Raw genomic sequence first — 72,089 nt, forward strand, 5'->3', positions numbered from 1 at the left:
AAAAATGTTAAATTAAGGAAATTTTGATGTAAGATAATCACGTCTATGAAATTCATGAACTTCAATAATCAAAATTAGAATTGTCCTCCCCAAGATTATAAAAATTAAATTAAGAAAATCAAATAACATTTTACACATTGTATTGGTTTAGATAACTTGTAACTCATGAGAAAATTCACAATCGCGGAGTTAATCAGAAAAAAGTATATGATGAGAAGAGGGGACTTTAGACCATGTTCACCACTGAGACAGGACTTGCACAGGTTAGATAGCTGGGTGTCCTTTCCAATGACAGGGTAACTGATGCTAGTAATGATCATAAGGTGGGTGTAGCATCAGAAGCCACTCCAAAGACAAATCCACAGGTCCGGACCCAACAAGTGAGAGTTGTACAGAGATGGAGGCAGGCAGGTTGGCAAGAGTCAAGTTGGGTGCTGCCTCCTGAAACAGACTACTGAAAGAACCAGGAATAGGATACTTTAACACATGCAGGAGTAAGTGAGAGTTGTGTGGTCAGAAAGTCCAGGTAAATCCCCAAGGAAGCAGAAAAGTTTTGGTGAGGCCACAACCATCCTTTTTGAAAGGAATAATTATTATTTTGTTGTATTTCCTGGGAAAACAATAATTATAGCAAGATTTACTGATAGTGAGTATAGTATAGTATGATATGTTGCAAAAAGAGCTGCAATCCTTCTGTCACTCTGTGTCCTTTACAACGTGACTTTGCATCTCTTCACCTCAAGAGCTAGAGTTAATTTTCCCTTCTCTTAAATTTTGACTGGCCCTGTCTGTAAGTTGTTTGGTCAATTGTTTGGTCAATAGAATGCAATAGAAGTGATGGTATGCCAGTTCCAGTCTGAGGCCTCAAAAGCTTTGCTTGCCTCTGTCCATTCTCTTGGAACCCCAAGTGGTCCCCCTAATCACAAGCCCAGGCTATCCTGCTGCATAATGAGAGCATACATGGAACCAAGAGAAGAAGTTCCAACTGAGGCTATTCTAGACTAACCAGCCCCAGCTGACTGGGCAGCTGACTACACAATAAGACTCAGCTAAAACCATTAATTAACAGCCAGCAGGATTATGAGCTTAATAATAATAATAATAATAATAATAATAATAATGAATGGTTATTGTTTTAACCAACTAAGTTTTGCAATATTTTTAAGATGGCAAAGCTAACTGATGCTGAAATAATTGGTTCCGAGAATTGAGGTGCTGCCATGACAAAAATCTAAAATAAGTGCCATTGGCAGTGAGCACTGAGCAGAGGCTGGGAAAATGGCAAACAAACTCTTAGCAAATACTGGAGGAAAATAAAGCAAACTGTCATTGGAGGTTAGAAAAAAAATGGCGATCAGAGTTTTTAGCATAAAATAATTGGCAAAAGTGTTGCCTACAGGAACTTGAAAGATGGAAAATGTATATAATTAACTTTGGATTTTAGTAAAAGAGATCTCCACAAAATGTTGAAATGTCAGCTGGTTGGTCTTAACTGCGTATAGGTACAGGAAGAAAGAAATGGGCTAAATAAAGAACTGGCCAGTATGCAAGGAGAATTCTGAGGTAATACAGAGGGGACAAGAATTTTCTATGATATGAAGCAAAATTGTTTCTCATCTTTAGTCTTCCTAGTCAATAAAAACGCTCCAAGTAAAATGAAGCCTTTTAGTATTTATTAAAGTTTCCCTATCCCTGTATCAACAGTGTATGTTGGATGTTTGTAGGACACATCCAACAAACATCCATTCACGAGCATAGCTCCACAACCCATTCATAAAAAATCTGAAAGAATTAATATGCTGTAAAATAGATTCTCTCAACAGACAAAATTGCTCCAGAGATCCTTAAGCACATGGTCTCATAGAAGCCCAACCCTAAAGTGACAGTCAATAAGAGTGATGCCTTAAAAAAAATCCTGGGTATGGATTTTTAACCAATGTACTGTGCACAAATCAAGCTCATAGTAAGCCCACAATGATTTGGAGAAAATTATATATGTAAAAGTGACATCAACCTGGATTAAAAGAAAATGATTTCACTTAAATTGCAAGAAGACCTCTGAGCTCCCAACTTTCTATGATCAGGAAGCTGGCAGAGAAAATATTTCAAAGGTCTAAGGAAGAAAATTGAAAAGGAAAGATGTCTTTGAGAGCAGAGCCAGGATCCCAGAGATTAGAGCCAAGAGCCAGAGAACAAACTGGGAAACCACTCCCCAGGAGCATGCCCTCACCTCATTCAAAGAATATTTACTACACCAAGGTAATGAAGCCTGACATTTTCCCACCTGGACTTGAAAATTGCTATGGACCAATGACTGCTATGCACTCCTCATTTTTTTTCTTTTTTAGAATGGTAATACTTATTGAAGTTTTCCTATCCCTGTATCAACCGTATATGTTGGATGTCTGTAGGACACATAACATTTCATTTCAGGAGTCTCTGGATCAAGGAAATCCACATATGATGAGCTTCAACTAGGCTTGATACAGATAATTCCATTCTATGTCATACTTTTATGGCATGACTTTTATAGATCCCCAGATAAGGAAGAATCTATTTTTATGGGGAGGAATGTAAAAACTGTAGCCAGAAGGCAGACTGGTAGATTACAAAACTGGTCATACTCCAGCATTCCTCTTTGTATCTGTGTTCTCTGTAATGTGACTGTGCAGTGTTTCTTCTTTAGAGGTGGATTCTATTTCCCACTTTCATGAGTCTAGAATGGCCGTGTGACTTGCTTCGGTTAATGTAATGGAGTAAATGTGTTGATGCACCAGTTAGAAGTCCAGACTTCAAAGGAAGCCTAGTTTACCATTTGTTCTCTTGGAACCCTGCCCAGCCCCAGGGTAGATAAGCCCAGGCTCTCATGCTAGAGGGTGAGAAATCACATGAAACAAAAATGAGCCATCACAGCTGAGGCCATTCTAGACTAGGTGGCTCTAGCCAACCAGGTAGCTGACTACATACACATGCCTGAACCTGAATAAGTCCAGAAAAATTATCTAGCTGAGCCCATCCCTAATTGATGATCATTAAAAATCATGATTTAAATGAACAATTTTTGTTTTAAGCTACTTGGTTTTTGTTTGTTTGTTTTGTTTTGTTGTGTGTGTGTGTGTGTGTGTGTGTGTGTGTGTTTAAGGAGGGTGCAGCTCACAAGTAGCCTATGTGGGGATTGATTAAGCTACTTGGTTTTAAAGTGGTTTGAGACAGATGTTTCTTAACTTTTCTCAGCTTCTCTCGTTCGCCCAGAAAGTGGTGAGAAAAAGAGAAACCATCTGCTAAGTTAAGCACTCAAGATAGTACCATGTATATAATAAATGCTCAATAAATCTCAGCTATTATCATACTTATTAGCATTTCTAAGGAGGAATCAATGAATCTTTATGAATATTATAACAATATATCATTTGCTGTACACCTATTATCAAGCCAATGTGCTTCATACGTTATCTGTAATCTTCACAACAAAGTTCTAAGAAATTATTTTGATATCCTTTTTATAGATGAGAAAGCCAAGTAGAGAAGATTTTGAGTAACTACACCCAGATCTACGAACAAGTAAGTCAGCAGGCCAGGGTTAAAAAGCCATTCTGAATCTTTCTATCATACGATGACCTTTGCAGTGAATGAATAATAGTCCCAATTCACTCCCCTGGTATCATTATTCACCCATTCCTTTACCATGGCCTCATGGTCAGTGGCATGTACTTCCTTATTCCTTGTCTTGGCATTGGCCGTGTGACTTGCTTTGGCAAAGAATTACAAGATGTGACGTGAGTAGAGGCCTGAAATACAAGTATTCCCCTCCCGTTCAGTACTCTAAATGAGACATAAGGAGTGGAGCTGCCCTGCTCCATTTGTTCAGATGCAGAACAATTATAGCCAATTCGCAGGTGCATGAACAAGAAACTGTTAGTGTTGTTTGCTATGGAGATTTTGCGGTTGCATGCTGCCTAGCAAAATCTGACTGATATAGCTTCCTAAAGTTTTCAAATGTTGAGTGATATAGCAGTAACAAACCATTTTGAACCATAAAATTTGCTATAACCTGGTGTAGGTACACAGATGATAAGTAAATTTCAACCAAAAGGGAGGAAAACAGCTGTTTTCTATGTGAGATACAATTATAGTCTCTAATTTGAGCTATCACGCTTCTCAAATTTATGGATACAGATCTTGTGTGAGATGTAGAGTCCTAGTTTTGAGTGATAAAATATGTTTATGCAGGGAGGGATAAACTCAGCAGGTGTGGGGTGTACAAACCCTGCACATTTCAAAGAAAAGTTTGGTCCTCGCCTGGCTCCTGGCTAATAACCTTTAAGCCTTTGGAATATCTTGCCCCAAAAGAGTGTCATCATTTATCTGGAGACTTGGAACATTCCAAATCATTTATGCTAATAATATAATTGATGGTGGGAGCCTTGGGTCATATGGTGTAGGTTTGACCTTTGGGGGCACTGAAGACTAAGTTCAACCCTAAGGCATGCCATGCTTACATAACCAACCCCCAAACAAAATCCTGAAAACTAAGTCTGGGGTGAGACTTCCTTGGTTGACAATACCATATGCGTTGTTACAAACTGTTGCTGGAAGAATTAGGTAATGTTTGTGAGACTCCACTAGGCAAGGCCAAGTGGGTGTTTTTACCTGGTCTATCCTGAACTCTCCCTGTGTGCCTTTCACCTTTGCATATTTTAATCTATATCCTTTCCCTGTAATAAACCATACCCAGAAGCATAATAGATTTTCTGAGTCCCATGAACTCTTCTAGCAAATCACTGACTGTGATGGTGGCCTTGGGAACCCTGACAACATAAATTCTTGGAACTCAGATTACTTGACCAGCAAAACAAGAGAACAGCCAATGTACTATATAGGTATGGTTACTAAATCCACAGTGAAGAGTGCTACAATATCTCTAGGGAATCCCTCTAAGTATCCAAAAAGGTCTTGGTAGGCAGGCCCTCCATTTTTTTCAAAATACTGGTTCTGAGGAAAGTACACTTCTGGATTAAAAAATGACCCGTCTGTGATGCTCGGCCTCAGGCATGACATTAGAGAGTTCTGGTTCTCCAAGTGAGGGCTGTGGAATCTGAGAAATCTGAACTTAGTGAAACAATGTCTTTACTCCCCTAAAATAGGAGCAATATTTAAATAACATTTAGATTATAAAGCATTTGATCACTCATTATTTGATAGGACAAATAATGAAGACAAAACTGACTCATAGAGTCACATTACAGGTTGGGGATGGGAATCGGAACGGGTAACTTTTTGTTCTGGAAAAAGTCCAAAGTCTCTGGATCCAAAGGTGGCACATGCAAGCACTTACAAGTCAGAAATGAAAAACTGTGAACTCAAAATTGTATAGTCTTCTGAAAAGTAGAAAACTGAAGAGTAAAGCTCTCAAAATTATAATGGCATTCATATTTCCAACATAGAATCACAGATGTTGAAAATAATAATATGTCAGGAACCAGTGTGGCTCTTAAAGCATAAAATATTCACTATCTGATATTTTGTAGAAAGAGTTTACCAACCCACTTGGAGTACAGTACTTACCCTTGTGGAGAATGGTGGGGTAATGACTAGAATGTAGCATGATGGGGCTGCTAAGGTTCTAATGTTCAGTTTCTTGATATGAGAGCTAGTGTGCCCAGTAAGAAGTCCATCCACCTGTACACCTATGATTATGTGCTTTAATATATGTATATTACATTTCAACAAAAAGTTTGTGTGTAAATGTGTGTATATATACATACATGTACACATATGTAAATATATATGTATGCATTTACTACCTCCATGTGAGTATGTGCATATGTAAATATATATATATATATATATATATATATATATATATATATATATATATATATATTTACAAGTGCATATACATACTCATATGTGTCTATAATATATATGTACATATATATATAAATATGTGTGTATTTATCAGCTCCACCATTATTTAATTCTAAACCACCTGCATCTTTCACTTAGATTATTACAACAGCTTCCTGTAGATTCTTGCCTCCTCTGAGTTGATCTTCCACACATCAGCAAGGTAACTCAATGAATCTGTTAAAAGGCTCCTTGTGGCTTCTTGTCTCTCTCCAAGTAAATTCTGTAGAGCTCACTATGACCAACAAGACTCTATATGAGCTATTCCCCTTTTCCTCCCCCGACCTCTTATCCTTGTTACTCTTCCCCTTGTTCATTTTAATCCAGTTTCAATGTCCTCCTTGCTTATTCTCAAACACCAAGCATAGTGTATTTCCACATCATGGTCTTCGCCTCTACTCCTCATTCCAAATGGGTTCTCTCTCCCTAGGAATTTTCAGGGCTCACCTCCTCACTTTATTTTGGTCTCTAGTCAAATGACACTTTATCAAAAAGGACAAATACAAAGAATGCTGTTCCCCTTCACAGTTATCCTGCTTTATTCTTTAATAGAACTTACTTCCGCCATACATAACACACACGTTATATTCGTGCTTGTCACCTGCTCCCCATTAATATGCAAGTAGCATAGTTGTGAAAGTCAGTTTTGTTCACTGCTTACCTCAATACCAAGAATAGTGCCTGAGATACAGTAGGTGATCAATAAATATTGGTTTAATGAAGTACAAATTTGGATGTGGTCATGAAGTGAGGATCCTTATAAACAATAAGAAAGTGTGTAGGTCTTAATCTCTTCTTTTGCCTTCTTCCTTTCTTCCTTTCTTTTTTTTTTTTTTTTTTTTTTTTACTAGTCAAATATCCTGCAACTGTAGAATATAGGTCCCTCCTTCTGGAGACCAGTAACTCTGGTTCAAGCACTATTTCTGCCAATTCTTAGCTGGGTAGTCATGGTAAGTCTTTTTCCTGGGCTACAAATTGGAGATAACTATAGCAATTACTTCATAATGTGGTTAGAAGAATTATATGAGCAAATTCATATGATTTAAACTTGGCACAAGTAAGCACTAAATATAAGAGGGTGTCAAAAATGTATACATATGACTTGTATTCATCTTTTGTTATCGGTCTCTATTGAGTATTATAATTTTAATATAGTTTTCCTTTCTTAAAATGTACATACATTTTTTTGGCACCCTCTGTATGCTGTTTATTATTACCATTACTAGGATTATTCTAGTGTCCATAGAGTATTTGTGAATACTTATACTCATAGCATTTGGGAAAGAGAATGCAAGTTCATACCCATAGCTGGTTAACTGGAATATGTTATTGGCTGATAAGTAGATTTAAGATGGAATAAATGAGGCAGAAAATACTGCCTTACACATTTACATTCCAGGCTGATGCAGTAACCAGGATAAAATATGCTGAGGTCAATTCTGGAGGAGGTGTGGGATTTAAGGGGAATGGTGAGTAATAATTAGCAGAGATCAAAGGAGATTTTAGAAGAGGAACATAGTAGAGAACAAGTGGGTTAGCCAGGACAAAGACTTCAACTAAGAGAGAGAAGGAATCCATAGCAGGATGGTCAGCAAGCTATCATCAACCACCAGTAGAACCAGATGTGGTGAAAGGAAGACGCTGAGCTGGCTAGGCATAGGAGCTAAAGTATTCCTTTGGAGATCAACTGAGTCAATGTTTTGCTGAGTACCTTTAAAGACAGTTGCTCAGTACTTCTTAATGAATTCTGAACAATGAGAAGGTTTAAAAAAAAAAAAAAGAGGAAAGAGTGGAGCTTCTTAACACCTGTGACCAAATTTCCATTAGTAGACTTTACCATAATCTTAGTGCAACCCATTTTTCAAGCAAATTTCTTGACAATTAACTGTCAAAAAAACTGGATTGAATAAAAATGTCATACATACAATGTATGTAGGATTCACAACTTATTATAATAATTTACCATAAAATAATTAATCATTTTAGGGAAGTACAAAATCAATGCATCTATCAAGGAACACCCAGTTTTCTAGAATAATTTCGTATTTGCCTAAATATTTCAAAACCTCTATCTTTCTTGAATTTACTAACATTTCAGAATAATGTCAATGTTCAAGAAATTAAAGGGAAAATTTTTACTTTTCATAAAAAACAGGAAGAGAAATAATGACAATAAAAATTTTAATATTGTGAAGTAAATTCATAGTATGTGAGATGCCCAATAAAGCATACTTTAAAAAAATTCTGAGATAAATTGCTTCCTGCTGCATGTAATATACTCTACTTACATAGTAAAAATACACCTCCTTGAATATAAAGATTTTTATATAAAGATATTATTTCAGCATCATAAATGCTGAACTCCCCAACTGTCATTCAGTTATTGAATAATTTTAAATAAAAAGGGCAAATTATCTAATACAGAACTCACTTTCTCCTCAAAGTAATTTTCCATCCTATTAATTTTATATCACAAGTGATGCAGAACATGCTTCAGACACTATATCATTCCCCAGTGCAGTTTATAAAAACTCAAACTAACAGAAATTATTCAAATCTTGTTTAATTTGTTACTTATTTGAAAGCTGAAATGTATTTTCCAAATCAACTACAGACTATGTTCTACACAAACTCCTTTGAAATCTAGTTTATTTAACTAAAGTTATATATGTGTGTGTGTGTGTGTGTGTGTGTGTGTGTGTGTGTATATATATGTATATGTGTGTGTATATATACATATATATATATGGCAATGCTCTCTTCTGAAATAAAATGTGAATCTGAAGCTAGTGAATACATCCATAAAAATTTGAGGATCTGTCCAAACAGATAATATCAAGCACTAAAGCTATTGTTTCAGTTTTCCAGCTGTGTTAGTGAGTAATCCATAGAACATGTGACATTATATAAGCAGTAGTCTGAACTGTCCTGTTGATATTTTATATTCTGGAAATGAAGCAAATTTTATATTTACTCCATAACTCTTTCTGTAGAACATAACTCTCTCTCTCTCTCTCTCTCTCTCTCTCTCTCTCTCTCTCTCTCTCTCTCTCTCTCTCTCTCTCACACACACACACACACACAGTTATATGTACACTTAATAATTATGTTAAGGAATATATTTAGAAAAAGGTCCACTGTATACAAAGCTAAAGATCAAAACCACCCTTACTGTCAATAGCAAAAAAAGCTTATCAGCTTGCCTGGAATTATCACCACTAGTTGCTATCATAAAATCCTTTGCACAGATAATCATTTTTCCAAACAGAAACAGCAGATTCATCAACCAAAATATCTTTAGTCCAGAGTACATCTAAATAGATCTTTAAAGAAAATCTCCAGCCAAGTCAAGCCTTGTGAATCTTGAATAGCACAATAACTGATCGTTAGGGTTAGTGAGTAAAAGGTTTAAGGTTGCTGCGTTTTTATCAGAAATGCACATACCTATCACAATAATACACTGTGAACAAAACCAGGAAAAAGTCCCACATGAGTTTGCCTTGAAGATTTGAAATACTATATAAAAGAATATTTTAGCAACGGATTGAACAGTGTACTGTTTGATCTGTTCGTGTGAATTTGTATATTCTCAACTAAAGCTAAATCTAGTGTTAATTCACGGAACCTACTTTGTATGAAGATGAACACTTTTTCTATTATATTTAACATAATAATTATTACTGAGACATTCAAGATGCATTCCCATTATGAGACATTATGGTGTTTATAGGTGTCATTTAAACATGATCCCTAATTGTCTAATTGTTTCCATGAATATTTGACCTTAAGCATTCACATGGACAAGAAGGAAGATAAATTGTTATTAGCCTATCTGAATTAGTTCAAGCTATAGGGGAAATTCAAGTGGCATTTATTAATTGTCAACGACCAATAGGGTACTTATTAAGCCTGTTTATACTATTTTCCCAGTTGTTATTAAAGTTTAGATAGTGTTCTAGTTCCTAACACAGTTCCATTCTGATTGTTTTGCAAATGAGTTTCATTATACTTGATTTAACAGAAAAAAAGGATGCCCATTTGTTGTTGTTGTTGTTCTTACGTGTATTATTTAAGGTGAACGTGACATGATATCTGAAAAGGTTTAGCCAGATGTGAAGATGATCAAAAATCTCAGATGAAAATGTCATGCTTTATCTGTATTAGTTATTTCATACCCACTGGATAACATGTGATAATCTGCTGTATTTCAGGTGGAGAATAATGAATGGAAGGAGAATGTTATCTCTACTGCCCATCACTAACCAATCAGGCTTTCTCCTGCATCTCATCCCATAGGACATCTCATACTATGTCCTATTCTAGAATATTAAGAACACCTATAAGCAAATATGGTGTTCCTTAACACTGCCCCTCACTTCCCACAGTTTTATTGTGTCAAATTCAAAACAAATAATCATTCTTTCCATTTAGTAATTCATTCTGCTTTATGAATGAATTAAAACCTAGAGAATTTTACCTAAAAAGTCAGGCTGCCTAGAAACACAAATCTACACTGTGGACTTGAAGAAAAAATGGCTACTTCTTAAAGAGAAGAGAGAGAAGAGAGAGAGAGAGAGAGAGAGAGAGAGAGAGAGAGAGAGAGAGAGAGAGAGAGAGAGGAGAGGAGAGGAGAGAAGAGGGAGGGAGAGATGAAAGGAGGTAAGAAGAGAGAAAGAGAGAGGAAGAGAGAAGGAAGAAAGGAAGGGAGGGAGGAAGGGAGAGGAAGAGGAGAGAGAGACAGGAAGGGAAGGAATGAGAAGGGGAAGGAAGGGAAGGGAAGGGAAAGGAAAGAAGGGAAGGGAACGGAAGGGAAGGGAAGGGAAGGGAGAAAGGGAGGTAGGGAAGAAGGAAAAAAAGGAAGAAGAAAGAGAGAGAGGGAGAGATGCCTCAGTTTGGGGATTAATTCCAAGAGAAAAAACAAATGTGGGAAGGAGGGAAACAATTGAGAAAATATGGTTTTGCTAGTTCTTAACCCTGAGGATGTTAGTCAAAATTTCTTTTCAGAGTGGTCAAATTTCTAAACCTAAGTCATGTTTAACATTCGATGAGTTCCTTTTCCTTCTCTGTGAAATAGAGTCTATATGTGCTGACCCTCTTTCTCCTTTGAAACTCTCTAAACTGGCTAAAATTTAAAGGAGGGACTACACCAAGACTGCTGGAGATTAACATAATTTTCAAATTATTTCCTCTTTGCAGACCCACAGGCAAAGTCATTAAATAGAATCAATACTAATAAACCAAGAGAAAAAAATGAGGGAGGGAGGGAGAGAGGGAGGAAGAGAGAGAGGGAGGGAGGGAAGGAAGGAAGGAAGAATCTCTAGCATAAGGAATTCTCCTGGACAACATAAAGAAGGCACACAAGGTAGTTTTTATATTTTTACATGGAAATATGTTTCAATATGAACAGAGCCCTGCCAATCATCCTGCCGATTAATCAAGGGTAGAAGTCAGCTATATTTTTAACATGTGAAAAAAAATCCAAAGTAATTTGAAAAAATTTTCAAATTAATGATATGCTTATTATTTGTATTCTTCTACTTGACAGTACCATGTTAGAGCAATTACTGTATCAAAATATATTCCATGCTACATTGACCTCTCAGGAAAACGATATTGATATACTAACATTCCTTGAGAATTAAACCTCTGTAACTTTCATTTAAAGATGTCTCAAGCTTTTACTTTTTAATGATTTATAATATGTCTTTAGCTTTTGTAATTTACTTTGTCAAAACATCATGTGTGTTATTATTTATACGGAAAGACAAAATATTATGAAGATAAAAGTCTACCAAGGACTACCTACCAATCACTTTGATGTAAAAATTTAAAGAATAGACCACAAAATAAACTTTCCTAAGGACATATCTATACATCAAAATATAGGAACAGTTTACATTCCTAGAAAATTAAAAATACTTTTAGTTGGACACAGAAGAAATTAGTTTACAGTAATATTCTCTTTTAAAAATCATAGAATTATTTAGTAATCATAGAAGGTCATTAAGCAAATAAGAATAATAAGTATTTCAGCACAAAATTTTCTTAAGGATAAATTCTGAAAACCTTCTCAAGCTAATAAATGTTTTTACATAAAAATTATGTAGAAAGAAAATGTAAATTGGTAATAAAGATTGGCTGATACTAAGGAAAGATTTTCTCTTAAATCCCCATCAGATAAGTTCTTATTTTGAAGAGCTACCAAGATAATTTAAGATAGAGGTATTATCCATATGTGATTTTCAGGAATCAAAGCCATTCATTACAGTGTGCTAAAATTTATAAAAGGCTTTCATAGTACCCAAATCATGACAAATGAATTGCTAAAACATATCCGATTGTCAACACATCACCCCAGCGTTCATTTCCATTTTCTCTCTCAGGCAGGGAGCTGGCTCATAACCCATGCTTTTCACAACCACAAGTTCTTTATCCCTAAATAACCGAATCCTCAAGAGAGCAGCAGACAGCGGGAGAAGACAATTTATTTAGAGAACTATTATGTGAGGAAGAAAACAAGTTGCCATTTCCAATTTGGAACATAATTAGAGAGACAATAGCCTCCTGACTGATGCTCTTTGTTCCCTTTGGATATTTATGTAGGACAGTAATTGGAGTGTATTTTCCTGTTTCATTTCACATTGTCTAGAAAAGGGTTTCTCATGCTCCATGACTTTCTAGTTAGACTCAGAAGAAAACATCTTGCAGCTACTTACTGCTCTGTGCCATGGCCACAAGACACTGCCTTCTGGACACTGTCAGCTGTTGCAACTTTTGTTTAATTCCGCCAAACAGCAGAGTTAACAGGATTGTTAGAAGGAAAAGGTGATGACATGGGATCAGGCTTTTGAAGGCTTTCTATATGTTAATGAAGAACGCTGGGAAAGTCAGCGACCTTCTTTTTGAAAAACTGACATATAGATTCCAAAATTCAACTGATAGAAATATATGTATATAAATATATCAAGGCATTTAGTCAATGATAATATCAAATGAAGCAATAAGGTCCATTACATTTCCATGTAGATCCTTCCAGGAATGGAATAGACCTGCTACATCCTTTGCCTCTGTAAGCAGAGAAAAATAAATTTTCCCCATCCCTTGCCTACAGACTGTCCAGCACGCATGTGTGAAAAATTCCCAATGGCTATCATCACATTGTCCCAGTTATAAACAGTGGGGTGAGGTGGGCAAACACATTTATGATAACTATTAAGTAATTACTAAGAACTCTGATTCAAAGCACCTGTGTGCATAGTCAGGCTAAAATTTTAAAAGATGAGTGTTAAAACTCTAACATATATATTGAGCAACTATTCTGGCACATTGATTAAACCTCACAACAAATTTATGAGATAAATATTATTATCTTCAATGCGTGTAAGCTCAAACTGGAATTTAAAACAAGTATTTTGACTAAGCAACACATCTATTAAGAACTGAGACTGACCCTTTTGTTCATCTCTTCGCTTATTTTACTGAAATATACTTGCCTCAAGCAAGTCAGTGCCCAAATTTTAAACTCCCTGATTTTAAAGAATCAAGAATACTTTGGATTCTCTACAACGGTATCAATTTTACAAGATACAGTTTTTTTGAGATATGAGTAAGACATAACGGCAATCACCTGGGCCAGGGCTAGGCATATGACTGCCTATCAATGGACTGGTTCAGATGGTAATCTTCAAAGAGAAAGCCTCACCAGCCTCAGAGAGAAAACTGCTAGTAAGCAGCACTTCCAAATATTATGTATTCAAATCATCACCATGGTGATTTGTTACCTTCCATGTCCCATAATCTGGAATGTGATGCAGCTTCATGAAGAGTTTTATGCATATAATAAACCTCAATATAATCAGAAATATATTAAACAAGTTCAATACCCTTCCTTTTTCCAAGCTGCATTAAATGTTAAGATCATTTTCTAATAACTTTTGCTTTTCAAGTATATGACAAGTTTGGGACTTTAACAGTTGATAATATATTTACTTTCATACTTAATATTCACTATTCAGAATGGGATATGTTAGGCTACACTAATAAACATCCCACAAATTTCAGTTGTGTAATACAGTAAAGCTGGTTATCCCACACTTTTTTTTTTCATTTTTTATTGAAATATGTTTGAAGTGTATTTGTATCAGTTTAAGGTGGTCAACATTTTGATTTGATATATTTATATACTGCACTGTAGCTTTAGCTAGCGTCACATAGTTATTTTTTTATAGTGGCATGAATAATTAAAATCTAGTCTGTTGGCAAATTTGATGTTTATAATATTGGCATCTATAATCACTACCCTGTGCATATTGCATTTTTTCCACACATTATATGTCCATCCAAGCTTAGGCAGAGGCTCTGTTACTCATCACCCTCATTCTATGACCCAGGCTCATAGGTTAGCTAGCTGGTTTTTGTAACACTGCCAGCAGCCACGGGAGAGAGAAGAGAGCATGGCAAAATTGCACTGGATTTTAGAGCTAACGAATAGCATGGTATATATCATCTCTACTTACATTTCCTTGTTCAAAACCAGTCACATAGCCAAACCTATTTCAAGCATGGGAGAAATGCAATCTCACCAATTGTTCAGATGGACCAGAAATATTTGATAGAGAGCTCTAAACTTATAAGCCTGCTTTTTGTTTGCAAAATATATGTCTCATTCGCGCTCCTTCCTGCACACAAATATACTCACTCTCTCTAAAGACAACAACCCATGTGGTCATCGTTTCAAGCTCAAACTCCAGAATGTCCAGATAATTCCTGATGTCTCGTCATAAGATCCAGTTATAGGTCTTCTTTGTCAGTATGAAGTAAAAAGACAAGTCTACTACTCTACTTTCTAACATATGGTATGTTCATACTTTTAACTCTGCAATTTCGTCTTAGAGTTAAAGGATGCAAATCAGGGCTTTCACTTGACTAGGATTAAGTATCACCTAGAGATGGATATGGTAGCATATGGAACTTTGCGTCCTCACTTTTTCTAGAGAACGTGACATGTCTTGTCATACAATGGATATGCGTATATGTGCCATGTTAACATCACGAGGTTTTGATGGTGGTGGTAATGCTCAGAAGTTTAATAGTGGCTAAAAGGGTGATAGAATCCAGATATGGTTGGACTGTCCTGGATTAACTTATGTTAAGTCAACATCACTGCCATCCTCTTTGCTGGTCTTCTCTGCATTGCAGAAAAGACTACTACTACATTCCTCAGAATCCTTTATCCTCTGCAATTTCCTGTAGGGTTAGATTCTACCATTTACAGTCATGTACATGGAAAATGAGAGGGAAGAAAATATTCATTGGAGGCAGATCCAGCCAGACACATGAGCAGATATCAGCTGTGAAGTTTGCAGGAACTTCAGGGTGAACTTCTGCTAAGTATCCATCCACATAGCTGTTCTGGTCAGCTAAGATAGCTAATGATGCTTCATGGGAATCAGTCACTTCACTGCAGCAGGCTGAGATAGTCATCTGGCATTTCCTAGAGGTAACTGCATTATACAGCAGCTCCAACAGAAGCTCTCGCGATCTTCCACTTCTATTCTGAACGCTGTGACAGCTTCCTGCCTTTCCCTTCCCCGTGTCCTACAATTACGAATGCCTCTAATTCTGTGCATTATCAAAGACACACAGAGGGGCTTCGTTTTTCCTAAATACTGACACGCTATTAACACTGAATATCATGGGAAAGGCACTTGACATGTACCACAGATTTTTAATTTTATGTTTGAATATATTTCAGACCATTGGAAGATATTATAATGATAATGAAATTGCAAATATATATTTTTGTTCATATTGTTATTCATTTTTCAAGTCCCAGTTATCAATAGTATTAAACTGTCAGAAAAATAATATTTAAAATAAACCTAAAACTTATCATTGAATCTCTAAGTATAAACCCACAAGAAAAAAATGGGTAATATAGTTTTTTTATTGCTTTTAATTTTAATTCATTTGAGACTCAGGCAGAATTAACATACGTTTTGAATAATAATTACTTAAATGCTGTTATTTTTGGTTTCAGACCAAAAATAAATAAATTCTGCAAAGAGTGACACAGAAATCCACTTATAAGTATAACGAATCATAGACGAGCGACATGAAGAGTTTCAAATTATCCACCATCTTTCACAGATGACAGGTTTGAAAATCTAACAAGTAGCTCCCACCTCTAACAGACTATCACGTCCCTATTTAGTTTCTTATTTGTCTCTGTCAGGCTGATCCATAGGTTTAGTCCCCAAGTCATCAAGATGAGACTTGGCATTGATCACTGAAATTTATGAGACTTTGAAAGATAGTACCTGATTAATGGCACAGCCATACTTCATGTATTTTCATAGCCACCCTCAGTCAGTGCTGGTAGCATGTTGAAATTGTGGGAGGACATTTAGATAAATTGGGGATTGGCATAAATCCTGGGGTCTCTGTCCATTTATGATTAAAAAGCTGCCACATTTCTTCAAGGAGTACCAAAGGTTTGAAGTACAGTTTGCCCCAGAAATTACTTCATGTTAGCCTAACCCTGAAGGTAACTTTAGAAATTTTCAAATCATACTCCTAAAATTTTTAAACTCTGGTAGTTTCATAAGCTGTCATTTATCAATCCCTACTTTGTCCTTTCTCCTCCTCTTTGAGCTCTATATTAATAGATTTAACATCCCTGAGCCTCCTTTTCCTCACGTGTAAAATAGGATAATAATGGTGCATCTTTCCAAGCGGTGTTGTGGAAGTAAATAAAACAGTCATGTAAGCTACATAGCCCAGTGCTGGGCATATAGTAGCTATGAATAAATGTTACCTCTTAATGTCATCTATCAGATAGTATCCTATAATATAAGCACCAAATAAAAATTAAATAAAATAATTCAAGCATAGCCATCAAATGTCATAAAACTATTTCTAACTTTCCCTATCTCAATTTGAGATATTTTATAGGTTCAACTTAAAAAAAACAATATTGTTTCATGGCTGTCTTATTGCCATGTCTTATTACCTTCAGTAACTCTGAAGGTAAGTGATCACAGGCACCATTCACTCTCCTAGGTGGTCTTCCCCCCTTCCCCAATCTCACCTTGGACTAAACTTTGCTCCATTTATAACATCTAAGGCAATCACAACCCAGGGTGGTATGGCCCTAGGCAAATGAATGCAAAAACAAAATGTCTAATGAAGAACAAAGTGAAAATCAATTAAATGAACGTGAAGAAAATTCTTGGATGTGATATCCACATTCATTGAGATTCCTTTTTATTTTATCAGTATTAGTTCCCTCATTGATGTGTGTCTAGTTGAAGTTTTCATCCGTTCCCACAGTAGTAGGTAGACCTCCCAGGGATCTCACATGTGGGAAATCTGAGGTCTGTGCTCACCTGCCTTCTCCACTACATTCCACAAAATATGAGCTCACCATCCACAGCTGTCAGGAGCTTTTGAAGTTTTCTTCGTGTACACTGTCATGCTATTAAATCATTTTCCCATGTTATTTTCCTTACATAAACTATATTGTTTTACCTTTAAAACTGCCCCCCCAAAATTACAAAGGAATGCCTTTAACAATTTCAAAGACACACATTTTTATCATACAGAAACAACTCTTCAAGTCCTTCTAAAGTTTATAAACTTAATAATTGGGGTGGGCATGTGTACCTGCTATGGTGTCTAACTTTCACACCTGGAATATTTATTTTAAGGTATCCCTTTCTTGTTCATAGCAGAGGTTTGTATTTTTCAACAAATAATTTCTGAGTCTTTTCACCTGACACATTTTTGATGATAGAAAACAGGTTACCAGACCCTGTGAATAAATCATCTTATAGTAAAAAGGGAAACAGATTGTAATTAGAGGTGGCATTTACATGGACAATATGGGAAGTTAAAAGCAAAGCATTTCTGATTCAGGACTTATCTTGATCCGCTTGATAAATGGCTAAAAAAATGCAAATAACTTAAAATTAGTTAGAATGTAAGAATTTGTCTAGACCTGAGCGCTAGGACAGGGTTAGAAACTTTTTCTTTTTCTAAACCATATGTGTGTTTTAAATGAATTGTATTTTTCTTCAACTTATGTAAACAAAACAGAAGTGTTCCTTAAGAAATTTTGCTCTGCCTTTCATCAATGACTACAGACCCCACCCCTGAAAACAGAGCCTGCCCAATTCAACATTGTTTAGTAGATAGTTTATACCTGGAACTTTTCCAACAGGACTCATCACACGGTAGACAGGAAAACAAACACAAAATATAAAATTAGAGTCTGGATAGACTTGGGTACTGTTACTGTGTATTAACTGTGTCATGTTTAATATGCACAAGCTTCATTTTCTTCATCTTAAAAATGAAAACAATGATCACTACCTTGCAGGTTAGGGTTCTTAGGAAAAAGAAAACACTCAGTTAATGTTATTTTCCTTCTATCAGCCTTATCTAGCTCCTCCCCCTTCATGGCAGCCTTCCACCAATGCTGGTTTGTATGTTATTCTATTCCCTACCTTCATCATTCACATATTTTTACAAATGTAATCATCACTATAGCCCTCTGATTTAGGTTATTTTACCTTCATTTTCAGGGAAGGAACTAGGCATGCATAGAGGTATATCAGACAGGGTCTAGGCAGAAAAATAAATACCACTCTAGTTATTACAAACAGAGAGACTTTATTTTAAACTTGGTAATTGTTTGCACAGTTGACGGAAAAGCAGAAAGAGCTCTCATGGGTATCTGAGGGAACCCAAGAATTAGTAAAAGCAGAAAACACCATTCCTCTCCACCCAGGGCTGGAAGTCAACAAGAAAGAAACCCAGAACTCAGGCCGTCCTGTGAGAACTACCTCAAGTAGGTATTAAGAGGGAACTGAAACCACTAAAATATGTAGCCACTGCTAAAGGTACTACTAAAGTTAGAACAGAACAGGTACAGTTATATTCCTGAGATTAGATGACCAGTAGGCAGCAGATTCAGGATTGGAATCCAGATCCTTCTAACTACTTTATTATGGAATGAATAAAATGTTATATGTGAAAGGCTTGTAAGTCTTAAATCATAACATATTTATGGTATCATAACCCTATTTTAGATTGAAGAGAACTTTTGGAAACTCCTTTAAAAAAGAAATCACAAAGAATCCTTGGCTCTAAAATTTATTCAACACTGTTTCCTTGAGTGATGCCACCAATTCTAACGGCTCTGGGGCAAAAGCAGGCCTTCAATAAACGTTTCTAGATAACAGTGAGACCGATGGGTTTTTGCCATAGTTTTCATTATGGTATCTTTTCAATCAATGGATTTGACCAGGAACTTTCATCCAAACAAAATCAGAAGACTAGTGGAAATATACAGTAAGATAGCATTTTGAGTTGATTTTTTTAATTGTTTTTTAGGCTTATTTCTGTACTTAAATTAAATTTTTGAATATATATATATGTATATATATATATATATATACATATATATATATGTATATATATGTATATATATATATAAAGCAGAAATGATTGAAGCAATGGATAAGGCTGAAATTCTGAACTCTAGTTCACACCCACCTCAGTTCCTGAGCCAAAATCCTGGGATAATATGTAAAAGGATTTACAATGAAAGATAGTTAATCCAGAATATGTTAATTATTCATACATTTCAGACGGCAGTGAAACTAGCAAATGAATTTAATGACTGGTCTTTACTCCCACAAACTAGGAAATGCATAATGGATAGAAAAAATGAAGAACTCACTCTGCAATACTCACAACAGTTCAGTACAACAATGCTTATACGTAGATAAACTTTTTAAAGTATTTGTTTAAAGTGCTGACCAAACTACCCCAAACTACAGTTGTACTTCTGCCAGCTATAAAGGGCTGTGCTTGAACTCCATTTCACAGTTTTTGGGTTTCATAGCCTTTAGGCAAGCACAATTCATACCCGTTACTACGCTTGAAAAGATCCATTTCAGGAACTACCACACAAACAGAAAAGCTAGCACACATTATCTTAAAATGCTACTGTGTTTAATAATAAAAAAAATTTCAAAATGTCATCTGATTTCTTAAAGTTCTATGTGGCACACCATTTGAGATTTACATTTAGAAAAGTACCAAGTGTTAGTATTTACAGACTTCGAAACCCAATTAACCTAACATTTTCAGGGATCTGAAGTCTGACCAGCTTCTCACATTTTTCCAACTAATCTGTAAGAAAGGATATTTTGTTCTATATGCTTTGTAAATAACAAAAGCAACTGGATTTTATATAAAAGGCAAGTAGGTGTTTACCTGAGCTATGAAAAACAAAAGCAAAACTAGGAAAAGTAAATGGAGGCTTTAACTTATAAACACAAGTAACCAAGAATTATAATCATATGCATTATGACAGCAAAATATCAATAATTCCTTTCTGTTGAATATATGCGTATAATTTTCTTCATGATAATTTAGCTAAAATATTATTCTTGACATTAGGACACTCTAGATCTGAAATATGTAGGCAGTTCACCTTGAAGCAACATTTAAGATTTAATCAAGGACAAAATTCATACAAAAATCCCTAGATTCAGATCAGTACAGAGAAGAAAAAACTTAAGTTATTGGGTTAGGGATACTACACAGTAGGGCCTAGAAAATGCTGAATAAGATAAAATTAATTTCTTCCTTGTCAAGGAAGACAATACCCAAAAGCAAAGAAAACACGCACAAAAAATTATTGTAACACTAATCAACAAGTGTGTGAACATTAGCACCTGCACCATTACATAATTTTTCAGGTAATGACAGCTTGGGTTTTCAAGTGACTGGAAACAAAGACTCCTTCTAAATCAATCTGCAGTTCTAAAAGAGGGTTGTGCTGAGAGGGTAAGGGGGGAAAGGGATGGTATAAGAGAATAAAGGGGGTCAAATATATGGTGATGGAAGGAGAACTGACTCTGGGTGGTGAACACACATGCAAAATATAGATGATGTATTATAGAAATGTATCCTTGAAACCTATATAATTTTATTAACAAATATAACCCCAATAAATTTATAAAAATAAAAAAATAAAACAGAGTTGGGTGAGATGGTTTTATTGAAATGAGATTGTTTCCATTTGTGCTTGCCCTGTGGTTTTAGGATTATTTTAGAATTAGAATCTCCTTTCCCTCCCTTTTGCATGGCTAACGTGATTCTTATCCAGTAAAATTCAGCTGTATTGTCACCTCAGGTAGGCAGTAATTATCTGATTCCTCTTCCAGGGGCATGTCACTATCTTCTTTCCAAATGCAAGTGTAGTGTGCTACTATCCTAGTTACTCGTACGTCTTTCCGTCTATACAGTACATTCATGGGAAGCAGGAGCCATTCTGATAACCTCAATACACAACACATGACCCGGAATATGGTAGTCACTGAACAAATGTTTGCTAATTAACCACGTTAAAATATTCTTTCTAGAATTTGACCTTGGTAAAAGAATGAACCTTCCCAATTTGCCAAACTGTCTTCTACAACAATATTTAGTTGATGTGGTTTATTTTATTTCAGCCCAAATTTTAAAATACTGGCTGTACATGTTAGGAAAAACACAGCCTCTCAATTTTTTTTAATGAGGAGACCACAGTCTAAAGCCATCATATTTGTCAGCTGATAAATTTTAAATAACTAAGTGGATTACAACAAATTTTAATGGTGATTTATATTTTTAAGTATTGTTTTAAAAAAACTGAACATATCACAAAGCTAGAATAAATCCCCTAAAAACGAGCAGTAAAGAAAAGGGAAGAGAGACTGCATTAACAGAAAAATAAACTATCCTAATACTTTAAATTTTATATTGATTATTTACTTTCAAAATTAGAAATTCTAACTTTGAATTCACAGGTTCTCCATATTTGAGAGTGCCTGATAAATATTTACACGAAGAATGTTCTTTTGGCTACTGGGGATAATAATGCTTAGTTTGCTCACTTCCTGTGCCCCCATCATCAGGAATGCATCGTCACAATGTCACCTTGCTGGTCATGTTCCACCTAGGAGGGAGGGGCCTGCTTTCTCTGTTACTGGAATCGGCAGCTCTTATTAAGAGTTAGTCCACATGGGCACAACGAGCAAGGGGAGATGTCTTAGCTCAGCTCCAGCATATATATTGTACCTGAAATATAAACTTTGATCTTCAGATCTGCCAAGCTGACATCTTGCATGAGCATAATGTTCCTGAAAAATTTAAAAACAAAAACAAAACCCTCCCATCTGGGATTACAGTCATGTAATTTCCATATATCACTGACTTCAAAACACTGAATCTTTTACCGTGCTATTTCAATCATTTTAAAAATAAAAGAGGATGGAGCCTTGGGATGGTTTCCTCACATAGAAGCTCAGCTGGACAATGATAATGCTTCTGAATTTTAACTACAAAGTATCCATGCTTTGCAGAGCCATAAACTTTCTATTAAGAATATGTATATATATATATATATATATATATATATATATATATATACATATATATGTATATATATATACATATATATGTAAAAGGACTGCTCCCAGTGAGATGTCTCTCTGAGCTAGTTATTTAGCTAGTTGTAGCCTGCTGAGTACTAGATAGTAGTTTTCACAGAGATTCTGTTTTCTTAAGGTTTTATTTAAAGCTCCAAATCTGTACCCCTAATTCTTATTGTGTCATAAACATCTATACTTGCTCACTGGGTTAAAAAGGACATATAGTCTAGAGAGGAAGAAAAAGAAAAGAAAATTGATCATCACATCCAAAAATCTTTGAGTCCATGTCCTAGTAATGACAGAAATAGTCATTTCTTCACATGTATACGATTATATGTGTCTATATAGATATATAAATACCATTAATTAATATATAACCATAATCATTTCATGACTGATCTCTCCCTGGCACTCCTGTAAATGAAATGGCTCACATATCGAGGAGAGATGTGGAAGGGGAATGAGGAGGGGCAACTAACACTTGAATGATCTCAGGACTAACAGTCTGACAATTCATGGTGATAGTACTAGCTGGACTGTTAATGGGATTTGGGTCTTAGGTAAAAACACTTCACCTTCTACAACTATTTCCTTACGTGTAGAATGGGAATCATCACTAAGGCCTGATCTGGTGCTACAAGGAAGTGTGAGAAAGGTATTTCTCTATCTTTGGTCCAAGAACCAATGAAAATTCAAGTGGCTGGAAGTGCTCTAGAGTTAATACACTTGCCTGCCTAAGTATAAACTATGAGCCTGTCACTTTCTCACTGGATAAATTGGTCACTTAGAAGTCTATACATCAGCAAAATAGGTATAATAACAATATCAACTTCACAGGGTTATTTTCTAAGTTAAATGCACATAAAAGAACATGGCATGGTGACAAAGTCATAGAAAGAGTTCAGTAAATCTTCGTAGGTACTTATAGTAATAATAATGGTAGAGAAAGACGCAGGAGTAGCAGCAGCAGTACACCAAAGGCAGTTCACATTAAAGACAGAGAATGCCTTCAAGGTTAACAAACCTTAGCCAAAACCTGACTGAAGACAGAAACATAATTCAAAAAGGCAGATGTCAACCCAAAGCAAGATTATTTAGCAATAAAAGCAGAGAGACCAAAGAGCCACTGAGAAAACATAGGGCACTGTACAGGTAAGCACTACCAGTGTGGAAGAGGGATTGTCAGATGCTAGTGAGCACAGGACTATCAGATTACATATAAAGTTATAAGCTACTGATACTATTAAAACTCAAAGATTGTTCAACCTTTTCTTGTTGTGATTCAAAATAGCCAACTACCTGATAATTTTGTTTACTTTCATGTATTTGTCTCTAGAGAGAAAATGAAATGATCAGGCTAACAAGAGAATTCATTCCTTCTACCTGACTCATTATCTACTGTGAATCAACAATCTAACATTCTGGATTTCTATTTCAGTCTTTGTGAGCTATGACAGAAAAGAGCACGTGAGTTTGATCAAGACTTTAATATCAAAAAGTAGAATTAATTTATGACCCATAAAATCAGACTCTGAATAACACATAATAAATTTATTTGAACACTGCTTTGAAAAGTTCTTAGCATTGAACCTTATTTTTGACACCAAACCTCTTTAAATGTGATTCTTTTGATTTTCTAACACAATTCAAACATTATGCAATCCATTAGCCTATTACCAAATCATCAGTGTAATATGTACAATACATGTAAATATATAGTAAGTCTGTGTTCTACATTATATTTTAACTTAGCCAAAAAACAAAAACACAAGAAAAAAACACACAATTTATTACTAAGTGCTCGCGATAAAACAACAAGCCTATATTGTTCTGACAATTATGGTGGAAATCTCAAAGAATACAAATATGTTGGAAAAAATTATGTTCATATATGGCAAGAACCTTATCAATAGGTAAAGGCAGTATAAATTCATAGTCTATGAAAATCGATAATTATGCAAAATTAAAATAAAACGTGCATATAAAAATTGACTAAATTCAAGTCTTATAAAATGGTAATTCAGATACAGACCTGCACCTCATTCCAAACACTTTAAAATGATAAGTAAAATATAACAACTAAACAAAACAAAAGAACAAAAAAACATAGCTAAACTTGAAAGAATGAAAAATTCTTAAGTGTCAAGAACTTGAGGTCAGAAGAGCAAAGCACAACAGGTTAACACTTTAATATGAGAACTAAAATGAGATGAAGGAAATATGAAATCTAAAATGAGCCCAACATGTGAAGGACAGATAGTATATTATTACAAGAGCAGGGGAAAGGGACAGGGGCAGAGAGTGACTGGAGTAAAAATTTCTAAGGTCATTTGAATTCTTTAAGGGAAGTTAAGACATTATTAGGACAACTGGACATGTTAAAATTTTAAGTCCAGTCACTAAAATAATTAAAATTAAATGAATAATTTCCAAACAAAAAGAATGTGGAAAGGGAAGACTAAATTAATTATTAAAAATCCAATGGAAGGTAGAAAGGTGGAAAAAACAAGCAAGGAAAATACATGATAAAAAGAAAGCTCAAAATAACATATAAGTAAGGCCAAAGATTACAACAATCACAGCAAATCATCAAATGCAAACAAAATTTGGAGCACAGATTTTCAAAGTAAAAACAATAGAAATTCATTTATAATCTGGTTGTAAAATTAGTCACAATAGAGTAGGCTATGCAGTGATAATTAACTTCACTATCACAGTGGCTTAAAGAAATAGTTCTTTCTCCCATGAACTTTGTCTAGATACGCTCTATTTATGAAACATAATCACCAAAACGGAGGTCACTGTTGCTCATTGGCCATGTCTAATCATACCTCAAATAAGGCTGGAAAAAATAGAGCTGACATTCATAATTGGGTGAACACTATACCCTTCACATACATTTAAATGTTAACTCAGAAATATTGAAAATAAAGGGATAGAACAATATACAACTGGCAAATTTAACCAAAAGAAAGCCAATGTGGTCATTTAATAACTATGAAATTGACTTTAAGTTAGAAGAAATAACTCTTACCAAAAGGAACCAATTTACTACAAAGACATAATAATCTTTAAATTATCTTTAACAAGACAATCTCAAAATATATAAAGAAAGCATTACAGAAATATAAGGAAAACCCAGTAAATCCACTATCATAGAGATTAAAAGCCTCTCTCAAATTGATTAGAGATTAAAAGTCTCTCTCAAATTGATTAGCAATTATATACACCTGAAATATACTTGGATATGTATATCCAAGTATATTTGGATATGTATATATAATAAAAATATTTTAATTATTTAAAAGACAGAAAGCATACAGAATACATGAGACAATAAAAATGTGTTTTAATAGATATGCATATATATACAATACCATATTTATAAAATGTACACTTTTTCAAACACAAAATTTATAAAATTGACTATGTACTATCTATGACACAAGTTTAGGCAAACCTATAACCAAGCTAAATCCTCTTGCCAAAATGCAATGGAATTGTAATTTAAAAGTCTAGAATGCACCAACGCATTTGAAAATTTAAATTACATTTGTAAATATTTCTTTAGTCAGAGAATACCATTTCACTATGGAAATAGTAAAATATTTAGAACTGACAATAAAGTACAATGCATCAACTATTGTGAAATACAGCTGATACAGAATTTAAAGTTTTTGAAAACATAGTTATAATCTAAAAATTGGATTTAAACAATTGACACACAATAAATGAAGAGACCCAGCCCAAAGAGAGTAAAAGGGAGGATGTGATGATAAAAGCAGAGTAATCAAGGGAGAGAAAGTAAAGATTTAGTGGAAAGTATCAGTAAAACTAAAAGAAATCTTTGAAAAATAAAAATAAACGATTGATTTAAAAAACAAAGCAAAGATACAAACAAAAATTATTAGAGATTTTAAAAGTAGATTAAAAAGAGTGAAAATACCATGAAGCACTTTCATTAAAATGTACATAAATTGCATATTATTTCAGAAAGATATAATTATGAAAATTCAGTCACATTGATGCAGAAAGACTGAAAAGCTGTATAACTGGAAAAAATAAAATTAGTCAAAAATCTACTAGTCAAAAATCTACTCATGGAAAAGAACCCATAATTAATAAATAATACTTTCCTTTGCAAATTGTTTCACACATTATGCGGAGTAAAGTAAAATACTCTGAACTCATTTTATAATACTAGAAAAACATTGGTATTAAAACTGGGCAATAACAGAATAAGAAAGAAAAATTATGAGCTAATTAAACTTATAAGCATATAAGCAAAAATTGTAATTAAATGATCAGTGAATCTAGTTATAAAACAGCTTTTATGATGAGAAGCATTTACTCAGTAATGAAAGAATGTTTTAATTTTAGAATATCTATTAATGTAACCTTCCACTTTAAACTATCATATGATCATATAATTTTCTTGATAGAAAAAAAGCATTTATTTTTTTTTTTACTTTTAATTGTGATTCAAAACTGACATCAATGTAGGAATAGTAGAAAATTTCCCTAAGTTGTGACCAAATATTGTAGCAAATATGGTGACATTTTAGATTTATTCCTTTTAAGTCAGGTACAAAGCAAAGGTCCTTATTGCCACCTCTATTAAACAAGATATTGACTATGTTAAGGAATAAATTTAAACAAAAAGAAGATTGAGAAATTTAAAAATACAAACAATGAGGGAAAATTGCCATTATTAACAGATAATATGAATGTACATTTAGAATATTCAAGGGATTAGCCAAACAAAATTTAGACCTAATGAGAAAATGCAGTAAGTTTTCTAGACATGAGACAGATATACACATGAAAACTTTTCTTATTAACCAAAAAAAATGTATTATATTAATGATACATTAAATGATACATTAAAATGATAATTACTGTAACAAATATATGTATACGAGTACACACACACACACACACACACATAGATATATATGGAGGGTGCCAAATATATATATATACACAATTTAAGAGTGGAAAACTGTATTAAAATTGTAATAATATATTCCAATAACAAAAGATGAATACAACTCACGTTTGACTTCTGCAATTACAAGCGGTGCTCAAAGTGGTTACCATCAGCGTCCAGACACTTCTGATTATGGCAAACTACTGCTTGAGCAACATTGACCAAAGTGTCCACTTGTATACATTTCTTTGGCACCCCTCCCTCATATATACATAGAGAACTGAAGAGTAATTTCACAGTAATTTTTACAGAAAATATTATTTTTTTTATTTTTATTAAATTTATTGGATTAACATTGGTTAGTAAAATTACGTATGTGTCAACATTTCTCTAATATATCATCTATATTTTGCATTGTGTTTTCACCACCCAGAGTCAGTTCTCCTTCCATCACCATATATTTGACCCCATTTACCCTCATCTACCATTCCCCCTCCCCCCTTACCCTCTGATAACCACTAAACTGTTGTCTGTGTCTATGAGTTTTTGTTTATCGTGTTTGTTTGTTGCTTTCAGTTTTAAATCGTACATGTGAGTAAAGAAGATGTGGTACATATATACATTGGAATATTACTCTGCCATAGAAAAGATGAAATACTGCTATTTGCCACAAATGGATGGATCTTGAGATTATTATGCAAAGTGAAATAAGTCAGACAGAAAAAGTGGAGAACCATATGACTTTACTTATGTATAGGATATGAAACTGAAAATAACATTTTATTACTAGACAAAAATGAACATCTGGATAAATGTAGAAAAATACCATGTTCACAAATGGGAAGACTCAGTATTGTAAAAACGGTAATTCTCCCTAAATGGATCTATACTTAATTAAATAACAGCTGATTGTCCACAGAGACTTTTGAAGAATTTGAGAAGCTAATTCTAAAATTAATGTGAAGAACAAAGGACAAGCAGAAGCCGAGATGAGTTTAAAGAGTAAGAAGAGGAGAATACATACTACAAAATATTAATCATTTCTATATAGCTAATCTAAAATGTGTGTATGTATATATATATATATAAATTTATGGTAGACAGTCTATTTACATATTCATATAATTATATGCTCTATATACAAATTATATTATAAATATATTTTTATATATAGATTAGGTATCAAATATTTTATTTATATAAAATGTTTTATTTAATATAAAATATCTCTATGGCATTTTAAATTGCAAATATAGTTTACATATGTAAACTATGGTGAATGCCATTGAATTTTTTGTAACTGAATGGTTTAAAAATGAATCTGAGTACTAACTGAACGATTCGTAATTGGCACATATAAAAAAATTCAAGTTATCATAAACCACCTGAGGAACGTAGTAGTTAATATATGGCAGAGATAGCATCATAAATCAATTAGAAATGAGGGATAAGTGGATTAGTTTGGATCTAATCAGAAGCCAGAAAATACACAGAAATTAAAAAATGGGAAATAGATATCATTGTTTTCATGCTAGAAAAGTAACTCTAAAAGTGTAGCAAGACTACTCCAGAACTGAATGAGGATATCACGGAAGGGCAAACGGAATGAGAGCCCCCTCGCCCCAAGCTGGAGTCTAGAAGGTGTGCTTGCAGCACCTCATCGTATCAGAGAAGTCCTCTGGATTACCTGGGCCAGAACAGGCCCAGACCATGCAGTGTCTGCCCCTGGATGTTCTGGAAAGATGGTCATTGGACACAAGCCCAGACTAGGCAGCTGCCAAGGAACTGGACACTCCAGACACACAACTGCACACCAGCAGATTTCTTTTCCCCAACACCCGTGCCGCTGACCAACCAAGTAGCACAAGCAAGAAGCAGCAGAAGGAAACAAACCAGCACCAGGAGAAGTCCTCTTCCTATTGGATTATCTTTCAACCACTCTCTCCTGACAAAGCTTAATGTCATGCCATTGTAAAGGAGAAACGGTAATGATTCCAGTCCTTTATGACAGAAAAGGTACTAGCAAATACTGAATCTTCACTATTTGAAATAAATATACATGCAACATTCAACATCTGAATACTAAATTCAATATTCAGAAATTGACTACTCAAATAAAAAACAATACATTATAAACCATCTGAAAATTAATTACAGATAGAATAAACAATTAAAATTTAGAGAAAGCATTTAAATGTTAGAAGATACTATAAACTTTTCATTGAATCTAGGTAAGAAAATATTTATTTTAAAAGACATATATAACCAAAGTGAAAATTTTGATGAGTAAGACTATGTTTAGCTTAAAATTTTCTGCAACAAAGGACACATTAAATAAAATTTGAAACAAACTACTTACTAGGAAAAGATACTTACAACTCATATAACTGACAAAGCTTTGATTTCAAGAAAGAAAGCCTACAAATAAATAAGAAAAGGCTTACTAACAGAATAAACTATAAACAATTTAAATAAGAGAAATATTAAATGGGTCAATAAATATATGAAAACATGTTTATTAATCTTACTACTATTTAGGGACTGATAATTACAATACCAATGAAGTACAACCTCACATCCACAAGTAAAAATTTGAAAGGCTGAAAATACAAATGTTTGATGAAACTTTAGAAAAGGAGATCTCTCATGGAATATGATTATAAACTGTGATAGTCACTACTAAGGGCAATTAGCAAAACTAATAAAGGTGTTACATATGTATTTCATGCCACAACAGGTGTAGGTACATATTCTGAAAAACCTTTCATGCATATATAAAAGAAAACATGTATGATGATTTTCAATTCAATGCTATAACAATGAAAAATTAGAAAACAACTTACCTTTGTATCTACTCATAAACAAATTATTATATATTTATACAATGAGATGTTATGTATCCATTAAAATAATGTATAGGAACTACATGTACCAACAGGGAAATATCTAAAGAAGAAAATCAGTAAAATGGAAACATCAAGTTTCAAAAGAATAGTAGTATGACATTAGAAGGCTTATTTTAGGCATATATATATATATATATATATATATATATAAATATATATATGTTAGCAAAAACAAGGTATGTAACATTTACATATGTAAACAATGTAGACTCTGGTTTTGTTCATGGTATGGGAAATGATAGAAAGATAGATTTAAAAGATAGATAGAAGATAGAAGATAGATAGATAGATAGATAGATAGATAGATAGATAGATAGATAGACAGATAGATATAGCTATAGATAGGAGGGAAGGAGGGAGAGAGTGAAGGAGGATATGGATAACCAATTATTCCAAGACTATTTATCGACTACTTTATTCCTTTCTCTTCTATTTTAAATACTATTTTTTGTCATGTACTAAATTCCGATATATGTGCTAATACATTTCTTGACTTTCTCTGTCTTACATCTGCTTTTCGGCCCCTGCAGCAATACTGCACAATTTTAAAAACTATACCTCAAGGCTTGATATTAGATACAGTAAATCATCTTTCCTTATTTTATGAAATTATCTGAACTAATCTTGCCATTTCAGCAAGAGGTCTTTTTCTTCTCTACAACTCTTTAAAGACTAGACTGAAATACTCAAATCCATCAGATTTTTATAGCACCTACTGTCTGCCAGGACTAACACCAAGTACTTTGGTGTTAAATTAAAAATTAAAAGCAAAATACTCCTGTTGATAAGTATTAACATTTTAGAGACTCAAATTTAAAACTGAGAGATTAAACTCTGTAGGCAAGGAGAAACAGTTTTAGAATTCTTTCTCTAGGAATAAAATACTTATCTCAAAGATAGATTTGAAAGTCCACTCATCTGATTTAGAAGCCTCGTTTCATCTTGCTCCATAATTCTCAAATGTTAGTGTACATGAGCAAACTGTGCAGTGATACACAAACTTATGCATTAGTTTAAAAGGTAACTATATGTGATTTTTACCCTATGTGCTAACTTTAGAAACCGAACTTTGAGTAAATTACACTGATACTTTATAACATTAAATGCTTAATTTTGTGATGTATACACTATCAGGGAGAGAATTGTTGTAAAAAACCTAACAGAAAAATGAAAAATTGGAGTTCAATGTCATGACTTAAATTGAGGCAAGAGATGCACATTGCAAACGAAGGAAACACCTTGAATGAGGATATCCAGGCAGGAGGAGTAAGGTGAGGTCCTTAGAGGCTTAATGCGCATATTTATGGTTGTGCAGGTAGGGGACTGGACAACACAAGGGGGTGCATTAACATTGCAGTCTATGTAAATTGTGCAGTACACAGAGTAGAGCAATATCTAACAGACTAAATTACTTGAAAAATAGTACCAATATTAATATCATTTAATTAGGTAAGTAAACCAGTCAATATCAAAGAACAGCAGATATTAATGGAAGAGAATGGGCAAGTAAGGTGCTGCTGACATTGACACACTGGACAAATCACCTGCTCGTCGTCATAGGAATAGTAAATGGTAGAAATGCTGACTTCTTATACTACTATATAAAAGTAGTAACTGAGTTATTGCCCTGCCTATTCCTTCTCTAAGAAAAATTGTGTTAATTAGTGATCACTATTTAATCATGTGATCTTCATATCACTTATCAGCCATTCCCTATTAGACTCATCACAGTTGACCCATAGACTGGCAAGCATAACCCATGTGGCACAGTAAGATAAGCTGAGACAATCAGACAGACATCAGGAACTGTAACTACCAAGAACTGCCTACACATTTTTCCTCTCCTTTTCTACTTTCCATTAATTCATTTTTGACTCTTGACACATGCACACACACATCCCGTCAAATACACACACACACACACACACACACACACACACACACACACACATTGTTTTATTAGACAAAATAATTCTACTGCTCGGTAACCAGAAACCCTGAAATCTCAGTGGCTTAACACACATAGGTTATTTCCTGTCCTGGCAAAGTTCGCTGCGTGTCCAGTAGCTCACTGGGGCAGCTCCCTTCCAAACAGTGATTTAGAAAACCAGGCTAATTTGATTTTGTGATGCTGCTGTCTCAACATGTAGATTCCAAGGTCACTTGGCAGAGGAAACAAGAGGTTGGGGAATTTATACCTGCTCTTAAGGGCCTTGATCTACTCCTAGATCCCCGGTCAGAAACAGTCACAGGGTCATGCCTAATGGTGAGTGGGCTAGGTCATCTTCCCACCCACTGGGAAGGGGAAGAGAACCAGATATGGAGAGCACTGGCTATGTGTGTGGACTCTACACTCTGCGTATCAGAAATATGTATGTAGAGTTTAACAGATAGTTATCCAAAGAAACCCACCTCCCATTAGCAGTTCTCAGCATGCCCTCACACTCCTAACTCTCCCTCCTCCCTCGGGGTGAGCACTATCCTGATGGGAAATCAGAAAATGTGTCCACAGTGAACAGCTGACTTCAAGGTTATGAGCTAAGAAAACATCATAATTTTAAACTCAATTCAATTTAAATGCGTTATTTTCTGAACTGATGTACAATTTTTCAGTTTACATTTTTACATATGGAACAACTTTTCTGTCATAAAAAATTTCTTACTGGCATGAATATGCTATTATATTGTTATACCAAACTACATTTTTAATTTATGATATTATTTAAAGACATTAAAATATAATAGCTTAAAACATAAACTTTATTAGAGTATCACAAAATGTTCACACTCAGTTATTTTAGCATTTTGTTTTGATTAACTCAAAGAGAAATGTGTGTAAAATCTAGGAGAGAAATATGTGTAAAACTGGGTAAATCTTGCATGAGGTTATTTAGAGATCCCTTTTTTCTTTTTCTTTTCTCAATTGTTTAATTTGGATTTAAATTTGCAGTGTGTTTAAATAAGCGTCCCTTTATCTAAAAAAAAATGAAAAGATACAGAAATATCTAACTACCTTCAGAGAAGTGTTGGGAAGGATACTAAGTATTTGAACAGAATGGTATTTGCATAATAAATAAGAAAAAAGTATAGATAAATTATTGAGACATTGTTTAAAGTTTCTCCTTTCACACTTTATTTTTATGAACACAAATTAGCCTTAATTGTCTACTGCTGGTTGATATCCCTCAGCCATTAACCCTCTTGAGACATTGCCCTTGCCTGAAGAAAGCTGTCTTGCCCAAGTCATGTACTTTTCATAGGTTCAGCCATGATCTAATGACTTGTTCAAGTGAGAGCATAAAGGCACAGTCCCTTGGCTCCCATGAGGACAATGCTGAATGGTAATCACAGCTTCACAGTCTCCACTGCAGTTCTTACTCTGCCAATACTGCTTCCTCCCCCTTCCTTCCCTGCCACAGGCATTGATGCCAGGGCACTGCCTAATAAACTTCCCACATGCCAGCCCTGGAGTCCACTTCCTAGGGGGCTCAACCTGCAATAGTCACCTCAAAATTAGCAACATTAATGCGCACACACACACACACACACACACACAAATAATTTGTGAATGAAAACCTTTTAGGAATATAAAAAGTCTTTTAGGAATAAAATTTAATGCTTACCTTGGAGAAAAACTATCTGCGAGTTAATAAAATGGCCAGTTCAGTACAGACAAATGCACAGAGAGCCACGCTATATAATTGTGAATAGCTGATGTGTGTGTGCTAATATATTTCCTAACCTAATGTTTTCAGTATTTAAATAGACTCATTTGGCAAGATAAAAAGGAGATTAAACACACAATCAGCCTAAATAAATGTAAACACGTTAAACAAGACCACTTTGCCACATTAAGAAAGAACCCATTAGTTGAAATAACTCCTTTTTATTGAGAAATATAATTGGTTAATTAATTTTGTATAGTATAGCATGTATGCCTATTACGTGTATTCTTCTTTTGCATTTGTTTATCCCTATTAGTTAAAATGGGTGCACAAAAAAGGGGCCACATACCAAACGTGACAAGCTCAGGGGGGTCACCATGGCAGGCCCTCAAACTCAGAGACTGAAATTGACCGCATCGGATGGGTGGCACATAAAAATTCTGAAGTAAAAGCAAGTCGTGGCTGGCAGTCACATCGTTGTCCTGTAGCTTCCTTGACATAGGTCAATCTTTACCTTAAGTGAGACTGTCTATTGTGTTTTTGCTTCTATAATAACATACCCTTGGGATATCAGAGTAATCCCTTTTTCCGGACCCCTCAGGGTACAACCGGCTGCACCAGAGCAGGAGGCTACAGAAACCCTCATTGTTATCTTGTTCCAGGAATACCATCTCTCCATGCTGTAAAATGTTCATTGTTAACTATCCTGTGCCCACAAATGCAAAAGAAGTATGTGTCTCTCCATTTGACTTTTTATCCAATCCCAGCGATTTCCCTGCTTTGCTTTTTCCCAACCCCTGAATCTACCACCAATGGATTTCATGGAACCCTCCTTATATATGTGTATCCTCCTTTGATTCTAAAGTATAAACTGCAAAACTGCCATTCTCCTGAGCATTTTCTTAATCCATTAAGATTTTGCTTCCAGGAAATTGTTGTTATTTTACATTGTAGCTTTTGATTACAGGTCAGTGGTAGAAAAATACACACATCTCCCTCTCTTATTGTAACCAGCTTGATGGCCCAGTGGGAAGTAAGGAAGAATGACCTACAAATCTGACTAGGTTAAAGTCAATGTTATAGATGGTGAGTTCAGCTCTATCTCTGCATCATGCTGGCACTCGCTCTTTAATGAACCACACTGTGCTTTCAGGAAAACCACGCTGGTGCCAGAGAAGCCAGGAGCTAAGCTCTGCATGCTATGCAGCAGTGGCTTTCAATGGTGCAGAGGAGTGGCAGAGAGCACCCATTAGGGAGGAAATGAATAGTACTGTTTACCAGCAAAAAAAAATCCCCATTTTTCTCCTTCTGAGCTGACACACACTTCTCTTTCTGCTCCACCATCATTTTCTTTTCATATAGCCCTTTTTGTTGTAGTCAATATTACAATTAATTTGCACTTAAATGGGCTGAAAACCTTTTGAGAAACAAAACATATATATCAAACCTAGGAGATATATATATATATATATATATATATATCTCAAACCCAAAATATATATATCAAAACTTCATATTGATTCCCTAGCCTCTTCTCTTCTTGCCTGTATTACCATTACACAAATTACTCCAACTCACACTTTAAATCAGTTAAGAATATATGATAGTTGATTTCATGTGTCAATTTGGCTGACTTAAGGTGCCCAGATATTTGGTCAAACATTATTCTGAATGTGTCTGTGAAGGTGTATTTGTATGAGATTAGCATTTAAATCAATGGACTTTAAATAAAGCAAATCACCATCCCTAATTTGGAGGGCAATCTGCTCTACTCCAACTGGCTTCATGCAATCAGTTGAAGGCCTTAATAGAATCATCCCCCACCCCTTCCCCAAGCAAGAAGAAATTCTGCTAGCTGACTTCCATTGGACTCAAACTGCAATACTTCCCTGGGCCTCTTAGCTGCTTGTCTACGCTGCAGATTTTAGACTTCCACAATATTGTGAACCAAATCCTTAAAATAACCCACCCCACCCTCTCTATATACACACATCCTGATGGTACTGTCTCTCTGGAAAACTCTCATAAATACAGAGCCCAAATTCAACCTCAGTTACCTTGAAACAAAATGTTTTTTGTTTTGTTTTTTTCTCACCAATATTCTCTCTTCCATGGGGTACGTAAATGTATATGACAAAGGCTATATAGAGAAATCCTGATTCTGAACTTGTATCTCTGTAAGATGGCAGCAGATATTGTATCCGAACAGATAAGCATAACCTGATATCTTTAAAACAGTTATGGCAATTCTTTTTACAAACCTTTATTTTTCAGTTAAAATAATGTTCAAAAAGGAGTTAATAAAAATCTCATTATTAAACTTTAAGTTTCATTTCATTATTTTAAGCTCTTAATCCTTTCAATTTTTGTGTCTTGTTATATTTAATATGACAAACTTATTTTTTTCAGTAACATCAGTATCTTTAAATTACTCTAAATTAACATTTCCCCCATATTTGGAAATTCTATTTATCAATGTAGTAAGTGATCCATTTGCAAATCATCTGGTTTCTCCATATTTGTCATAACATAATAAAATTAATGTTGTACATCATATTCTAAAGTAACCTGGCTGATTAATTCAAGGTGATTCCAGGCTTCCAAAATAATTAATCAACATAGCAATGGCTGTCCATGTACTTCTATGTGAATTGATTTCTGTGCAATGAAATCGTTATGTGAGTAACCATTACTAAGAAATAATGTATAATAATATCAAAAAAAATCTCAATTTTTTTCCCAATTTTCAATTCTTGAAATCTTTGAGTTATTTTATTCTATTGAAATGCCAGTTTCTTTTAATATAAGCCTCAGTGCTGGGAATTACTGATAATGTTCAAGACTGTTCTGTTAAAAACAAACAAAACAAAAAAAACAAAAACTTCTTAACATCCCAACCAAAGAACAAGAATATTGCTCTTGACCCTGGATATTGTGTTAGTTATGTGTCAGTTGGCCAGGCTCTATGGTATCCAGTTGTCAGTGGACTTTAAGTAAAGCAGATTACTCTCCATAATGTGCATATGTCTCATCCAAATACTCGAAGGCCTTAAAAGCAAAGACTAAGGTTTCCCAGAGAAGAAAGAGAATACAGCATAGAAACCCTGCCTGCCTGCTTGCCCTATGAGGTTCAGATATGCCAGCCCCCAAAACTGCATTAAGTGCATCATGAACCAATTCCTTAAAATGAATCTCTCTCTCTCTCTCTCTCTCTCTCTCTCTCTCTCTCTAATATACAGAGGGTGCCAAAAACATGTATACACATTTTAAAAAAGGACAAAACTGTATTAAAATTATAATACTCAATATATACTGATAACAAAAGATGAATACAAGTCATGTGTACACATTTTTTTGGTATCCCCGGTATAACACATATAGTTGACTTTCAAACAACATGGGTTTGAACTGTCTGGGTCCACTTATATGAGGATATTTTCAAGAAACATGTATGGTACTGTAAATGTATTTTCTCTGCCTTATGATTTTCTTGATGTTTTCTTTTCTTTAGCTTACTTTACTGTAAGAATACAGTATATAATACATGTAGCGTATAAAATATGTGTTAATCAACTATTTATGTTATTGGTAAGGCTTCCAGTCAACAGTAGGCTATCAGTAGTTAAATTTTGGGGGAGTCAAAAGTTATATGTAGATTTTCAACTTTGTGGAGGGTCAGCATCCTTACTATCTATATTTATCTATATTGGCTCAGTTTCTCTGGATAACCTTGACTAATACAGGTACTTACAATATAATTTACATTAGAGTTTATAATTTACAATAGATTTTATAAAACCTATTATCCATCTCTTACATCAGTTTTAAATTTGCAAGACCCATGTTAAATTTAATTTGCTTTATCTTTTGGCCAATAACTTTGGAGTATATACTCCTTTACTTACTCTTATAACTAGCGTGGACCTGAAATATAGTAGATGCTCAATTTTGTGTCCATTCTTTCAGGAAATAGCACCCTATTATTGGCTGAGCAGATTATTTTTGATTTGCGTTATCCAAAAACAACTGGTTCTGATTTACATTTAGTTTAAATTATTCTTTGGAAGTATTTGAAGGACAAACACTTGGACTCAAGATCATTCTATAGAATAAAAATCAAGGCCTCAGTATTAAAGATCTAATCACTATCTGTATTTCACACCTAGATTGAAAAAGAGCTAAGCGGCAAACCTGAAGGTAATGAGTTTGAGAGAATTTCCTCACAACTCAACCTAAAATATCTTTCTGTCTATATTTTTGGTTAAATGGTTAAAAAACGGATTATTAAATTCAAATACTTATAATTTTCACTCCAATGTGTCAGGCAACGTAACAACCTCCCCTAAAGATGTACATGTCTTAATCCTCACAGCCTATGAGTAGGTAGTTGCCTTACATGTCAAAAAGATAATTTACAGAGCTGATGAAGTTAAAGATCTTGAGATAGGAAGAGAATCCTGGATCATCCTGGAGGGCTCAATGTAATCAGTGGGTCCTTACCTGTGAAAGAGGAAGGCAGAAGATTAAGAGGCAAAAAAGAACGTGTGACAATGGAAGCAGGTCAAAGTGACGTGGCCACAAGCCAAGAATTATGGTAAGCCTCTAGAAGCTGGAAGAGACCAGAAGGAAATTTCTCCTAGAACATCCAGAAAGAAGGCAGCTCTACTGAAACCGAGGATTTAGAATTCTAAGATCTGTTTGGGACTTCTGATCTCTTAAACTATAGGATAATAAACATGTGATGTTTTAAACCACTGAGTATGTGACAATTTGTTAAGCAATAGAAAACTGATAACACTTTTTTTCTTTCCTAGACAGGTCAGAGTTTCTATGTCTTAAACCTCTCACAAAAAGTTGTCTATAACTCCAAATTTATATAGTTACCTCAAGCATAATCTAATACAAGATAATGTAACTGCACATTAGCTACTTTCCTGTAAGTTCCCAAAGCAGAAATTCTGCCTTTGAACAATTAGTCCTCAACCTATTAACTGCCGATTTGTTTGCTTATCTTCTCACAATTGCATGTGTGCATACAGAGACATGTTTGCCTTATTCACAGATGTATCCTTAGCATAAGTTCAGTGCCTGATATATAGAAGATACTCAAAAACATTTTTTAAAATATCAAGACCTCTTGCTTCACTCTTAAGGAACATGAAGAAGGGAGCTGGAACTTGTATTTCTTTTTAAAGGGAAAGATGATCTGGGGAAAGAAAAGCTGAGTAACAATCCTCTCAGTGTTCCCATAAACCTTCTCTTATGGGAATAGTTTTTGCTAACCTAGCTCAGTAATTATTCCTCTCACACAATTTATTATACTGATTAGAATTCAAGCTTTGGAAAGTTACTTAATTTTTCTGAAACTGTCTCCATATCTGAAGAAGATAAATAAGACAAAAGCATGATTCTAGACTTCCTGAAATCTGGGTTATAGGGAAAGGGAAGGAGCTTATGAAAGTTTTAATTTAATTTAAGGAAATAAAAACAACATGGTCATAATTGCACCTGGATTATTATGCAACAATCATACTTATTAAACATATAAAAAAACAGCTCCCAGGGAGAAAATAGTATATGCATATTTATGTATATACATATACACACACACACACACACACACACGCCATGATTATCTGCATCATCATCGTATTAATATTATCAATTTTTTTATTTTTGCAGGAACCTTAATACTAATAGGTCAATTATACTCATGGCAATGACAGCAAGTTTAGGGACCTTTCTCATTTTTGTAGTGTTACCTGGAAAATCAGTTAGTCACCGCTCCATAATAAATACATCAATATCCCACTAGCACTCAGACCACTGTCATCCTCTTCAGTAGCTTGGAAGGTAGACAGAACTCATTGCTAGCTCTGCACAATGGCCTCACGTCAATCCTTTAGATAAGTGCATAACAATTGCAGTTCCTCCTTATATATGCATTCCCCCTCCCTCACCAGGGGCTCATAGGAACACAAATGGAAATCACATTCCAGGAAGAGCCACATGTACTTTATGTGCCAGATAGGTCTGGAGTAATCAAGCCTCACAAACAAGTAATCCTGGCCTGCACTATGTCCACAGTACTACTCTCATATCATTTGTGGCATCGGTGGTGTGACAGACAGGCTTACTGGTATAAATACACTATATACATATAACATACTGAGCTTTGTAAGATAAATGCTACAGCTTCTAGGAAAATGACATTTAAGAACTTCCAGCTTGTAGAACCTAAATAAAAAACCTAAAAAAACAGCCAATTTTTCACTTCTTTGAAACCTCACTTAATACAGAAAAAGAAGTTAATTGGGCCCCTTTATTCCACAATTACTATGAAGAAGAACATTGAGAGACAATGTGCTTATTTATTATAAAATAAATCCATTTAGATTTTTATTTTTAATCAGTGAGTGTCATGGGATCTTCAGTTTTAATCATAGGACTGACTTTTACCAGGACCTTTCCTAAGAACCTAAGAAAATTACTGATGAAAAACAACTCCTCTGGCAGCAATGTCCTTAATTTCCAATCTATAAGCTCATAACCAGAAAAATAATAACCAGATTTTATCATAACCAAAAAAAATATTTACCCTCAAATGGTTTCATTAATATTCTGAATTCATTAACAAAAAAAAACATGCCAAATTTGTAATCCTGATTCCTTACAAAGGTTTTTTTCTGATACGTGAAAGAATTTCAATTAATATTAAAATGAATTATATACCTCGTATATATAATGCTCACTAAAGTCACTATTTCTCCATAAGGATTTATTTTATTTTTTATTATTTTTCCTTTTTTCTTATAAGTTTTAAGGTATAATTATAGAAAATTAAATATTCAACATAATGGGGAATTATTACCCTCTCCATTCTTAAACGCTTCCAGTCATTTAAATAACCAGAAATATTTCTATTTATTATAGCTCTTTCTCTAGACTTAGATTTGATTTTGTAGGAAAGAGAGGGAAACTATCATTTTCTTCATACTTAATATGTCTAGTGCGTTCATCCATATTCTCTTCCTTCATTCTGGCAATGACCCTTGTATAGGAACCCATAAGAAGTAAAACAACTCACTTCCCCAGTGAAGTATTATGCCAAGATTCAATCATAATAGACTGTCCTCGGGACTTCAGAGAGAAGACGAGGCTAAGAGGAAAATGGGCAGGAAAGATATAGAGTAGTCAGGTCTAGCTTATCTAGTCATTCCCCTGTGGAGCTCTGAATCAGTCAGAGCTCTGAATTGAGCTCTGAATCAAGGGGGACCTTGAAAGCCCCCACCCATTCTAAGAAAAGACTGCAAACAGCAGCTGCTCTGATGAGCAGCTACTCCACAGTGACAATGCAACCATCATCCCAGATAGCTCTGCTTACTCAGTCTGTCCATACTCTGGGTGATGGCCACACGAAGGAGGACTGAACAAGAAAGAAAATATCTGGGGATGGTCACCAAAGGAAGGTGTAGGTCTCTTAGGAACCTTGGGACTCAGGTCCCATGAAGATAGGTTCTGATTCGCAAAGGGCAGCCCCAGTTTCCTTCTTGGAGGAGGAGTGTGAACTCAGATACGTAGAGATTTTGATTTTCCCAAGTTCCTTAAGTCTACAGAACAATTTTGATGTGGCTTTTTGCCAAATTTATACCATAGAACAGGTCGGCTATCCTCTGTTCTTTGTCTGGTTTTCCTACTTGGCAATTCCATTTCCTCTTGACTCAAATGTGCTTCCTCTCTTTGGGAAGGCACAGGATGCCACTGACTCAACCAGGGAGAATGTGTGTTTTGGGTTGTTTTGCCAGCAGTGGGCCTGGGCTGAGTGAAAGAGGGAAGGAAAGGAAAAGGTGGAGCACTCACTGCTGGCTTTGTTCCTCTCTTTCACCTACAAGCAGCATGACCTTGGGAAAATCATGCTGGTATCTCATAGTCTGCATTTGTAGAAAATGAGAGGAGACATGATAAAATCATATCTGCAAAGCAGAGGTGCCTAACATAACAGGCTCCTGGAAGTCACTTCCAAGTTAAAGTCCAAAATTATAAAAATTGTTAATAGCTAATATAATTGACTATTATGTTCCAAGATCCTTGTTGATCATCTTACACAGAGCATCTCCATTTCTCACAAAGTCTTACATGGTAGGTATCACTTCACAGAGAAAATTTCTCAGAAGAAGTGTGAGGAAACTGTAGTGGTGGAGTTCAAGTTTTTAGTCCTTGGTCTACATGATTCCCAATCTTGTGTTCTTTCCTTGGTGCTCTGCTACTCTCGGGTCTATGATTCATGCTATGTGTGATCAACATTGCCTGTAATTCTTTCGGGTTGAAAGCAATCAACCATGTTTCATGAACAACAGTCTTTGATGGCTGAATATGCACAAGAGGAATTCTGTGTCGCAATTAAAATTACAACAACGTTAATCAGACATATTTAATGATATGTATAACAGCTATTGTGCTACACGTCATTAGGCATAAATGGTAAGCTGTTCATATGAATGAAAATAATTATTTTTACACTGCTGAAGCAAGCATGATAATATTCAGAGAGGAATTGAGATGGGACAGAAAAAAATGTTAGAATGGTTGCCATTTGTATATTACTAATATACAAGAGTTATGCTAAGTGTTTTATATGCATTATCTCATTTAATCCTCTTAACAGTATGCAAAGGATATTACTAGTAATAAATCTTTTCTACAAGTGGGGAAACTGAGGCTTAGAGAGGTTAAGAAAATCGTCCAAGGTTGTCCACCTAGTAGTGGTTGAGATGATATACCAATCCAGGTAGTGTCACTTAAAGTTCTTCCACTTACATACTTGTGCCCTACAGCCACCTCTAAGTGGAAGAACCATCCATTCTTCTTTCCCATTTCACCAGCTTTGCTCTTAATGGGAAGGGCTGTCTTGCCTACAACTATTTTGGCCTTAGAAAACCAGTGTTCATTCTGCCTAAATTTTAATTGTAATATATAAGCAACTCTTCAACCTCCTGTTATAAATGCAAAAGTCCATGGACATTTTACCTGGAGAGAAAATAGTGAGAGATATATCAGCACAAGCTAGCTTATGGTTAGGGTGTGGTAACAAACCAAGCCAATATTTTAGTAGCTTCGAGTTACAAATTATGTTGCATGTCCCTTATAGGATCAAGGCTGACAGGGCAGTCTCCAAATAGAATAGTGCTGACCATGTCAGCAAAGGAAAGAGGACTGCAAAACCTTAGCTCTTTCCTTTTCTGGAAAAGATGTCATGGAAAGTGAGGTTTGGGTCAACCAAAAGCCATCTGGGGATAAAAGCTCCGGGATTCAGCAGGAAAGGAAGAGTTTTTTTTTTTATTGATTAAAAGAGATTTATAAAGGAAATGTTCAAAAACAGAAACTCACTAGTTTTGAATTTTTTCTTTGAAATCTGCCCCCTCTGACCTGAAAGGTATTATTTAATGTTGGCCCACTCCTTTTCCATCTCCACCCTTTCTTTACCTCCACTGCTTAAAATCCTGAAACTAAACAGACAGTGAGTGTTGAGATATCCTGGTGATCTATACTGCAGTGCTATGAGTGGCCTGGATATTAATAACATGTACTTAAAAATCATATTATCCCCTTTGTGGTGAAAAACATGTACCAACTTTGAAAATTGTTTGTGCCTTAGGACAGGACCAATCAATATCAGGCTTGAGTCAAATGTGATAAGACAGACAGTCAGGTAGTCCATAATAGGAATAAACATTGAGCTGATGAGTTTAATGCATGCTTTGATATGAATAACTAAGTACCAAGGGGGCATGGATTTATATGGCAATAAATTATTGGAGTCATAGAATACTTATGAAACTTTACATCAAGAAGAGGAAGCAGCAGTGATCAAATTCCTTTCAATCAACCAGTTAGCAGTATTATTAAAAAATTGCATACTAAACATTTCACAGTAAAGAGGCGGTTCTGAGTCAGAGCTCCAAGGACTCAAGAACTTCTACCTCCCATTAGATGATGTAACATTTCCGGATCTCAATTTCTTAAACAGTAAGAAAAAATGAGATAAATCTGATCCACAGGAGCCATAACCCAGCATTGTCTCCTCCTCAGGCTTAAGTTACATTGCAAAAACTGTCCTTAGATTTGGCAGGTGAACCAGGAAGAAGACAAGGAAAGAGCGAAGAAGAAACACCCATGATCTCACTTTGATAGATTTCACGTTTGAATGAGAAAAGAACAAAGATGGTTTTGCTTCATACAGATCCAAGTGACTGAGAATTCAAGCAGTATAATGGCAGCGCTCGTGAGTTACAATGCTTTCAGTTTTCTTTATTAGAGTTGGGTCACATGAATGAGTTTGGCCTCAACTTCCTTGAAAGCACTTCTCTTTTACCAAGGAAGATAATCTAAAAGTGGAGTTAGCAACTGAAGTAGAATCACCGAGAGCTACTAGGAAAAGGCTTTCCTAACATTACGGACATCTGGTACCTCTAGTTCTGAGATATGGAGCCTTTCCTGCTTGACCCAAGCTCCTTAATACCAGCTGCCCTCTCTCCCTTCACCTTTCCCCTGCTCGCCAGTTCCAAGTTGAATTCCAAGTTCACTCCTCTTCTTATATCTATGGCTCCAAATTTCCAATACAAAGTTCTTTCTGACAATTATGTTTCCACTCTTCTGCCTCACCATTCTGACCAATACAGTGAAGTGTGACCATAATGTTTTCCTGATGGCCAACTCAAAATATCAGTTCTGTTGAGTCAGTTTTTCCCGTCCTAAAACCTTCCATGCTCAGAAGACCTGAAAGCATGGTGGGAAGTGAGACTGGGAGCCAAAGAACAAGCTGTTCAAGGACTAATTGTGCTTGTACATTGAGGAAAACAGATGGAAGGAGAGAGAGTCCTAAAGAGCATATGGTTGATAGGCCAAGGAACAAGTCTACTGAAATGAGTTGCAGATTTGTAGATGGTAGAGATGGTTCTACTGTCTACCACGGAATAACTTACTTAGCTTGTACGAGTTATTTCATATCTGAATTTCAATTTAGTCATCTGCAAAATGTGAATTGAAAAAACCTACTTCTTAGATGCTAAGATGAAAAGATAATCAATTTGAAATCATTGTTTATATGCAAATTATCACTATAATTACTACTATTATTGAATATGTGTTATTGTCTAAAACAGTAAAATGGACAGAATAGAACATTTTTGGGTTTGTAGATAATTTTGAAATTCTGAATTTCAAAAAAAAATAAAAATAGCACAAGAAACTTTACAAGAAAAATGCACATATTACAAAATATAACACATGATTTCAGGAGGCCAACAAACCCTTTGAAGTCCAGCTGTAGATTTCCAAAATGAAATAAAGAGACATGCCAAAAGATATGAAATGCTTAACTTTAAGTAGGAACATTATAAAAACTTCTCTTTTTAAAAATCATTATTTATTGCATTTGTTCCTACTATCAAGGAGTCTATCTACTCATTGCTCATTTCTAATTATTAAGATTCAGAAATTCCCAGCAAAATAAATAACTCAAGTAACTAAGTAAAGAGTGTGCCTTAAGGAAGAAGGAATAAAAGTTGTTTTGATTATGTCATTTGTTTCTATGGAACCTATTTGGAAAGTGTGTTGGCAGAAGCATGGCATTTTGCAGATACTCCTGTCAACTAAGAAAATGTGTGTGTGTGTGTGTGTGTGTCTGTGTGTGTGCGTGTGAATGTGTATAGGAAAGGATCATTAAGATTATAATATACATATACACACATATAATACACATATATGAACATATATGTTTATATATGTACACATATATACACATAGATATCTGAAATGTCTAAAACCAAAATGAAAGTATCTTAGTTAAAGGCTGAATCAAGAATTTGCATGGAAACTCAGAAACACCACCTCCCTATTTCTTCCCTCCAGATACTTAAGGAAGCATCATCAGAGAGCCAGGAATCTCTTGACCATTTTTTTCATTTTTTAGGGATAACTTGTTTTATAAGTTTTCACTCTGCTATCAGCAGCATGATACTGGAAATCATTTATTTAATCCAATAGATATTCAGTAAACATAAAGCATGTCAGATGGATTAATAGGGACCGAGTCAAACATGTGAAGGAATGAATTATATCGGAATGTACAATACAACAAGACTACTGCACACTCTCGTTGTACAGAAGAGGAGTTAATTAATACTACCTGAGAGGGGTCAAGGGATGCTTTCCCAGAAGAGGACCTGAAACACACATTCTTCCATGAAGATAAAGAGTAAGTGAGGAAGGATGAAGTCTTTCAGGAAGGGAAGATCATGTGATAAACAACTGAGTTTGGGAGGCTCTGGGTAAAAAGAGGGAGTGCAAAGAAGCTTAGAGTTCTTTCATCTCACAAAAAGAGAATTTGATTACTAGCCTATTACCTGTCTTGATGTGTAGCCATAGAAAGAACAATTACATTTTCTTTTAGTATTCCGCCTTTAATTCTATTCTAAATGGAGTGAGGGCCTCTTTTCTAATGTATCTGCTTTAGGTTTCTTTGTTTGTTTCCATATGGGATTTTTATGCTAAGACTGGTCCTAAATGTCCAGTGATAGTCTCCCAATTCATTCATTCAACAAATATTTTTTGAACACCTAACATTACGCTGGTTTCTATCCATAAAGCTATTCTTCCCAAAGGCCTGTTTTCTGTAAATTACTGCACAACACTTCTTTGGCATCCCAGCACCTCCACATTCTAGAAAAAAAAGATCTCCAAAATTATTTCTCTATTCCTCTAATAAATCTGTTCCTCCAGCTAAAATGATTTACTTTCTATCTCTCAGCTTCTCCAGCTCTACATCAATACTCCTGTCAACAAGGTCTCGCCCTCATCACATCTACCTATGCCAAGCTTTGCCTTGATTAAATCTCACTTTCTCTCTACCAAGGAGATTTTCCAGAATAACCCAACCAAAAATAATTTTCCCTTCAAAATATACTGCCTTGATTCTTAGTTATTGCTCAAACACTTTCTCATTATTTTTGTACTAGATCTTAACCATCAAAATTAGAGCTAGATCTTACATTTCTTGGTATCCATCTCTTACAGTAGCCAATGCAGTGCTTTCCACATCCTGCTTCATATTTAATAAATGCTTGGTTTGAAATTTAAATTGAATCTTCACATTCTATTCTAGCAGAGATGTTTTAATGACTGGGATAAAGACTGAAATAACTTTAGATAAGATTAAAAGAATATGAAAGGTCAATGTGTAGGCTCAGAACTGTTTCACCATTCTTAAAATCACATGCTTTTCAATGACAAGAGTTTCAGAAATGAGATCCAAGGTTTTGAGCACAAAATCATTGGAACTGTATTTCTTCTGCATAATTTTAGCTTTGCCAGAACCCTGATATTTCCTGTGTCTAGAATTTAGCACATTATTACTAACATCAAGAAGTCTGTATCTCCAGATTACACTGCTTCCCCCTGACCTTCTTGGTGGTGTTATATTTGAGCTACACGAAAACCAGCAAAGTTCTTACTGTTGTTATGTTTTTCTATCTGCTGTGGGGAGAAATGGCACCTAAGGCTATGTCTACATTATTTATAACACTTTGATAGATTAAATCTTAACTGTACCATAGAGCTTTTAAAGACATGTCTGTAAATGTTTAAGGATTCCACAGGTGTTCATCCTGACTGCAAACAAAGACTCCTTTTTGTGGTTGAAAAACAAAATAAAAATGTAACAGTGTCCTGCAAGCCATGGTTTCTGTTTAAAACAGATCCTTGACTGGACATGTCAGATGTATTTGTTACTGTTGACACATTTTTGGAGTTCAACAAAATAGCCTACATCAATGGAAACATTTTTGTGATCTTAGACTGCTAAAATTAATCTCTCTGATGGTGACGTTTCAGAACTATAATGTTGGTATTCTACCAATGTAACCGTATCCTAAAGGACTTTCATCCTGAAATGTCCCCAAGTACTAAAGTATTTTTAAAAATGGTTTCATTTTTTTTCTCTTCACTGTTACCAACTTTATAGCACAATTTTAATGTGTTACCGAAAGGCGAGTTTTATTTTTGGAAAGTATTATTCCCAGGGCCCCTGAGGATTTTTGTGTGTGTGTGTGTCTGTTTATAACTAGAGGAGCTGAACCTATTCTCTGAAACTCAGGACTTGGCTAGAGTTCTTTTTCAAGCAGGTGGTAGTTTCGTGAGTTTTTCCTGAAAATAATTATAACAACCTTTGATTTAGTGAAAGATAAACATATGTTCACCTATCTAAGGTCCACATCAGTGCATATCATTGAAGTATTCAAAATTACAGAAGCTGTGAGATAAGTTGTTGAAATATTTAATAAAGAATAGGGAAAACACTAGGACGATTTTAAGTCATAAGAATTATAATTATGTTTTCCTCAATAAGATAACTAAACTGCACTTTATTTTTTCAGATGTCATAGTTTCTAAGTACAAACACAGATACTTTTTGAATTGAACCTGTCATTTTTTTGACCCTCCTTTGTTTTTTTACTCTCCCATATTTTTTTCTAGGATATTACTATGGAAATATCCTACCCTGGAACAGAGTAAAACAAGATACCTCTTATCAATACTGAATTTTAAAGGTAGTAAGAAAAGACATCAATGGAGAAGGTTTAAAATATTTGTCGGTGATCACTCTTGGGTCGTACTAGATTTTCTTCAAATTCCTCCATTTCTCTAAGTGCCATACTTAAGCTTTCTAAATTAGGTAATCAGAGCTGTCTAATACAATGGATATAATTTTACTAGTGTATCATAAGTAATCACAAGATCATCACCTCCACAAGCAAGAAAATAGTAAAGACTAACGAGGAATAAATCAATTCCCATTCTGACTCCAAATGGAAGACTCCAGAGGATACTGTGTATCCTTCTCTAGATCAAGAGATTTCAAAACACCAGTAGTTCCTCATTATTTTTGTCTAATTCATCTAGTAATACACTCTCGATGTCAATGTAGAAATTAAACTGTTAGAAGCCATAGTCAATAGAGAGAACAAGATCTACATGTGACTATTTACATTAATATTTAAATTAATTAAATAAATTTTAGAATGAAATTAAAAATTAATTTCCTCAATTGCACTAGCCATATAACAAGTGTTCAACAGCCATAAATAATGAACAACAACTGTACTGACTATCTCATATATGGAACATTTCCAACATCACATAAAATGGAAATTAAATCTAAATTAAATAATAAACATTTAATCTTCTATTTGTCTAAAAATAAATCACAGCAATGGTTAGGAAATATTTTAAAATACATGAATATTAAGCATCACATATGATATACCATAAATTGTGGATACAATTAAATAAGGGAAACATATAGTCTTAAATGGAAGTACCAGAAAGAGATACAAATCAATAAAATCCAGAAAAATATGAACACATTAAACATAAAGGAAAAGAAGAAATCATATAAAATCAGAAATTCAAAAATGAAAATTAAATACAAAACAGAGATAATCAAAGTCAAAGAATACTTCTTTGAAAATATTAATGAAATTGATAAAGGGTGACAACACAAATTGACAACATCAGGAACAGAGGATGTCAGTAGATACTACACATTTTTATTTAAAAAGAAGATATTATGGGGCCGGCCTGGTGGCTCAGGCAGTTGGAGCTCCATGCTCCTAATGCCAAAGGCTGCGGATTCGATTCCCACATGGGCCAGTGGACTCTCAACCACAAGATTGCCAGTTCAACTCCTGATTCACACAAGGGATGGTGGGCTCTGCCCCCTGAAACTAATATTGAACATGGCACCTTGAACTGAGCTGCCGCTGAGCTCCCGGATGGCTCAGTTGGTTGGAGCATGTCCTCTCAACCACAGGTTGCCTGCTCCTGCAAAGGATGGTGGGCTGTGCCCCCTGCAACTAAAAACAGCAACTAGACCTGGAGCTGAACTGAGCCTTCCACAACTAAGATTGAAAGCACAACAACTTGACCTGGAAAAAGTCCTGGTAGTACACACTGTTCCCCAATAAAGTCCTGTTCCCCTTCCCCAATAAAATCTTAAAAAAAAAAAGATATGATAATCAAATTTATGCCAAAAAAAAATAACTATTTCAATGAGATGTAAAAAGTCTTTAATGAACCCAATTTTCCAAAATTGACAGAGATTATAAGTCCGAATACTTTTATGTCTAACAAAGAAATTAAGACAAATGATATAAAAAGTCCTCACAAAAAAAACCCTTAGCACAAGTACCTTCAACAATAAATTCTTCCAAATTTAAAGAAATAACACTAATATCACTTAAACTCTTCTGAAAATGGAAAGAGAACCCATCCTAATCTTTATGAGGTCAGCATACTTTTGATACCAAAACCTGACAAGAACATTATAGGAAAGAAAAGTTAGAGGCCAATTTTGCTCATGAATATAGACAAAAAGGTCCTTAATATTAGCAAATGTAATGTAGATGTATATACAAAGGATAATTTACCAGTTTAAAGTAATCTTGTACTCCTAGGTTGGCTTAACATTTGAAAAATCAATCCATACAATTTAACATGAACAAAAATACAGTGAAAAGTCATACAGTCATCTCAACAGATGAAAAAATTTCCTTTGAAAAAGTCCAACTCTCATTCATGATAAAAAAATGTTATTCAGCATTTCTTAGAGGCCTCAGCAAGTTCAATAATAATAAGAAAATGTATAATAATTGGAAAGGGAGAAATAAATGTGATATTTCAGATCAACTGGAATTCTTATTCACTGCTGGCCATAATAAAAGTTGGTTTAACTCCTCTGGAAAACTCTTTGGAAATATCCACCAACACTGAATAAGTGGATATCATGCAACTCAACAATTCTATTAATGACATTTACAGGAATGTTTGTAGTGCACACTTTTGATAATAAAACCTGGAATATTGCTCAATTCCTCATGAATGGATAAATTGTGGTATACATGTATTCACATAATGGAATACTATACAGTCATCCCTCGGTATCTTCAGGGGAAAAGTTCCAAGAGTCCCCTTGGATACCAAGAGTGATAGTGAATAGTTAATTACAAAGGTTAAAAGAGTAATAACTTTGTAAAAGAAAAATCTCACAGACATCACCTTAACCAAATGATCAAAGTTTACATGATCATTATTGAGACAAAACAATGTCATCATGCCTCTTAATGAGTCATGTAAGAAGCACACATCACTTCTGTGGTTTTTCGCCAAAAGTGTATAGCCTGAATCTGATAAGGAAACAGCAGGCAAACTCTAAAGGGCATTCTGGAAAACGCCTGCTGCAAAAATTTTTAAATCAAAAAAGACCAAGACAGGGTGAGGAACTGTTAGATACAACAAAATTTTTATAAAGATACAACTGCAAATGCAACACATTCTTATGGATTGGAACTGGACTAGGAATGGGGTAAAGGGCTATAAAGGACATTTTGGAAACAATTAACAATTTGAACATGGACTATAGATTAGATAATAATAGTGTATAAAATAAAAATGTCAGCTTTTCTTATTTTTATAATATGTTTTTGTATTAGAGAATGGCTATTTTCCTAATACACACTTTCTAAAATATTTAGGAGAAATGAAACATGATGTCTTCATTATATCATTAGAAAAAATATTCCTGTGTGTGTGTATGTGTGTGCATGCGCACATACGAGTATATGTATGTATACAGAGAAAATGATAAATAGGGAAAATATAAACAATTCCTATATCTTGGTAAAGAATATAATAGGAGTTCCTTGGATTCTTCTCAACTTTCCTACAAGTTTGAAGTTACATCACAAAGTTTTCTAAAAAGATGGAAGGGTGTAGGGTTTTATTATCTCTGAAGATTTCTCAAGATAAGGAAATCAGATTTCAGAGAATTTTTAAAGGGCCAGAAAATGGATCATTTGTGGATCCAAGTATGATAATGTTTAAGGAGACTAACTCTTGTTAACCAAGCACACAAGAAACTGATACATTGAGACATCACCAAAATGGCGGCATGAGGTGAGCCTCTGTAAGGCTCCCCTGGAATTTACAACTAACCGGACAACAATAACTCCACAAAGGACTCCCTGCACAGCCGACAGGCAAGACGAAGAGGCCACTACTGAATTCACCTAAAGGTGGGCGAATCGCGCGAGCAGGAGATGAGGGAAGGGAGAAGTGCAAAGACGGAGCCACAGGGGTGTAGGATGCAGACCTAGCTCAGTGCTCCGAGCTCGCTGCATCCCGGAACTACCACAGCTGCGGGAGAGGGAAGGACTCAGACTGCTAGGGCTCCGCTTATGGCCCACAGGGCTGAGGGGGAAGCATATAGCACGGCTGAACCCAAAGCTCATGGCAGAGACCTCAGAGCAAAGACGGAGGGAAGAAGACTGAAAATGGTAGTTTAAGCCCTTACTGCCGAGCGGAGAACGGAAGCCTTAGGCACTGAGATTAGCCGCCCCGTCCCTACCCTCCCAGAGCCCGCCCCATCTCCAACTGCCCGGTGATAAAAGCGATAAAGTAGCAGTGTCAGATGAAAAGAACAGGATATTTGCAGTTCTGAGAACTGTGGGCCGCAGACACAGATTTGCAGCCCAACTAGTTCTGGCAAAGGATAGGGAGCTGTGGAAGCAGGACCAGCTGTGATGGTGGTCGCCGCCATTGCTCTGGGCCACCTCTCACAACTCACCCTGCCCCTGGCCCCACCTATCTGGGCAGATCCCTGCTGAAACACACAGGCTCTGAATTTGGTGCAGGAAGAGCTTTGGAACTTCAAAAGCTCTCTGCACCCCCACAGGGACGTGGTGCTCTGTGACACAGGTGAACTGTTAACAGAGGAGAGGCCAATCTCCCAGGGAATCCCCCCATTGTGTGAGAAGCTGGAATAGTGCAGAGAAAACATAGCATTACTGTGTCAGAGAGAAGAAAAAAAAAGGCTGCAGTCGGAGAGAAAATAAAACATTCTACCAACAAGTACTGGAAAACAAAAGAAAGACCTCTTCCCATCAACCTGTTGCAGAAGCCACTCCTGTAGATGTCTAGGAAGAGAAATAATTAGGAAGGGAAATCAGTATTTGCCATGAATAACCAAGGCAACAAGACAGCTCAGAAAGAAAGTGAAAAGTCTCCAGAAAAGGAACTTAAACATATGGAAATATGTGACTTAAATGACAGAGAATTCAAGATTGCAGTTCTGAAAAAACTCAACGAGATGCAAGAAACACAGAAAGGCAATTTAATGAACTCAGAAACACAATCAAAGAACAACATGATCATTTTATGAAAGAGATTGAAATTTTAAAAAAGAACCAAATGGAATTTCGGAGACTAAGAACTCAGTAGAAGAAATTAAGAAAGACACAGTGTGAGGGATGTGAATGATGAACGTCTAAGTATTACCTTGTCTTGTACACCTGAAACTAATTAAAAATAAATAAAGAAAGAAAGAAAGAAAGAAAGAAAGAAAGAAAGAAAGAAAGAAAGAAAGAAAGAAAGAAAGAAAGAAAGAAAGAAAGAAAGAAAGAAAGAAAAAAAAGAAAGAAAGAAATAACCAGCTTAGGTAGTAGAGTTGACCAGATGGAGAAAAGAATCAATGACATCAAAGATAGAAACCTGGAAACTACACAGAAGGAAGAAGAAAGAGACTTGAGACTTAAAAGAAATGAAAGAACTCTACAAGAACTTTCTGACTCTATCAGAAAGAGCAAAATAAGAATAATGGGCATACCAGAAGGAGAAGAAAGAGAGAAGGGAACAGAGAATATATTCAAACAAATTGTTGATGAGAACTTCCCAAATTTGTGGACAGAACTGGATCCTCGATTACAAGAGGCAAATAGAACACCTAATTACCTCAATCTCAACAGGCCTTCTCCAAGGCACACTGTATTCAAGCTGTCTAAAATTAACACCAAAGAAAGAATCCTCAAGGCAGCCAGGGAAAAGAAGATGGTAACCTACAAAGGAAAGCGCATTAGATTATCAACAGATTTTTCATCATCAGATTTTTCAGCAGAAACTCTACAAGCCAGGAGGGAGTGGAACCAAATATTCAAACTATTGAAAGAGAGAAATCATGAGCCAAGAATAATATATCCAGCAAAGATATCCTTTAGATATGAAGGAAAGACCTTTCCAGACATACAGAAGCTGAGGGAATTTTCTAATACACGGCCTGCTCTACAAGAAATACGAAAGGAGGCTATTCGACCAGCATCAACAGGGACAATTTGTGGCAACCCAAACATAAAAAGGGGGACAGTAAAGGCCTGAACTTGAATATGGGAATGGAGAAAGTAAGTGTGCTGAAGAAAATGGAATACTCTAAATATCAAACTTTATTTTACATAATCTTAAGGGTAACCACTCAAAAAAAATCCAGAACTGAAATATGTACTGTAATAAAAGAAGAAACAGTAGGAAACATCATAGAATACCACCACACAGAAATAATACACAACAACAACAACAAAAAACACAAAGAAACAATCGAGACACAGCCTTACCAGAAAACTAAAGATAAAATGACAGGAAATCCTCACGTATCAATAATAAACATAAATGTAAATGGACTGAACTCACCAATAAAAAGGCACAGAGTAGCAGATTGGATCAAAAAACAAAACCCAACCATATGCTGTCTCCAAGAGACATATCTCAGCTACAAGGACAAGCATAGACTCAAAGTGAAAGGGTGGAAATTGACACTCCAAGCAAATGGTACCCAGAAAAAATCAGGTGTAGCCCTAATGATATCAGATGAAACAGACTTCAGGGTGAAAAAGATAACAGGAGACAAAGATGGACATTTCATAATGGTGAAGGGGACTATACAACAAGAAGACATAACAGCATCAACATTTATGCCCCCAATCAGGGAGCACCAAAATATACCAAGCAACTACTAACAGAGCTAAAGGGAGAAATTGACCAAAACACAATTATACTAGGGGACTTAAATACATTATTGACAGCTATGGATAGATCATCCAAACAGAAGATAAATAAAGAAATAGCAGCCTTAAATGACACATTAGATGAAATGGACATCATTGACATATATAGAGCACTTCATCCTAAAACATCAGACTATACATTCTTTTCGAGAGTACATGGAACATTCTCAAGGATAGACCATATATTGGGACATAAAAGCAGCCTCAGCAAATTTAAGAAGATGGAAATCACAACCAGCATATTCTCTGATCACAAGGCTTTGAAATTGAATATCAACTGCGAAAAGAAAGCAGGAAAAAACACAAATACATGGAGATTAAACAACATACTTTTAAAAAAGGACTGTGTCACAGAAGAAATTAGAGGAGAGATCAAAAGATACATAGAAACAAATGACAATGAAAATACATAGAAACAAATGACAATGAAAACACTACCAAAATTTTTTGGATGCAGCGAAAACAGTTTTAAGAGGGAAATTTATATCAATGCAGGCCTATCTCAAGAAACAAGAAAAATCCCAAATAAATAACCTCATGTTACACCTTAAAGAACTAGAAAAAGAAGAACAAGTGAAACCCAAGGTCAGCAGAAGAAAGGAAATAAAAATCAGAGCAGAGCTTAATGAAATAGAGAACAAAAAAAAAAAAAAACAATAGAAAAAATTAGTGTGACAAAGAGCTTGTTCTTTGAAAAAATTAATAAATTTTCTTGGCTAGACTCACTAAGATAAAAAGACAGAATACACTAATTAACAAAATCAGAAATGAAAAAGGGGAAGTTATCACAGACACCACAGAAATACAAAGGATCATGCAAGAATACTATGAAGGACTATATGTCACCAAATGCAATAACCTAGAAGAAATGGACAAATTTTTAGAAACATATAGCCTTCCAAAGGTTGAATCATGAAGAACTGGAAAATCTAAACAGACTGATCACCAGTAAAGAAATTGAATCAGTCATCCAAAACCTTCCCAAAAGCAAAAGTCCGAGACCAGATGGCTTCACTAGTGAATTCTACCAAACCTTCAAACAGGATCTAATACCAATCCTGCTCAAAGTCTTCCAAAAAACTGAAGAAGAGTCAGTACTCCCTAACTCATTTTATGAGGTCAACATTACCCTGATACCAAAACCTGGTAAGGACAACACAAAAAAAGAAAACTACAGACATACATCTCTGATAAATACTGATGCAAAAATCCTAAACAAAATTTTAGCAAATCGAATACAACAATGCATTAAAAATGCATTCATCATGCATTCATCATGACCAAGTGGGGTTCATCCCTGGGGCACAAGGATGGTTCAACATCTGCAAATCCATCAATGTGATACATCACATAAACAAAATAAAGGACAAAAATCATATGATTATATCAATTGATGCAGAAAAAGCATTTGACAAGGTACAACATCCATTTATGATTAAAACACTTAATAAAATAGGTATGGAATGAAAATACCTTAACATAATAAAGGCCATCTATGACAAGCCCTCAGCTAATCTCATAATTAATGGTGAAAAACTGAAGCCTTTTGCACTACGTTCAGGAACATGACAGGGCTGTCCCCTATCACCTCTGCTTTTCAACATAGTGTTGGAAGTCCTTGCCAGAACCATCAGGCAAGAGAAAGAAATAAAAGGCATCCAAATTGGGAATGAAGAAGTTAAAATATCACTCTTGGCAGATGACATGATCCTATATATAGAATACCTTAAAGACTCCACCGAAAAGCTGTTAGAAACAATCAACGAATACAGTAAAGTTGCTGGCTACAAAATCAACGTACAAAAATCCATTGCATTCCTATATACTAACAATGAACTCTCAGAAAAAGAAATACAAAAAAACAATTCCCTTTGCAATTGCAGCAAAAAGAATAAAATACCTAGAAATAAACTTAACCAAGGATGTGAGGATTTATATGCTGAAAACTGTAAGATATTTTTGAAAGAAATTGAAGAAGACACAAAGAAATGGAAAGATATTCCATGCTCATGGATTGGAAGAATCAACATGGTTAAAATGGCCATATTACCCAAAGCAATATACAGATTTAATGCAATCCCCATCAAAATCCCAATGACACTTTTTAAAGAAATAGAACAAAAAAATCATCAGATTTGTTTGGAAACACAAAAGATCCTGAATAGCCAAAGCAATCTTAAGAAAAAAGAACAATGCTGGAGGTATCACACTGCCTGACTTTAGCTTGTACTACAGGGCTACAATAATCAAAACAGCATGGTATTGGCAGAAATACCGACACATAGACTAATGGAATAGAATTGAGAACCCAGAAATAAAACCACATAAATATGGACAGATAATTTTTGACATAGAAGCTAAAAACATACAATGGAGGAAAGACAGCCTCTTCAATAAATGGTGCTGGGAGAATTGAATAGCCACGTGCAAGCAAATGAAACTGGACTGTTATCTGTCACCATGTACCAAAATTAATTCAAAATGGATCAAAGACTTAAGCATAAGACCTGACACAATAAACTGCATAGAAGAAAACATAGGTACTAAACTTATGGACCTTGGATTCAAAGAGCATTTTATGAATTTGACTCCAAAGGCAATGGAAGTAAAAGCTAAAATAAACAATTGGGACTATATGAAACTTAAAAGTTCCTGCACAGCAAAAGAAACCATCGACAAAATAAAGAGGCAACCGACAGAATGGGAGAAGACCCTTCCACAGATAAGGGTCTAATATCCAAAATATACAAGGAACTCATAAAACTCAACAATAAAAAACAAACAACACAATTGATAATGGGAAGAGGACCTGAAGAGATATTTCTCCAAAGAAGACTTACAAATGGCAAATAGACATATGAAAAAATGCTCAACATCACTAATCATCAGAGAAATGCAAATAAAAACCACAATGAGATATAACCTCACCCCAGTCAGAATGGCAATCATCAACAAGACAAATAGTAACAAGTGTTGGAGAGGCTGTGGAGAAAAAGGAACCCTCATACACTGTTGGTAGGAATGCAGACTGGTGCAGCCACTATGGAAGGCAGTGTGGAGGTTCCTCAAAAAATTACGAATAGAATTACCATATGACCCAGCTATCCCTCTCCTGGGTATCTACCCAAAGAATTTGAAATCATATATACATAAAGACATGTGTGCTCCAATGTTCATTGCAGCTTAGTTTACTGTGGCCAAGACATGGAAACAACCAAAATGTCCTTCGATAGATGAATGGATAAAGAAGTTGTGGTATATATACACAATGGAATACTATTCGGCGTTAAGGAAAAATGATATAGGAATATTTGTGACAACATGGATGCATCTCGAGAGTATAATGCTAAGCAAAATAAGTCAGACAGAAAAAGCAGAGAACCCTATGATTTCACTGATATGTGGTATATAAACCAAAAACAACAAAAGAACAGGACAAACAAATGAGAAACAAAAACTCATAGACACAGAGTTTAGTGGTTACCAGAGGGTAAGGGAGCGGGGGGAGGGAGATGAGGGTAAGGGGGATCAAATATATGGTGATGGAAGGAGAACTGACTCTGGGTGGTGAACACACAATGGGATTTATAGATGATGTAATACAGAATTGTACACCTGAAATTATCTAATTTCCTTAACAATTGTCACCCAATAAATTTTAAAAAAAAAGAAAGGAACTGATACATCAAGTAGAGTGGCGGTTTATTAATTTAACAACAACAAAAAAATGGCACTGCTAAATGGGATGTAAGTCTTGCATGAGCATAGCTGTTATATTTTTTCTTCTTGGCAGATGTAGATGGAAATCACCTAATTAGCAGAGGACTGCTTTGTGAGCAGGGTTCTGACTATGCAGAGTTGGATGGGTACCTCGGATCCTTAATGTTCAGATACCAAAGTCCAATATATTTGTTAGGTTGGTGCAGTAATTGCAGTTTAAAGGTTAAAAATAATTGCAAAAACCTCAATTACTTTTGCACCACCCTAACATTTCCACATTATTCTTGCCAAGAAAACAATTTACTTATAAACTGTTCGTTTTCTTTTTGTTTTGTTTTTTGTTTTTTGCCTAGAGATAATTATATACGTTAGGCTTGATTTATAATTAAACTCAGTATCAGGAGGGTCTTGCTTGGTTCCAGCCTACAGGCTGTATGTATTTTAGGCTCCTGTCCAGTCTGGCAAATCAGGACTTATTTCCATGATTGCTAAAAATTTTCTTATGTTTCCTATTAATATAAGTGGAAGAAATTAATTCAAATGAGAATGCTTGAAATTATGAGTTTTTTTGCAGAACATTTTCACTAAAAATAGAATTCTGTGCTGACACATTCTCTTTTCATACTCTAAAATGTTAGTTTGTCTTCTGATCTCCATTGTTTCTGAAGAGCTGTCAGCCACCATTCATATTGCTTCTCCTCTGTATATAAAGTATTGTTCTCTGACTGCTTTTAAGTCAATCTTTTTATTGAAATCACATTAGTTAATACGTTAAGTAAATTGTTTTTGAAATTTAGAGTAAATACAGAAGGTGCCCAAAAAATGTGTACACATTTTAAGAAAAGGAAAAAACTGTATTAAAATTACACTGATGGTAACTACTTTGAGCACCTCTTATAATTGCAGACGTCAAACGTGACTTGTATTCATCTTTTGTTATTGGTATATACTGAGCATTACAATTTTAATACAGTTTTTTTCCTTTCTTAAAATGTGTATACATTTTTGTGGCACCCTCTGTATATTACATCAGGAATATTTATAAAAATTCCATTAATATGAATTTCCATATTTGTATTAGATTCATACTTCACAAATACGTATGATATCTGAAGTCATTTATATATGGAAATCACAGAACATCTAATACATATTCTATATTTAAATAGCCAACATGGTAACAATATACTTTTTGTGAGAATGTACAATTGTCTGAATTATTGGTTGTACAAATCTTAGATACTTACTCTGTACTTGAAACACTTGTGCCCATTAGCAGTGTATAATCAAATTATAGATTCAGTGTCTAGCTGCAATTGTAGAAAATCCAAATATATTAAGTGATGGGAAGATACTACACGCAGTCTCCTGTCTCTCTCTCTCTCTCTCTCTCTCTCTCTCTCTCTCTCTCTCTCTCTCTCTCTCTCTCTCACACTCTCTCACACTCACACACACACACACCACTCTCTACCACTTAGTATACAAATTGCCCAACTTATATTTATTCAATCATAAATATTTTAAGCTATCAAGTTATATTTTCTCTGTAACAGTCAACTCTACTGCTGTAGCACAAAAGAAGCCAAAAACATTATATGTAAAAAAAAACAAAAACGGCTGTTGCTGTGTTCTAATAAAATTTTATGTATAAAAACAAGTGACTGACCGACAGGCTGAAATTTCTCGATCTGTGACTCAGGACTTCTTAAAAATGCTGAATAAGTCGTGAGGGTGGATATCCTGAACTTGTTTCCAATCTGAAGGGAAAAAGTGTTCAGTCTCTGCCCCACTAAATATGATGTTAGCTATAGTTTCATTTGGAGTCAGACAATTAATTTTATCAAGATTTCTAATACATAAAAAATAGATCTCTCCATTTAGACTTCCTGTACATTAGGTTGAATAAGAGCCCTTCTATTTTTAAAATGCTGAGTTTTGTGTAAATGGGTATGGAATTTCACCAAATATTGCTTTTGCATCTATTGAGATAATCTTCTGGGGTTTTTTGTTTTGTTTTGTCCTACTAATATAGGAAATTACATTACTAGATATTCAAAAGGTTAAACCACGCCTGTGTTACTAGGCTAAATCCCAAATGGTCATAATTTATTATCTGTTTTGCTGGATTTGATTTCCTAATATTTAAATATTTTTGCGTTTAAGTTCTTAGGGATATCAGACTCTAATTTTCTTTTCTTATAATGTCTTTGCCTAGTTTTGGTATCAGGAAGACACTACTTTTATAAAATAACCTAGGAAGTATTTGCTTCTATTATGTTTTTGAAAAAAGTAATGTGTCTGATTGGTATTGTTTCCATCTTCATGCTTCAATAGACTTCATCCCATATTGTGTACAAAATGCCCCCCTGTGTCTCCTGCTTCTGGAGAAGAGGAAGACAATTACAGATGCTCTTGACATACAATGGCGTTGCATTACGTCACGATAATGATAATGTAAGTTTCTGAGCACATTTAAGGTAGGCTATGCTACGATGTTCAGCAGATTAGGTACATTAAATGAATTTTCAACTTGGGATATTTTCTTTTAACTTTTATTTACATTTAAGTGTGTTTTTCCAGGACCCATCAGCTCCAAGTCAAGTAGTTGTTTCAATCTGGTTGTGGAGGGCACAGCTACCAGTAGCCCATATGGGGATCGAACCAGCAATCTCGTTGTTAAGAGCACCGTGCTCTAACCAACTGAGCTAACTAGCCACCCCTCAATTTAGGATATTTTTAACCTACAACGTGTTTATCAGGATGTAACCCCATCATAAATTAAGAAGCATCTGCATAATGTAACATCCTTACCACAGTATATTTATACTTCTTATTTTTTTCTATAAATATTTAAATCACAAATTTGATTTTAATTATTTTGCTTTAAATGGTAAATTATATTTTAAATACATTAAATAAAAACAAGAAAAATATTTCATAATTATCAATATATGTACTAATTCTTTTGCTCTCCTTTCATGTAACTTCAGATTCAGTCTGGTATTATATGCTTTCTGTATGAAGAATCATATTTAGTATTTCTTATTACCTTTTTGTTGTCTAGAAAAAAATATAGCTTACCTTTTTCTTGGAAGGATATTTTTTTTCTGATTATAACATCTATGTTGATTTTTTTCCTTTATCACATCAAAGGTGCTATCCCATTATCTTCTTTTGCATTGTTTTTAAAGGAAAGCCTGCATTCTTATTTTTGTGCCTAATATGTAATATGTGTGCTTTTTCTGGCTATTTAAGATTTATTAAGCAATTTTCAGCAATTTGATAATGTTATTCTTGGTGTGGTTTTTGTTGTATTTCTTCTGCTTGAAGTCATCATATTCTTTGATTTGTGAATTCATTCCTTTCATAAATCTGAAAAATGTTGGCCTTTATTTTGTCAACTACTTTTCTGTAATACTCTCTTCTTGCCTTCTGGGACTCCAATTATAGTTATGTTAGATAAACTAGCATTTCCCCATCCTCAGATTCCATTCAGGTTTTGCAAACTTTTAGCTCTCTTTGCTTCAGTTTGGATAGTTCTATTACTGTGTTTCCTGTTCATTATATTCTCTTCTGCAGTGTCTATTCTGTGGTAAGCCCATGCAGTACATTTTTCATTTTAGGTATTTGATTTTCCAGCTCTAGAAGTTCCAGTTCATAAAGTTTCCATTTTCCTTTGCATGATTGTCATGTTTTAATTATTGAATAAATTTCTAATAATTTTTGAAAAAGTTCATTTCCAAATTCTTCATCTATTTTATCTCTTGCTATTTTCCTATTAACTGATATTTTTCCTGATTACGCATTAGGTTTTTACGTCTCTTTGTACGCCTACTAATTGTTGAGTGCGAGAGAGAGATTACGAATACTATGTTATTGAATATCTGGACTTTATAGTGTTCCTTTAGAAAGTTTTGAATTTTGTTGTGACAAGCAGTTAAATTATTCATAGATCAGTGATATAATTGTGACATGTTTTTAGATTTCTTTGGGTTTGTTTAGAGTAGTCTTTACAAGTGTGGTTTGGGGCTACTTTCTGGTGTTCTAGAGAACACCACAGGTATCAGAAGAATCTCTCTATTCTGCATGATGGAAACTCCTAATTTTGTGTGAGCTCTAAGAATTATGTGACTTACAGCTCAATGATAATTGTTCTTTATTTCATAAAGTCTTACCCTGCACACACATACATTTTAGATTGAAGGCAAGCCTATGTACATTTCAGGAACTCCTTTTCTTCATAGTTTCCAAATCTTTGGTACTCTGTTCTACAAATTCAAGCTGCCTCAACCTCCCCAAATTCTTATTTCTACCTCCTGAAACACCCAAGTGCTATGACTCAAAAAGGGATCCCATGTAACAAGCCAAGAATATCATAGAGTACACCTCACTTCCTTCTCTTAGAGTTCGTAGTTCTTTATTGCCTGTTTCCAGTATCTGAAATCAGTCCTTATAAACTTGGTCCAACTTTCTAGTTGTTTACAGTGGTAGGACTAGACTAACACAAGCTACTCCACTATGACCGAAATAGAAGAATTCTATAAATATGAATGTGCGTGATGTTAACTTTGTTTAAACTAGCATCTTTCCAACTCCAGGGAGATTATACAAGTACACCTTTTTCTCAATTACTCTTCCTGTCTAAGAAATTGCAAAATATATGGTGAATCTTCTCAACACTTAAGACTTTTTCTCACTACCACTTATAGCTGATACACTTAATTACCCTGGCTTATTTTAAAGATGGTGTCTTTCAAACCTACTCATTTCCCTTTCTGCTCCCATTTAAATACACTCATCTTGAGCAATTACGAAGATCTCCTAACTCTTGTTCTTGACTTACATTTCTTTCTTTTCCACCCAAGTCAAAAGTAATTTCAAAATTATAATTCTTTAAATCTTCAATCATGGCACTGGCATATTCAATCCGACCAATAATCTAGAATGGCTTTGTGGTCTACTACTTATAAAACCTTCCTGTCCCTTCACAGAAAGTGTACCTGCAGAGCATAAACTATCAAGCAGGGGTAATAGCCATTCATTCACTCATCCAATATATCATGTACTGTTATGCACAAGATTTAAAAATAACACAATTGGGCAGGGTCCCCAATCAAATATATATTATAAATATTGTGATAGTACAAAGATAAAAATATTCACCTGGGTAAAATTTACTGGGTATTCAGTGAAAGCTTCATAGCATTAATAGCTATGCTTAATCTTAAAATATGAGTAGCAGTGGAGAGGGCATTCCAAACAGAGAAAACAGCATGACAATAGGGATACAAAAGGGAGATACAGCATTATGTAAGTGGAAACTACAGACAGTTTATATGTTACATGAAGCTAATGTCAAAGGCAGAGGCTCATAGGAGACATGGCCAGAGGCTAAGCTGGGAACGGTTCAAGGAACCAATTGTTTTTTTATGTTTTTGTCTTGTTTTTCTCCCTATTCTTTTTTTTTTTATTTTTTAATAGTTTCCTCACTTTGTGAGGGGTATAAATGTCTATTACATTGTTTTGTACACAAGGAACCAATTGTTTACCACACTTCAGAGCTTGGTTTTGACAGGTAGCTGAAGGATTTTTAATCAAAGGAATGACATGTTTAGGTTTTAATTTTAGAAAAAAAGCACTCTGGATAGATTATGCAAGATAAATTTCAGTCGGACAAGAATGGACATAGGAAAATTAAGTGAGAGTCTAAGCCAAGTGATGAAAAGTCTGAATTATGCTAGTTATAATGAAGATAGAGAGGAGGGAATGATAGTAAACTTAAAATTATGTAGTAATTGATAGGACATGAGGGGTGAAGGTGTAACTAAAGTATCACGTGTGACACACTTTTCTAGAGTTGGTAACAACTGAGTGGATAACTGTATCATCTAGAGAACATAAAAGGAAGAACATATTGAAGGGTGGTTATAAAAAGTATTAGTCCAGTTTTGTTTATCTGCACATTTGCGGTACCAATGAGACAACTGAAAAGGTCACATATGTCATTAGATAGGAGTTCTGAGTATATTTATAAAAACTAGAAAGCTAGCTTCCCATAGTAAGTAGCTGAAACTCGAAGAGGGTAAAATTACCCAAGAGGCAATGTGTGACATAAAAGAGTGTCAACATTCAGAGTTCAGGCAAAGGCATAGAAATACAGTGTTTTAGCGACATGAAAATAATTTGACTATAAAACATCACGTGTATTTTTATTCCACATTCTCTTGAGGTAAGAATATAAAACATGCAATTAATTAAGATGGCCCTTTATTGGCTTTATCCCATGGTGTGGTTGACAGCTAATCCACTGATGCCCTGGGAAACTTAGGGAGTCAAGGTACACCTCTTAGTATTTCAATTTTCCAGGTAGTACACTCTACCCTTCCCTAAAACTGCAAAGTCAAATTCTTAGTGGTCTATACAAAGGTCCCTGTCTTGATTTGAGGTGGATTGGGATCACCCACCCAAAACTCCTCCCCCTTGGGAGAAGTTATGACTCAAACAGCATATTAACTATTCCCTCATCACTTTTCTTCAATCTTCTGCTAAGACTTTTTTTTTTTAATCTCCTCAACATGATGAGGGCATTAAGAGCCACTCAATTGATTCTTGTTCTCCTTTGGAAGCGATTCTGTATCTCCTTTATTATGTACCATCTATCATCTCTTGGTGCCCCTGTTATAATTTCTACTGTAACATCAAAGAACACATCTGTGTCTTCCACAGGAACACGAGTTCCTAAATGAGAAGGGCAGTATCTTTTTAAATCTTTTTATCCCCAGTCTTCAGCACAAAGTAAAGATTGAGAGAACAATGATACTGAAATAAACATCTAGAACTGAAAGAATGACATTCTAGAATATGAGATCATGTACCGTGACTGATAGAGTCAAAGTCACCATTAAAGAAAAACATATTTAAACTACTTAGGGCAGACAGAGACAGTGTCCCTTAACTTCAGAGAAAGATAAACTGTGTTAATAGAGATATATCTTTTAAATCAGTGATTTAAAGCTAATGATGGATCTCTATTAACACCTCATGCTGCAGAGATGTTATGTATGAGCATTTCAATAAAAGGTCGTAGGCTCAGAGTTGGAAAGGTAACTTTCATAATTATACTAAAATAAAGGCAATTCATTGATTTTTAAGGAATAATTCCAGAACTCACTCTAGAATATAGGTTCTTTACTATGAAACAAGATTTTTACAGATCCTTAAAAAATATTTTTTCCCCAAACAAAATTTTATCTATATATCCAAAATCTGAATCTTTAGATATATGCTTTGAAATTTTGGCTCATTTTTTCAGGAAAAATGATGTTGGGCATTAGTTGATGAACAAGTCAACAGACTACAAATTTTAGTCCTGAATTCAATTTCCTTCCGAATTTCTTTACTACCATGCACAAAAATACAGCTTACTTTTCACAAGTAAAATCTGAAATAATGATATCTTATTCAAGAGACCAACATAGCTCATTTTTCATTCTGATGAATATCTCATTTATTAGGCACAGAATTCATTGTGCTGTAGTGCCAAAAATTACTAAGCAACAGAACATATGTAGGCGGATGTGATGTTTGCATATTCACACAATCTGACATTTACACCAAGATCAGAAGTATATTATTACTGAAAGAGAGGAACAGTAACAGAACAAGAGGTAGTAATATTCTTTAATTTTATAAGGTACCATTCACAAAAGTATCTCCATGATCTTAACAAATAACCCTCTCCTACACAAAGCAAGCAAATCCAGAGGCATATTCACAACTCTCCACGTTTAGTTGCTCCTAAATGCCAGAAAGGAACACATACTGCTTGAAGCATTTTTTATGCTTTCTATACTATAACACCTAGTATGGTGTGAATACAGGAATTGCCTATCAGCCTGAGTGGAATACTAACTATTTTCTGTACCAAAATTGGGAAATATTCTAAAGTGTTCTACTCAAGACATTTCCCTAGAGACCCTGAAGCCTGGCAACTTTCTCTGAGAGGCAGTGACTTCTGCTCCTAAACTGCCTCTCTGCTAAATACAGGCAACAAAGATGAAAACAGGATTGAATGTCTGAAAAAATGTGTTTATTTCCTCACAAGGAAAGAAAGAAAACAAGTGCCCAATGCCAAATATGTGAGCCAGCCCAGTTCAAACTCATGTGTGGTTTAAGGCACTGATCTTAATGCAGTGGCCCTTCACAGCAAACTATTCACATGCCCATTTCAGTTGTACATCAACTCTTAACACAATGCAAATACAGATTAAGTGAAAGAAGAATTGTTTTCAAAGGAAAATCTCCAGAATGCCTTACCAAACAAGATGGGCCATCCTGTTGGCATTGTCAATAATCCCTACTGAAACACCATGTTTTACATACCGTGTTTCCCTGAAAAAAGGACCTAGCCAGATAATCAGCTCTAATGCATATTTTGGAGCAAAAATTAATATAAGACCCGGTCTTATTTTACTATAATGTAAGACCGGGTCTTATATAACATAATTTAATATAAGACCGGGTCTTGTATTAATTTTTGCTCCAAAAGACGCATTAGAGTTGATTGTCTGGTTACGTCTTATTTTCGGGGAAATACGGTAGGTTAAAATTCTGACTTTAACAATAGATATACATATCTTTAAAGCATTAAGTATTCCATCATATTGTCTAAATGTCCTCAGCTGATACCTTTCATGGTTTATTTGATGGACACCATTAGATTTCTTGATAGAAGAAATTTCCTCTGGCAATATTCTGCTACAATGATTTATTTCCTAAACTTGTTTTTAACCAAGCAAAAGGTTCTCGAAAAAAGGACCCCTCCTTCCTTCACAGTGAACACATTTTATAATAGCTTTCATAATTTGCTCAAAGATTTAATTATGCTAGCTATAGCTCTCAGGATTGTAGAGCTATATCTCTTATTCCCTGTGAATAACCCTCAGAGTAACTGCACCTAACTATTTGAGGGCAGCTAGGAAAGCAATCCTTTTTCCTCTGTAGGAAGACCTGAGGTTCATTATAAGCATGTTACTATACTGGGTTAACACTGAGCCCTAAACTGGGGTTTACGAAAAGAAACAAGAAAACCAAAAGTAAGTTAGCAACAACCACTGATAATTTTTTTTGATGTGCCTCATATTTTCAAATCACAATAGTCTGTTGACAACACCCTGATCTGCAGAGATTCTCAATATAGCAGGAATGTGGTTGCTATGCTATCATCACATGGAAAGCTGGACAGTCATTGGAATTTGCTAGAATGAAGCTCTGTGCTCTATTCCTACATGCTCTCTGTCATCTGAATTGATTTCCACAACTGGGAATAGTGGACCTATAAAATGTCTCACCTCGCTTAAATTTCTACGGACTTGACAGTTATATCATCTAAAAAAATGTCCAATATAGAAGAATTTGATCTTCAGATAGTGTAAGTACTAAACTGAACCATTTTCAATTAAAGAAATCAATAGTTAGAAGGAGTAGAGGTCATTCTGTGAATAAAAGTATACTTGAATTCTCAGAAAGTATTTGTGTGGGGACAAAACCCCAAAAAACAGTTTCCAGGCTCTCGGCCTCACATAGAAAGGTGCTGGCTCGGGTAGTAAATGGCCATCAACTGTGATCAGATGCCAGCAGCTGTGGCTAGTTGGCCGTCAGCTGTAACCCGTAAGCCATTGGCCACTAATATAACGGCTGTGGCTATGCTAGCAAGGGAGGAATGGGGGCTAGCAAGAAGATGGTGGCTGGCAAGCGTGGACTGCTGTTAGGCAGATTATGTAGATCCTGCTTCCTGTGTCTCCAGCCCAGCCGCCAGCGAGAATATATTGGTTTGACTCCCCTATCTATGGCTCCGTGGGTGTTCCTTTTTGGCCTTACCGTGTCCTGCGTTCTTGGGCAGGGAGTGGGAGCTGAGACCCTGCACTACAAATGGCGCAGCGAGCAGGGTCCCCTGCGTGACAATTTGTAACGCAGGAGTTCAACTCCTAGAAGTTTCTTGGATTTGGTGAGGCCAAAAAAGACAACATAGCCGTAGGTAAAGGGTTCATACCACAGTTACATTCTCCAGTGGTAGCGGTGGTAGCTGGGCGAGACACAGGAAGCAGCATCCAGGCTCGCCAGAGCAGCCAAAACAGTTATATAGCATGCAGAACAAAAGCGGCTTAGAGTCAGCTGGTTACATGGGGATGGGGGGAGGAGGTTAGAAGTGGGGAGCGCGTCCTGCACATGCATCTGAGGCCAAGAGCCTGGAAACTGGTCTCCTGGCCCTGTCCCAACAGTATTTCTATTTTACTCCTAAATCTCTAAAAATGTTTAATAATATAATAATAATAAAGGCCCTCAGTCCCCCTGAATGAACAGTTCCACCAAACAAACAAATAAATAAAAGACCATTTGTAGCAAACTCACCTGAATCACTTATTTCTGGGTTTCATCGGAGATTTCGGGAAGAGACATTACAAAGATGAGGACCAAATACCTACGTTTGTAACAAGCTCCTATTTTGCTGTACCCCAAGTTTTGAAAAACACTAGATAAAAGATTTGCAAACTAGAAATTAATGTTCTCGGTTAAACTGTTCCAATAATAATCACGTGATTTTCGTTTCATTAAGGCTCATTAGTAGAGGTGCCCTTCTATTTCTTTATCCTCAGGCTGGCCTCTCTGTGGTTCAGGTCTTCCATGTACAGGAGAGCAGCATGGTGTTTCCCTTCCCTCCCAGCATAATTTACTTGTGCTGACTTCCATTCCTCAAGACCCTTCTTTCCCCAAAGCAATGGTTTTTATGGTCCCTGAAGGAGCAGGGCAGATCCCCTGGAACTTGTTAGAAATGCAAATTACTGAGCCTCTCTGCAGCCTTTCAAAATCCAGAATTCTGGAGGTGAGGCATAGCAACATTCACTTAAACTAGCCTTCCAGATTATTATGATGTGAGCTGATGTTTGAAAAACACTGCTACAGAACTGCTAATTTAGGAAAACATATTAATGTATATTAATTTCAAATAGCATCTCTCACATAACATTTGCATTTTAATGGAGATCTTTCATGTTCCAGGAGACAGTAAGGGATTAGTGTGAAAGAGTTCAGAGAACACTGTTGCTACTTTGAATGGTGGAGGCCATTCCGAATTATAGCTTTTTAAGCAACAGTGACTGCTTTGTGCTGGAAAGCGAGGCCTAGAGAAGTAGGTCTCAAACACTAGCTTACACTGAAAGCACCTGGGATGTTTTGTTTTTCTGTTTGTTTTGAACCTTGCAATTTATGGTTCTGGGAAGATCCCCTGGTGATTCTCATAATGTATCACTTGGTCAGTGGGTCGCAAACTTTCCTCTGCATCAGAATTACCTGGAGGGATTGTTACAACACTGATTGCTGGGCCTGCCCACAGAGGTTCTAAGTCAATATGTCTAGGATGGGCAGAGAATCTGCATTTCTGAAAATTCTGTTGTTGCTGGGAACACTGAGAATCACTGCAGTGACCCTGCTATCAGTTGGATTTGCCTGAAGCAGAACAAGAGTTAGTAAGTCTATGGCCAGAGGTTTTAAAATGCAGTCAGGGTAATATTTAAGTTCATGCATTGTGAGTCATCTTCTTCACTCCTGTAACAAATAGTACATGTGCTTCACTACCTCTTCTTTCTCTCTTTTTTTTTTTATTTTTATTTTTTTCACTTTTCAGCCAGGTTTTTGTATGAGCACACCAAACCCTGACATCAAAAGGAAACTCAATTTAATATTATCGCACCTCACTTTTTCCAAAGTGATTTATCTAACACCTTCACTTTTAAAAGCAAAAGAGGTCCCTGGAAAGCAAAACAGATCCAAGTACAAAATCCATGTGGTGAAGAGGATTCGCTTCACTCAGGGAAGACCACTTCTGATTTTTACTAAGTCAAATTGCTCCCAATTTAGTTCAAATTTTAATGGAGTTGATAATCTGATTTCTTGGTTTGAAGCAGATTAAAATCAGAACATTGCACGGTGAGCAACTAATAAAGAAAGCAATAAATGAAAGCTCATAGTTTAAAAGTAGAGGAAAACATGATAAACGCAAAGAAGAATTTAGACGGTAAAGAACCTGAAAGACACTTATATTTGAATGCCCCTTAGAGCTAACATTGAATTAATAATAATAATGATAATAATAATAATAATAGGCGCATCAAGGTGGTTAAACAGCACAATGGAAATTCATTCCAGTTGGAACTGCTCAAGGGAAGGAGAATAAACACAAATCTCTGGATGCATTTCTATGGGTCAGGCACTTTTATGGTGCTTTTGCATGAACTTAATCTAATTTTCCTAACGCTCGCATGGAAGAGTCACAGTTAACTTTATGCTTACTTTATAGATGCAGGAAATAAAGCATGGAGAGATGAAGTAATTTGCCCAAGACCACGTGACTGAAAGCACAGAAATAATATGTGCCTCAGTCTGGATTTTTGATCATTCCTCTACACCCGCCCTATCACAGCAGTGTGTGTGTGTGTGTGTGTGTGTGTGTGTGCGCGCGCGCACATTGGCAGGGGCTAGGGTGGGGGCATTGAGTCGAGAGAGGTTAGTTAATGTTTTCAATCCAAAATATATGGATTACATAAGATAATAAAGGAATACTTGAATAATGTGAAACATTTTCACCTATTGATCTGCCTTTATCTTATGATTTTAGCAGTTCTACACCCAGGATAAAAAATCATCTCCAGAAACTTTGTCAAGAATTTTTTAATATGTATTTTCAGAACTTTTGCAAAAACAAATTTTTTAAAAGAGTACTTGCTTTCTTATTTATTTGTTTTTGGCAGTAGAGCCATCTAGATCCAAATAGATACATAGCCATTGCAATTGTCAGCCAACAGCATGCAGGCTCCGTGGGAAATAAAATAACCATCCAAAGAACACAGGCTTCTGTTTGTGGAATTAAAAGAACAGTTCTATTAGCTCTATGGCAGAGCGAATTAATAAACATTTGGTCCTGCTCTTACACTGAGCCAGTGGAAAGCCACTTTACAAAGCCTGCAGCATTTCTAACAATATATTTTTAAATTTTTGTTTGGCAAATTCAGTGTGAACATTCCAATCATCAGGACAAAATATTTCAGTTAGTTTCAAAAAGAAAGTACAAATTAATTAGTAAGTTAAGAATTCTGCTGACAATCCCTTAAATTTTCTGGAATACTCTCTAAGACTCGATTTTTGAATGCACATGGGAGAGAAAAATCATTTGTGGGGAAGATGCTCTTATTTGGAGAATGTGGGATTCTTAAGGGATTGAAAAGAGAAACAAAAGAGTTGGATTGTCTTTGTTTAACCTATGATACAGATTTCTTTGAACGTCCCCAAACCCATCCACGTTGCTTCATCGCACTGTCCCAAGTGAATGACACTAATCTTTTGATTAAGTATAGCTTTAAGTAGTTGCTTACTGTCATTTATGTGATAATAAAGCCTTGATTTTTTTTTTTTTTCTATTGAGAAGGAAGAAGCACTGCTTGGAAAATTATTCTGGTAGTTTTCTCTGCCATACT

The sequence above is a fragment of the Rhinolophus hipposideros genome (assembly GCF_964194185.1).
Source record: "Rhinolophus hipposideros genome assembly, chromosome: 6".
NCBI lineage: Eukaryota > Metazoa > Chordata > Mammalia > Chiroptera > Rhinolophidae > Rhinolophus > Rhinolophus hipposideros.